Source organism: Lissotriton helveticus, chromosome 3_2 (assembly GCF_964261635.1).
Source record: "Lissotriton helveticus chromosome 3_2, aLisHel1.1, whole genome shotgun sequence".
Classification (NCBI taxonomy): Eukaryota; Metazoa; Chordata; class Amphibia; order Caudata; family Salamandridae; genus Lissotriton; species Lissotriton helveticus.
Genome location: NC_136062.1, coordinates 37,159,830 through 37,231,918, shown reverse-complemented (window position 1 = coordinate 37,231,918; position 72,089 = coordinate 37,159,830). Strand labels below are relative to the sequence as shown.

The window sequence follows — 72,089 nt, the reverse complement described above, 5'->3', positions numbered from 1 at the left end:
CATTCCGCAAACAGCTAAAAACCTATCTCTTCAATAAACTCGACTAACTCCCCTCCCGCTAACTGGTCCCATTAGGTAGTACCACTTTTCTGTAGCGCTTGGACACCTCAGGGCATCTAGCCGCGCTCTATAAAACACTTTTCATTTCATTTCATTCATTCTGGTATATTCAGGAGCCTGATGTTGTTCCTTCTTGCATTATTCTCTAAACTTTCCAGTTTCTCCCTCCAGACTTTATAGTTGCCTTTTAGCTTTTGGATTTCTCGTGCATTTTTATCTGCTTGCTTCGTGAGGTCCTCCATAGCTAACTTCATGGCCCCTACTCTTTCTGAAATGGCATTCATTTTAGTTTCTAATGTCTCGCAGGCTGCTTGTATTTTTAACCCCTTCAGTGCTGCGCGAATTCCACTGCGGTGCTGAAGGTTCTAAAGAACGTATGGACTCATGACAGAACGGTTCCGTCATGAGCACAGGCCAACCGACGCTCATGACGGAACCGTTCCGTCATGAGCACCGAAGGGGTTAACCGGTTGTTTTCGGAGACAGTCAATTTTTTTTTTATCCAGTGGAGGGCAAACTTGATGACCTTGGCTCTTCTGCTGATATACTACTCGGAGAGGAGCCGTGTATCTCAGTGCTAACAGACTGATTAGCCCTAGCGGTATTATCGTTTTCAGCCAGGGTAAACAGGGGGGCACCAACAGTATTATCATCTTCAACCAGATTTGAGAGGGAGTCATCTCTATTTTCAAGACGTACAGGATCCATTCTGTTCCTGCTCCCTTGTCGTTTATTATTTTAAGTATTTCCAAAGGCAGCTGTTGCTCCAGAACTCTGCCATTACTCGATATAATCCCAAGATTATATTCAGGGTTTTGAATAGCTTGGACCTTAAAATACGATTTTAGAGAGAGGGTAATGTGAATATTTGCAGATTTCTTTTTAGACTGTTTTTTAGGCTCTTTGCTTATGGGATTCTTTCCCATCGAGGTCTTTTTATTCTGTGAGGTACTGGCTATTTTTGGAGGATTAACTTGTGCCGTAGACAACACAGAATATTTATTGACTACCTCGGGAGGTGACTGATTTTGACCCCAAATATCCCTACTTCTGAGGGTGTATCTATTTAGTGTATTAGCACCTGTATATAGTTCACCGTCCTGCTTTTCCTCCCTTTAAGCCCCTCGTTTTAAATTCAATTTAGGCCCCCAGTCTCGCCCTCTCCTCCTTACCGGGGTCTTTGGGGAAAGCCATGAACAGGTTCCTGCCTTCTTTAAATACGCCGAGACTCTGTCTTTGGCCGTCTGTATCTCCTTCCGTATCCACCGGGGGGTCTGTGAGCCCTCAGGGGTTAACACAAACTGCAGACACGAAAGCACGGGGACGGCCGCCTGGCTCCCACTGCCCCGGAAGCCAACTCTGGCAGCGGTGTGCCTGCCTCGCGCAATCCGCTCTGCAACTTCCAACCAGCAGTCTCTCTGATGAGCCACCTCCCCTCTGACCGCCACCGTCGCCTCTGCTCACAGATCACCACGGCTGACTAGAGGAAGAGAAAGGATCGAGTGCGTAAGTGGTTATTCCGAAGAAAGCTTGCCCTGATACCGTCCGTTAACTTCTTGTGTCCTTCACATCCTTTTTTTGCTTCAAATTACTGTGTATTCACCATGGTAGAGCAAGAGCCTGCGACCGCTGCTAACTCATGACTGCCATTTTCCCCCACTGGTCCCAAGTGCCAGAAGAACTCACGCAGTACATTTCTTACTTTCCTCATGTAAGGGAATCTGATGGTATGCCAAAGGAAGGTCAAGGGAGGTAAAGCACTTCGCACCACCCAATGAAGCAAGCATCTCTGATTTTCAGCATGGGAAACTTATCAATTGCTATATTTGTTGTTGAGATAGCCCACATCAATGCATAACCTGATTTTGCCATTGTTACACCAGGCTATCACCTCAGGTGAAAACCATACTGACGCTTCTACCTCTACGATAATATCCGCCTCAAACAATTGATCAAGTTGCACCTCCTCGCCTAATATAATAAGGATATTCCTGGCTTTGTGCATTTTTGGCTGAGCCGAATGCTTATTTATGATGTGATGCTCAAAATTAGCGAGCTTACCAATTTGTCCCAAGAACACTTTGGGAAATTTCTCAAGCATTACCAACACCCTCACTATCATCTACAGTCATAACTGATTCAGCACTATTAGGATTCAGCATCATATTCAGATTGCCTTGATTCTGCCATCCCAGAACAGACGACCTCCTCTGTGCAATATACAATTTACCTTGGCTCTTCCTATTTTTAAATCGGAAAAGCAAGGATCTGTACCCCAGCAACACAATCTTCTCGCCAGAAAACCCTGCAGGCATTACATCCATGGAAAACAATTTCTCACCATGATCTCCAAATGTTTCCATCAATACCTTCTTATTATTGATGTATAGGGTGATCCCAAATCTGCATACATCTGATTTTCCTGCCCACCAATCCTCATTACACAAATAGGTTTCTTCCTAAGCTTATCATCACCACTAGCATTCAACGCAAATTAATTTTTTGGTACTAATTACTCTGTTGACATGCTCAAGCTTATCGAAGTCATCTTCCGCCTCAAAACACTTCACTTTGCAATTTTCCTTAGCCTTACAATCTGAACATTTGACCCTGGCTGCTGGTCAAGATTTGCTATTCACAAAGTGGGATTCACTGTCACAATGGTATCACCTCAAACTTTACTTTCTCTTTTTCTGACTACTCCTAAAGTTTCACTCAGAGGTGTTTTCTTTCTCTTTAATTTTAATTTTACTCACAACCTCTTTTTGCGTTTCACTAGTCTCATCCTTAATAGCATTCGCGCTGAAGGTAGACATTTCTGCCTTCCTCACAATTGCCAAGACATTCTGTAATTCCACATCTCTATTAACCCATAATCTCTCATGGTTGGCAGAGGAGTTAGTATGCATGACCACGTGATCATGTTTAAGTTGTTCTTTTAAACCCTCAAATTTAAATTAACAAGTGATAATTTGCGTAGGACAGACACATATTCATCCACACTTTCATTTGCCTCTTGCTCCCTTTGGAAGAATTTGGATCTTGCTATAGCTATACACACATTAGGTGCAAAGCTGCAATTGCTTTGTCAAACACATTGTCATCTCTACTGCCCAGAATTACTAACAATTGCCCCCACGGAATGTTAAAATATGCTTTTTTTGGTCAGGTTTCATCTTCTCATCAGTGTCGATAGTATCTAAATAATTCTGAAAATAAAACTTCCAAACAGGCCATTGCATGCATGGTTCTCCTCCAGCCACCCAAAACGCTTGCAGGGGGTTAAAGGGTAATTCTGGGTGCTAATGACGGTGTACTATACCAAAGAGTTACAAAATCTGACTGAAAATAATTACAGCGCCCCTTCTTCACCACAAAAGGGACTAGTTCACTGTAAAAGTCGCATAAGTAAGGGTACAGCAGGCATCAAAGTGAAAATAATTTCAGTGTCCCTTCTTCACCCCTACTAGGGACTAGTTCATTGTAATTACACAGGGTATGCAGGGTAGAAAAATTCCCCAAATTTGAGCAGTTTCCTCATTACCTTCGGTGTTGAAACAGGCTTGCCAACAGAAAATTTTAATGTTTTATTTTATAATAGCAGGATGCCTTGCCAATAGAAAACTATAAATACTTTACTTTTCAGTTGGTGGATGAGCATGATCCACACAGTGCTTATAATACCGTTTGCCAACAGTGTGTCACTCACTGGGGCTTGAAATAGTGTGCAAATCATTGACAAGACAATACGCACTATAGAACAACTGGCACACTTTGAACTAGTGTGCGTATCACTGATATGTGGTAAAGTGGACCCTGTGTTGTCCCTGTTAACGTTGCTCGAGCTGCTAGGCCAACTACCTACTTCACACTGCTCTAAAATGACTACTAAAAGAACTGTCGCAGGGATTCTGCTCCTACACAGAACTGTGCATAGAGACCTAGAACCTTAGTGAGTTAGGGTGTACCAAAACTCACATCAGTATCCAAAATCCCTTACCAGACTAGCAATCAGTGTCTCATTGGTTCTTCCATACCCCCAATGTTTAGACAATCCAGAACATGGACTTAGAACACCTCAGGTAACATGGAACACATGAACACTCTTTCGTTATACTAACATATCAATCCAGAACGAGGAGTAAATGAAGACACGTGCAAGTTTGAAATGTTTATTTCTAATGCCGTGTTTTCAGGCGCAGTATCTTAGCTAATACAAGCAAACATATTATAAGCAACAAGGTTATCAGCATAGTTACTAGTCCATAAAATACAAAGGGAGAAAGCATGTTAAAATGCTAAAGGGGAGAAGGCTAAATGGCACCTAAGTCTTACCCTCCCTTGCTAGTATATTATATCTAAATAAGGTCTCTTTGGGTTTTGGAAGGGCAGCCCCATACCTCTGATCTTAGTGGAAAGGGATCACATCATCTTCCACCATCTCTCTGCATTTGAATATTCATCAAGTGTGTGTGCATGCTCTGCGCAGTGCATTATTAACCCCTTCAGTGCTAATGACAAGGGTAACTCGTCATGGAGTTTCCATTGACTTCAATGGAAATTACATTGAAGTGCCAGCTGATGCTTAGCATCCAAGTGGTTAAACGCGCCTAAAGCCAGAGTTGGCCACAGCTGCATATGTGTTATGTCTAGAACGTGCGCAGATCAGACCGCACAACAACCACTGTGTTGAAATAATCTTGAAGGCCTCGGCACTCACTGTTCAGACATAGCTTACCAAGCAAAGCTGATACAATAGCAAAACATATTATTCTCGTGTGAAGCAAAATATTCTACTAGACTCAAATCTCTAATAACAATATGTGCCGTGTGCAGAAGCAGCAGAAAGGTAAAATGGCGTTTAAACTTCTAATAAGCTTGTGCTAACCTAACACAGTGTGAAGGCAAAGCATATCTATATGACACCCTCCCTTGATCTAAGCACGGATAAGATAAGATAAGAGGCACATTTTTGGAATGCAGAGTTCAAGAATGACAGTCAGCTCAAATTTACGTAAGGTAAAAAAATAAAAAGAACATTTTTTTTCATCTTTAAAAATTCACATAGTCAAGTAAATTTAGTCATTTGCCGTGGCAAAGTCAATAGGCCTGGGGCAGAGAAATGTTCATATAGGCAATAAAAAAATAATAATAAAAAAATATTCGATGTCCAACAAATGACCTCGATTATGGGAGAGCAAGACAATGACACTGCTCATCCTAACATTGAATATGCAAAATATGCAGTAACAGCCTCCAATAGGAAGTCACTGTTCTCATCCGAAAACAGTTCAGCCATCCAATTTAACAGTGGGAAAGAACATACATGCTCTTCAATTATCGGAGCCTCTAGCACCATCAGAGGACAGCTCGGTGGGTTTTCAATGAAGCTGTGTGCCAAGAAGTCTTGCGCCGCTGCGAACACATTCCAACGACCCAGTATTCCATGCATCGCTGCAAAGGCCATAATCCCTCCGTCAGAACAAAGCAATTCATGAGCAACTAAGGGGCTCATAAACTGATTATAATCCACATCGGGAGACACCGTATTGCAGAGACACAAATCCAGGGCCCAGTCGAAATCGCAACTCAGGCAATGAAAAACAGGCTGGACACATGTAAAGTAGGAAAACCAAAATGATAATCCATAAGCTGCACTTAATGTTGCAAGAGGCAGCGCTCCATAGTACTCAAGCATTCTGTTGCGAAAAGGTGCCAGATGTGACAGCTTGTCTCAAAACACAGGACGTGCATCTATTTTGAATTAAACAAAACAGCAAAAGAACGCTTGCAGCCAGAGCCAGTACAATGGGAAATCCACCAAATAGGCTGGAAAAGAATGAATGAAAGAAAGCCATCAATAGTTGTCAGAAATGTTTTAATTGGTAGGCACAAAAGTACAGATATAAATCGGGAGTTGCTATGTCTCCATAGGCTTTTTTTTCTTTCTAATTTTCTTTAGAGCTATTCTTGGGTTTTTATTTCCTCACATAAAACTGGAAAAAAGCCCTGGCACCTTCTTAAACCAGATTTTTGGGAATTCTAATGGGATATCATTAAACAGAAAAGTTAGTTAATATTGACATTTTTAGTAAATTGTCTTGCCCAGGAAGGAAAGTGTGAGCGCCCCCCATGATTGTAATTGTGAGCCGACCTTCTTTGTGACTTTTTCGGAATTGATCTGGGCTATCTTATCAATATTTTTAACTATCTGGACACCAAGATATCTGATTTCCTTCTTTGTATAAATACTCCTAAAATTGATATTCCATTCCACAATTCTGTTTTTTTGTTGATTGATGAGGTATCCAGAGTCCTTTCCAAAACTCTCTATCTCTGACCATATCTCTGGAATTGATCTTTCTAAGAGTATATTATAAGATCATCCGTGTATAGGCTGATTTTCTTTTCCCAACCATTGCATTTGAAGGGAATAATGTTCTGGCAGGCTCTCAGTTTACATGCAAGGGGAGAGGGGGAAGCCTGTCTGGTCACCCTTCCTATTCGTATTGATCTTGTTAATTTACCGTTAATAAGGATTTTAGCAGATGGATTTTTGTATATGGCTTTGATTGCTGAATTATTTTAAACAGGAAAGACCAGTTTACCTGGTGGAATGCTTTAGCAACATCGAATGTCATTACTGCTAAAGGGGTCTTGTATGTTTGTGCCATATATATTGCCCCAATTGAGTCATGAGGCAACTCACAGAGCTGTCTCCCTTTCAAAAAATCTTTTCTGGTCTGGGTGTATTAGTGGTCCTATAACCTTATCTAGGCGTTTAGTGATGATCTGAGTATATATTTTATGGTCACTGTTCAAGAATGAGATAGGCCTGTAAGATTCACAGGATCTTGGATTTTTGATTGGTTTTAATAGAATCGTTATGGTGGCTTCTTCCCATGACACGGGGAGGCTATGACCCTCTGCAAAGGATGAATTAAACAATAGGGAAAGAAGGAGCACAAGTTCTTCCTTTAAGATAATGTAAATCTCATTAGAGATGGAGTCAGGGCTAGCAGCTTTCCCCTTTTTTAAAGAACTAATAGTTTGAGTGACTTCCTCCACCGATATGGGGCGATTAAAATTATCTTTTTCATTACTCTGAGGGGAGAACTAATTCTTAAAGGAAATCTTCCATACAGTCTTCATCGAGTACCGTCTCTTCTGTATACTTGTTTTTAAAGAATTGAACAAAGGCTTTCTCAATTTCAGAGTCATCCGTAATAATGTTACCGGTATTTGAGCATTGGAGATCCTTTATCCAATTTCTTGTCTGGTCGACTTTTGTTTTCCAAGCAAGAAGTTTGCTGCAGCCCTCCCCATATTCATGATGAGCTAGCTTGCTGTGGCTTCCTATTTTTTTAAGTATTATTTCTAGATAACATTTCTAGATTAAATCTCTTAGGGTATTAGGGTTCCCCTGGTCTTTCTCTAAATGTTCCTGAAGTTTATGTGTAGTGGCTTCTAATGGCTTCTAATTTTCTGGTCTCCTCTTGCACTCTCTAAGATTGGGAGATGGATGTGGTTGTTAAAAAAAACTCTCAGGTAAGCCTTGTATGTGTCCCATACTACTTGAGGGGAAGCAGAATTGAGATTGAAATAAAAAAAACCTCTTTAATTTCTACTTTTAGTTTTTCGATTACTGTATTTTCTAGAAGTAATGCTCGATTTATAGTCCACCTTCGAGGTAGGTAGCCCGCATCCATAGCTATTTCTAAAATCACAGCAGAATGGTCAGACATATGTTCCAGGACATGACTAACCTTGATGGTATTTCTACTTGGGATGACGTCAACTAAGAAAAAATCAATTCTGGAACGATGTCCACACTTTTTATTGTGGAAAGTGAAATTCCCTCCAGTAGTCCTTGTCTTATGGGTCATCTCTCTCCATATATCTAGGTGGCCTGTATCCAACATCAATTGCCTCAAGGCAGCTCTCATTTTTTGTGTATTTACAGCTACTCTACGTGAGGTTGAGTCTAGACTAGGGTCTAAGACCAAATTAAAATCACTCCCGAATATAATACGATCATTTATTTTTGTTAATTGTAGAAGTAGAGTATACAATGAGGCTGGGTCGTATAAGTTTGGCCCATAGTAATTTACCAAAGTCAGCCATGAGCCGTTAATTTTGGCCCTAGCAATTGCCCACCTTCCTAAGGGATCAACCGTACATTCGCCTAACATAGCGTGGGCAGTTTTTCTCAGTAAGATGGCAACCCCTTTTACTGTACATGATTGAGTTGTGCAGATGCACTGTTCTATCCATGTTTGATGTTTTAAAACAGATGTCTATTCTTCTTTGAGCAAATGTGATTCTTGAATAAACAAAACATTGCAATCAGATAATCTTAAGTACTCTAGTATTCTCTTTCTTCTGGTGGGGACCCTTAGGCCATTAACATTCCAGGACATGATTCTCATGCTTTTCACTTTTTCTTTCTTAGCCATGTCTATCCCAGGAAGCATAGATATTACCAGAGTGCATTTTTAAAATATTACTATTGTTTATAAATCAGGACAATTTTTTACTTTTTTCCCACATGCTCCCCCACCTTGTGTATAGATAAAAAAATGTAAACTTTGTATTTTGTATGTGACCCAACCCCCCTCCCCGAGGAAACCCTCCCTTAATACGAGAGGTATAATTGAATACCTCTGGTTTTCGGGCTCTGACTCTGACCGGGCATAAATCCAACATTTCTCTTTTGAATGTGCTCTTTATCTGATTTATCAGGGCATTTTCCTCTTCGGGATCCTTAAAATTTAACATTTTATTGTTTCACATCACTTTTAGAGAGGCGGGAATGGTAAGTTTGCTGTAGCGCCCAAGCTTCTTAATTCTTGCATAGATTTCCCCAACTCCCATTGTTTGTCCTGGGTGATGTGTGAAATGTCTGATCTGAGACGAAATGACCATCCTGATTTATTGTATACCCCTGCCTTTAACCCTCCTGCCAAGATCTTTTCTTCAAGCACATAGGACTTAAAATAAACTAAGATCCTTCTCAGATTTTTTTGCCCAGGTCTTTTGGAAATGGTTCCGGTTGAACCCTTTGTATGTCCTCCTCTAGGAGTCGTTTGTCAATGTCGGGGTGTAGTTCTATAAGAAGGTTGATTATAAAAGATCTTATATCGCCTCCCTCCATGTCTTCTGAGTGATAGAACATTCCAAGTCTTTGAAGGGAATATTGTCTCATCCAGCAAACCCTTGGACTGCGGGGTTCCACAGGGCTCATCTTTAAGCCCTACGTTATTTAACGTATACATGAGTCCGCTGGCTGAGATCGTCCGTCCATATGGCATTAAGATCATCACATATGCGGACGATACGCAGCTAGTGGTCTCCCTCACGCAGAGAGGCAGCCATCCAGCACAGGCTGATTTGGTGGGCTGTCTGGAGGAAGTTAAAAACTGGATGACTGCATCATATCTCAAACTCAACGGAGACAAAACTGAGCATATACTCCTTGGCTTCTCTGCTTCTCCCACTATTAATTCTTTATGGCCCCCCGGTCTGGGTCCGCCACCAATACCTAAAGACACCATAAAAAGTCTTGGTGTCTGGCTGGACAAGTCCCTAACTTTTGACATCCAGGCAACTAAGCTATCAGCTATTTGCTTTGGTCTTCTCAGACTTCTTAAGAAGATCCTCCCTCTCTTACCTTTTGAAGCCAAACAAATTGTGGTTCAAGGCCTGATTCAGTCTCACCTTGACTTCGGCAATGCTCTCTATTTAGGAGCACCTGAATTCACTCTACGGAAACTTCAGCTGATTCAGAATTGCGCTGCACGCACGCTGCTTTTGCTTCCTCATAGACTCTCAGCCAAGCCCGGGCTGAGGAGCTTGCATTGGCTCCCTGTCAAGGAGAGAATTAACTTTAAATCCCTGTGCATCTCCCATCAGGCCTACTGGAAGACAGGACCGGTGATTAACCATTCCTTAATCACGCCATACCATCCCATTAAGCACCTTTGTTCTACCCACGCCTTTTTGGCTACAGTTCCTAAAATTAGAAGATCCAGATCAGGAGGCCGGTCGTTTTCTTATAACGCGGCTAAGATGTGGAACTCACTCCCCCTTCATCTCAGATCCAATCCCAATCTGTCCTCATTCCGCAAACAGCTAAAAACCTATCTCTTCAATAAACTCGACTAACTCCCCTCCCGCTAACTGGTCCCATTAGGTAGTACCACTTTTCTGTAGCGCTTGGACGCCTCAGGGCATCTAGCCGCGCTCTATAAAACACTTTTCATTTCATTTCATTCATTCTGGTATATTCAGGAGCCTGATGTTGTTCCTTCTTGCATTATTCTCTAAACTTTCCAGTTTCTCCCTCCAGACTTTATAGTTGCCTTTTAGCTTTTGGATTTCTCGTGCATTTTTATCTGCTTGCTTCGTGAGGTCCTCCATAGCTAACTTCATGGCCCCTACTCTTTCTGAAATGGCATTCATTTTAGTTTCTAATGTCTCGCAGGCTGCTTGTATTTTTAACCCCTTCAGTGCTGCGCGAATTCCACTGCGGTGCTGAAGGTTCTAAAGAACGTATGGACTCATGACAGAACGGTTCCGTCATGAGCACAGGCCAACCGACGCTCATGACGGAACCGTTCCGTCATGAGCACCGAAGGGGTTAACCGGTTGTTTTCGGAGACAGTCAATTTTTTTTTTATCCAGTGGAGGGCAAACTTGATGACCTTGGCTCTTCTGCTGATATACTACTCGGAGAGGAGCCGTGTATCTCAGTGCTAACAGACTGATTAGCCCTAGCGGTATTATCGTTTTCAGCCAGGGTAAACAGGGGGGCACCAACAGTATTATCATCTTCAACCAGATTTGAGAGGGAGTCATCTCTATTTTCAAGACGTACAGGATCCATTCTGTTCCTGCTCCCTTGTCGTTTATTATTTTAAGTATTTCCAATGGCAGCTGTTGCTCCAGAACTCTGCCATTACTCGATATAATCCCAAGATTATATTCAGGGTTTTGAATAGCTTGGACCTTAAAATACGATTTTAGAGAGAGGGTAATGTGAATATTTGCAGATTTCTTTTTAGACTGTTTTTTAGGCTCTTTGCTTATGGGATTCTTTCCCATCGAGGTCTTTTTATTCTGTGAGGTACTGGCTATTTTTGGAGGATTAACTTGTGCCGTAGACAACACAGAATATTTATTGACTACCTCGGGAGGTGACTGATTTTGACCCCAAATATCCCTACTTCTGAGGGTGTATCTATTTAGTGTATTAGCACCTGTATATAGTTCACCGTCCTGCTTTTCCTCCCTTTAAGCCCCTCGTTTTAAATTCAATTTAGGCCCCCAGTCTCGCCCTCTCCTCCTTACCGGGGTCTTTGGGGAAAGCCATGAACAGGTTCCTGCCTTCTTTAAATACGCCGAGACTCTGTCTTTGGCCGTCTGTATCTCCTTCCGTATCCACCGGGGGGTCTGTGAGCCCTCAGGGGTTAACACAAACTGCAGACACGAAAGCACGGGGACGGCCGCCTGGCTCCCACTGCCCCGGAAGCCAACTCTGGCAGCGGTGTGCCTGCCTCGCGCAATCCGCTCTGCAACTTCCAACCAGCAGTCTCTCTGATGAGCCACCTCCCCTCTGACCGCCACCGTCGCCTCTGCTCACAGATCACCACGGCTGACTAGAGGAAGAGAAAGGATCGAGTGCGTAAGTGGTTATTCCGAAGAAAGCTTGCCCTGATACCGTCCGTTAACTTCTTGTGTCCTTCACATCCTTTTTTTGCTTCAAATTACTGTGTATTCACCATGGTAGAGCAAGAGCCTGCGACCGCTGCTAACTCATGACTGCCATTTTCCCCCACTGGTCCCAAGTGCCAGAAGAACTCACGCAGTACATTTCTTACTTTCCTCATGTAAGGGAATCTGATGGTATGCCAAAGGAAGGTCAAGGGAGGTAAAGCACTTCGCACCACCCAATGAAGCAAGCATCTCTGATTTTCAGCATGGGAAACTTATCAATTGCTATATTGTTGTTGAGATAGCCCAAATCAATGCATAACCTGATTTTGCCATTGTTACACCAGGCTATCACCTCAGGTGAAAACCATACTGACGCTTCTACCTCTACGATAATATCCGCCTCAAACAATTGATCAAGTTGCACCTCCTCGCCTAATATAATAAGGATATTCCTGGCTTTGTGCATTTTTGGCTGAGCCGAATGCTTATTTATGATGTGATGCTCAAAATTAGCGAGCTTACCAATTTGTCCCAAGAACACTTTGGGAAATTTCTCAAGCATTACCAACACCCTCACTATCATCTACAGTCATAACTGATTCAGCACTATTAGGATTCAGCATCATATTCAGATTGCCTTGATTCTGCCATCCCAGAACAGACGACCTCCTCTGTGCAATATACAATTTACCTTGGCTCTTCCTATTTTGAAATCGGAAAAGCAAGGATCTGTACCCCAGCAACACAATCTTCTCGCCAGAAAACCCTGCAGGCATTACATCCATGGAAAACAATTTCTCACCATGATCTCCAAATGTTTCCATCAATACCTTCTTATTATTGATTTATAGGGTGATCCCAAATCTGCATACATCTGATTTTCCTGCCCACCAATCCTCATTACACAAATAGGTTTCTTCCTAAGCTTATCATCACCACTAGCATTCAACGCAAATTAATTTTTTTGTACTAATTACTCTGTTGACATGCTCAAGCTTATCGAAGTCATCTTCCGCCTCAAAACACTTCACTTTGCAATTTTCCTTAGCCTTACAATCTGAACATTTGACCCTGGCTGCTGGTCAAGATTTGCTATTCACAAAGTGGGATTCACTGTCACAATGGTATCACCTCAAACTTTACTTTCTCTTTTTCTGACTACTCCTAAAGTTTCACTCAGAGGTGTTTTCTTTCTCTTTAATTTTAATTTTACTCACAACCTCTTTTTGCCCTTCACTAGTCTCATCCTTAATAGCATTCGCGCTGAAGGTAGACATTTCTGCCTTCCTCACAATTGCCAAGACATTCTGTAATTCCACATCTCTATTAACCCATAATCTCTCATGGTTGGCAGAGGAGTTAGTATGCATGACCACGTGATCATGTTTAAGTTGTTCTTTTAAACCCTCAAATTTAAATTAACAAGTGATAATTTGCGTAGGACAGACACATATTCATCCACACTTTCATTTGCCTCTTGCTCCCTTTGGAAGAATTTGGATCTTGCTATAGCTATACACACATTAGGTGCAAAGCTGCAATTGCTTTGTCAAACACATTGTCATCTCTACTGCCCAGAATTACTAACAATTGCCCCCACGGAATGTTAAAATATGCTTTTTTTGGTCAGGTTTCATCTTCTCATCAGTGTCGATAGTATCTAAATAATTCTGAAAATAAAACTTCCAAACAGGCCATTGCATGCATGGTTCTCCTCCAGCCACCCAAAACGCTTGCAGGGGGTTAAAGGGTAATTCTGGGTGCTAATGACGGTGTACTATACCAAAGAGTTACAAAATCTGACTGAAAATAATTACAGCGCCCCTTCTTCACCACAAAAGGGACTAGTTCACTGTAAAAGTCGCATAAGTAAGGGTACAGCAGGCATCAAAGTGAAAATAATTTCAGTGTCCCTTCTTCACCCCTACTAGGGACTAGTTCATTGTAATTACACAGGGTATGCAGGGTAGAAAAATTCCCAAAATTTGAGCAGTTTCCTCATTACCTTCGGTGTTGAAACAGGCTTGCCAACAGAAAATTTTAATGTTTTATTTTATAATAGCAGGATGCCTTGCCAATAGAAAACTATAAATACTTTACTTTTCAGTTGGTGGATGAGCATGATCCACACAGTGCTTATAATACCGTTTGCCAACAGTGTGTCACTCACTGGGGCTTGAAATAGTGTGCAAATCATTGACAAGACAATACGCACTATAGAACAACTGGCACACTTTGAACTAGTGTGCGTATCACTGATATGTGGTAAAGTGGACCCTGTGTTGTCCCTGTTAACTTTCCCGATCGAGCTGCTAGGCCAACTACCTACTTCACACTGCTCTAAAATGACTACTAAAAGAACTGTCGCAGGGATTCTGCTCCTACACAGAACTGTGCATAGAGACCTAGAACCTTAGTGAGTTAGGGTGTACCAAAACTCACATCAGTATCCAAAATCCCTTACCAGACTAGCAATCAGTGTCTCATTGGTTCTTCCATACCCCCAATGTTTAGACAATCCAGAACATGGACTTAGAACACCTCAGGTAACATGGAACACATGAACACTCTTTCGTTATACTAACATATCAATCCAGAACGAGGAGTAAATGAAGACACGTGCAAGTTTGAAATGTTTATTTCTAATGCCGTGTTTTCAGGCGCAGTATCTTAGCTAATACAAGCAAACATATTATAAGCAACAAGGTTATCAGCATAGTTACTAGTCCATAAAATACAAAGGGAGAAAGCATGTTAAAATGCTAAAGGGGAGAAGGCTAAATGGCACCTAAGTCTTACCCTCCCTTGCTAGTATATTATATCTAAATAAGGTCTCTTTGGGTTTTGGAAGGGCAGCCCCATACCTCTGATCTTAGTGGAAAGGGATCACATCATCTTCCACCATCTCTCTGCATTTGAATATTCATCAAGTGTGTGTGCATGCTCTGCGCAGTGCATTATTAACCCCTTCAGTGCTAATGACAAGGGTAACTCGTCATGGAGTTTCCATTGACTTCAATGGAAATTACATTGAAGTGCCAGCTGATGCTTAGCATCCAAGTGGTTAAACGCGCCTAAAGCCAGAGTTGGCCACAGCTGCATATGTGTTATGTCTAGAACGTGCGCAGATCAGACCGCACAACAACCACTGTGTTGAAATAATCTTGAAGGCCTCGGCACTCACTGTTCAGACATAGCTTACCAAGCAAAGCTGATACAATAGCAAAACATATTATTCTCGTGTGAAGCAAAATATTCTACTAGACTCAAATCTCTAATAACAATATGTGCCGTGTGCAGAAGCAGCAGAAAGGTAAAATGGCGTTTAAACTTCTAATAAGCTTGTGCTAACCTAACACAGTGTGAAGGCAAAGCATATCTATATGACACCCTCCCTTGATCTAAGCACGGATAAGATAAGATAAGAGGCACATTTTTGGAATGCAGAGTTCAAGAATGACAGTCAGCTCAAATTTACGTAAGGTAAAAAAATAAAAAGAACATTTTTTTTCATCTTTAAAAATTCACATAGTCAAGTAAATTTAGTCATTTGCCGTGGCAAAGTCAATAGGCCTGGGGCAGAGAAATGTTCATATAGGCAATAAAAAAATAATAATAAAAAAATATTCGATGTCCAACAAATGACCTCGATTATGGGAGAGCAAGACAATGACACTGCTCATCCTAACATTGAATATGCAAAATATGCAGTAACAGCCTCCAATAGGAAGTCACTGTTCTCATCCGAAAACAGTTCAGCCATCCAATTTAACAGTGGGAAAGAACATACATGCTCTTCAATTATCGGAGCCTCTAGCACCATCAGAGGACAGCTCGGTGGGTTTTCAATGAAGCTGTGTGCCAAGAAGTCTTGCGCCGCTGCGAACACATTCCAACGACCCAGTATTCCATGCATCGCTGCAAAGGCCATAATCCCTCCGTCAGAACAAAGCAATTCATGAGCAACTAAGGGGCTCATAAACTGATTATAATCCACATCGGGAGACACCGTATTGCAGAGACACAAATCCAGGGCCCAGTCGAAATCGCAACTCAGGCAATGAAAAACAGGCTGGACACATGTAAAGTAGGAAAACTGAAATGATAATCCATAAGCTGCACTTAATGTTGCAAGAGGCAGCGCTCCATAGTACTCAAGCATTCTGTTGCGAAAAGGTGCCAGATGTGACAGCTTGTCTCAAAACACAGGACGTGCATCTATTTTGAATTAAACAAAACAGCAAAAGAACGCTTGCAGCCAGAGCCAGTACAATGGGAAATCCACCAAATAGGCTGGAAAAGAATGAATGAAAGAAAGCCCTGAAGACCCCGAATATAGTTTGAAATGAAGTCACAAGGCCACTGCTTACAACTTTAAAAAAGTGCGCCAGCCCCGTTGTGGAGGATGCATTGAAGATTGTGTGAATTAATTCACCGAAATGCAAGGGCAAGTCAGTATTTAATAAAGCATGCACCTCTGTGCGGGTGTTAGCCACGTGAAGGACGAATTTCTCACGAGTAGATGTGAGGGCAACTTCTTTCTGGGACAATAGAGCTCTTAAGCGACTGATCTTGTTGAACTCTGCTTTCAAGGTCGGAATCGTGGGCCAGATGGAAACGTCAAGCTTCCCGTGCGGGGGTGGATACATTACATTATTACAGCAAACCACACGCTCACTGACGGTAACCACATAAGCAATGCCTTTTAATAAAGTTCAGAAGCAAAGAGGTCGGTGGTAGTGTCCCCCTTAAAAAAGGAGAAACGTCCGCACATATAGTAATAGATCTCAAGTTTACAAAATTATACGTGAATTTGTGAGTTCTTCATGGGTATTTCACCAACCAATTATGGGTGCTTACATAGTCTGATAGACACTCACCACCAGGAGTGTTAGTAAGCACACAAGGTGCAACTCATACTAGACAGGGTACAGGCTAAGCTAGCATACCAATTATTGTTCAATGTATCGCAAACTAGATTATCCTGAATTTCTTTTAGGAAACAAAAGAGTCCAAAGTTCATCAAATAAATGTTGGCCAATCAAGTCTACACAACGTCCAATTCTTGTATAATATCAACGGATTCAGAGATCCAAACCAGGTAGTATTTCTTCACATTCTTTATTAAAAGTTCATGTATAAATAAGACTTCTCAGCTCACACCGCCGACACGTGTTTCGTCTCTTGCAGAGACTTTTTCAAGGCAGAAGTTAGAGAAAGATCTTCTAGTTATATATAGTAGGCCAGCCCCTCCGGTTTCCCTGTCTCCAAACGTTGACTCTCTCAGATTAGATAACAGTGACTTGATAATCACACAGGGAACGGCAGTGTTATTAACCCGTGGATAAGCCACGTTGCTGAATTGGCCTCTGCCACCGAAAACGGTAATGGTTCCAACCTTTCAATGTGTAACATAGAAAAAGAAGCATCTTTCATTGACAGTAAACGCTGCTTGTCAGTCAAATTAAACAGGGCAAACAATGATGAGGTGTTCATGCAATGTCATGGCACTTTGCCAGCTTTCAAGGTTTGCAAAGTCCAAGCAAACTGCTTAATGGAACGCAATTGATTTTGACCATGGTACAAAACAGACACTTCATCCTGCACAATATCAACAACAGACGATACAATATTATCTAATGTGTAAATGCGGGAAGAAAGCGTATTAATGCTATTATCTACAACAGCTAGCACTTTTTCTAAATTAGCCTGATCTATAGCCCTAATGTGGGTAGCCGCCTCAATCTGGGAAGTTTTCCAGACTTCGTTGTAAATAGCATATATCCATCTTTTAGATCTACCGTTAGCCGGGCCCTTTATAAAATCATTCAGATCAACATCGTCAGTCAGTTTAGATAAATGCAGCTTAACTGACGCCAAAGTGGAATGTTTGAGCCAATTCTGGCATAATTTGCCTACCGAAAAGGTAGTAACAGAATGGTCACTTTCAAAACGGGGATCCACCCTGAGCTGTGTAAAGCCTTGAGCCAAACCCAGAAAACGATGCTGGCAAGAATCAGCACTTCTGTGCCAGAGCAACCAACCCTTAGGATCCAAACTGGATATGTTAATGGAAGAATTTAGCAACAGAGTTTGTAACTCTGATCGAAAATGTAGTGGCATTATTCCAACCGGTATATTCTTCTAACTCAGGAAAAGAAGGAGCATCTAATTTTTTAGTAGTAGCCAATCCAAAGCATGTTGTCTGTGAAATTGTAGAATTCAAGAACAGCATATGGTTCGGGATGAGGCATGCTCGGTGCAAAGCCTCAGTGCCTTGCACTTGCCAGCTTTCAGAACCCCAAATTGATTTAAGGTCAATGGTATCCTTCCATAACTCGTAGCCACCTACAGCCAACTGGTCGAGAAAGGACTTTTGAGTACAATAATTTAGTATCGGTAAGTCTAACTTTGGATGTGGACTTTTCGGTCATTTTAAAATAAAATGCATTGGGATTCGACTGATTAAAATCAGTAAAATAAGAAAACCTTTTAAAAAAGGAAGCAGAACTGCCTTGTTTAGGAGCTGGACAATGCTCCCATTGTGTATAATTTACAGGGTTCCTCCTTGTATTAGTTTTATGCAAGTAGTGATTGCCAAAATGTTGGAAACAATATAAATCACCGTAAGTAGCAGACTCTAAATACAAATCTTCAGCATCAAAGGCAGCATAATATTTCAAATCAGAAAACAAAGCTTCTACGGTCTGAACATCCCAATCATCAGAACGTATACTTTGTTTAACTACATCCCCCATAGAAACTCTAAGCACATTAGGGACATTTATAACCTCAGTGGGCCCATGAATTAGAAAACGAACAGCATCCCATACAATCCCATCTAAAACAGGCCAAGCAGTGATGTTAACAAAAGCCAAGTCTCTCTTCAATCTGTGTGATTAGGAATGGGGAGCCAATGTTCCATTGATATGTCGAATGCATGTTCTCTCCTCGACATAGTGTCCATTGACAAGTCGCAAAAAATACACCACAAAAGCCAATTGACATGAAAAGGTAAATTGAAAAAAGCACCAACCAAATATAGGTCCAAGGGGGAATCGAAAAAAAATGTTTTTTAAACAATTTAGCCAAAACAGAGACCTTCGAAGGTTTCTTCGATGTTTGTGAATCAGTGTCAAATGAAAATCTGGATTCTGTAGCCAAGCGAGTTTGCAAATCAAGCATCGATAAGTCAGTTGGGTAAATATAGTCAGTTTCATCAAGTTGAGTACCAGGCAGTGTACTCAATAAAGGACTATAAATTGCAGGCATCTCGAGGGCAACATCAGGCATTGGATTAGAAGCCGGGCCAAAACAGAATTTCTCACAATCGAAGGACATGAGACTGCCGGTGTCATACTAAGAAGAATCGACCACTCTGTGTATCTTGACATTGTCAATGGAGATGTACCTGTTTTCCTTACGACCTCGAAGTGGTGGTAAAATGACTGTTCTTGTGCCCTTCACACCAAGCACTGGAACTGGAGCTCGATAAGAGGGACCAAATTCTTTCTTGTTTTCGATCTTCTCTCGAACCAGTTCTCCAACTTGGGGTAGCCAGCCAACTACCAGGATCTGCAACGCATCATTGGAGGTGGAGGGCAAATGTTCCTTTGCAAGACTGTCTCTCGTCTCTTGTAGATTCTGTAAAACATTGCAATGCTCATCTACGTCAAAGGAGGCAGCAACCACCGCCTGGTCTAGACCGTCAAGGTCCGGTACAAACATCTTGATACCAAAGAGCATCTCGTATGGGGTCCGCCCACCCAGAGACCTTCTAGGGAGATTATTTAGAGCACGCTGCACACTATTGAGGTGGGCCAGCCAGTTCCTGCCAGTGCCTATAACTCTAGCTGTCAAAGACTGCTTTAAATCTCGGTTCATCCGTTCCACAACACTATTACCCTCAGGTCTGTATGGAGACGAAAACTTGACTTGGACCCCCAACAAAGTCATGGCATCCTTATACGCCTTAGAGGCGAAAGCCGGACCCTGATCCGAATGAAAGGTACCACAGGCAAAAATCCCTACAAAGACACGCAAGTCTCTCATGACAGTTTGTGAATCAGCGCTGCGGTGAGGCCACACCCACACAAAGCATGTGCATGAATCAACTGCTACTAAGATGTGCTTATACGCAGTATCAGAAGAAAAAGTACTGCAGTGATCTAAGTAAACACAACCAAGTGGTTTATTAGAAATTTACAACTGTGCCTGGGGCGGACGCGCAGCAGTTGAAGGCTTAATCTGCTGGCAAATGTCACATTGAAGGACATAATCACGCATCTGTTTGTACAGTCCCCACCACCAGAAACGTTGTTGTAGCTGAGATACAGTAGCCGAAACGCCCGCATTTGCCGTCGCAACACTTTCATGGGCTGCAGTAATCAGCGCTGGCCTGCGGTCCGCGTTGGGAACCAACCGTTCACCAACGTCAGGTATTTTCACATAAGGAACTTTATCAGGACTTAAGTGGTATGAATACTTCGAAGGGAACCCCTTAGGATATTTACTTCCCTTCTCAGTCGCAGCAACAGCTGCCAAGATATCATCATCAATCTTACTTTTGGAACGTGTAACTGCTGCAACCAAATATGTCGATACTGCTGATTTTGCGGCCTCATCGGCCAAAGAATTGCCAACAGCGTGGACTCCTTCACGCTGATGACCTAGAGTATGAATTACAAACGCGAGTGGCAACTGCTCTTTAAGCTCAGCTACTCGGACCCAGATCATTTTATGTTTTATTGTGCTACCCTTGGAATCACGAAAATCATTCTGAATCCAAAAGAACAGGTTTTCATTGTAAGACTGGACACAGTAATCAGAATCACTCACAATAAGAGTTGTCACACTAGGATCAGCGTACTCCAATGCAAGCATCAGAGCACGAAGCTCTGCCAATTGTGCGGTGCAGTCCCCTAAAGTCTGCTTGTGCACGACTCTGGACTTGAACTCATCATTCACCATGGCACCAACCACAATGGCGCAAGCTGAAATGTATGCGTGCTTAGACCCATGCGCAACTTGTGCAGAACCATCAGTGTAAATGATACAATGGAAATCCTCCAAAGGCCGCATAGCCAAAGGAACAGGATGAACAAATTCATACTGCAAAAACTCCTGCGACTGTAGGGAGGCATCAAAAATAAATGTGACATCCGGAGACGTCAATGATGCTGCCCATTGTATCCACCGTGGGTGCAAAGCTTTAGAATTTGGTACACTCGCTTTCGTAACTGCCTCTAATGCAGGACAAGGGGTAACAACCAACATGCGCTTTCCCTGCGACAGCGCACGTTCCTTAAGAATCGCCATCTGCACTGCTGTCAAAACTTTTTCCACAGAGGAAAACCGCATTTCAGCCGAAGTGTACAAGTGTGACTTGAAAGTAATAGGTACTGTGTCTCCTTTGTTAAAAGTTAGGTAAGTGAAACCCACCACCCCAGGGATAATTCTTATCGCCAGGTTGGTGTGGTTATCACGAGTCAGTAAGAAGTTTGATTCTAGAAGATCAGCCTGCAAAGATTGCAAAATAGCTGAGTGTTCTGGCAGCCAGCACGATTTGGTAAAAGTAGGTTGTATCAAAGCATACTAAGGCTTGATACGCTGGGCATATTCAGGAATGTATGTACGCCCGAAATTAAAAAATCCCAGCAAGGACTGTAATTTTTTCAGAGTTGTAGGAGCGCGCAGTTGTGCGCATTTCTCCAAGAAGTGAGAAGCCAATCCTCGACCTTCATTGTTGAGCTCATAGCCCAGGAACAACACTGTGTACTCTGCAATGTGAGACTTTGCAAAGTTGAATTTGTAACCGAAGTCCGCAAAGTTACAAATTATGCGGTCAACGCGTCACAGATGCGTCCAAAGCTCGTCGTCTGTGAGATATATATCATCCACATACGAACATGCATCCGTGTCCACTCTCTCTAAGAGAGAGACTATGCGGGCAGCAAACACGCCTGGACCATTCTTGTAGCCCATTGGTAAATGTTTGTATTGGCGCTGTTTGCCGCCACTTGTAAAACTGGTCCATTGGGAACTTAGACCATCTAAATTGTGGGCAAAAAAACCATTGGAAATGTCAAGTGTGGTTTTAAACCGTTTACGCACAAGACCATCCACTAAAGCAGAGCCGTGGGTATTCTGTACTGCACAGGTAAGACAATGCGAGTTAAGATGCCGGTAATCCAATACCAAACAGAACGAGCCATCTGGCTTGGTCACAGTAAAAAGAGGGTTATTCATCGGTGACACACAAGTTTCAATTACACCTTGATATTCTAATTGTTCAAGGATTTCCGCAACGGAAGCCTTAGCTTCGCGTCGGATGGGATATTGAGGTTGAGGCTGTGGCAGAGACCGTAATGGAATCTCGTGGTGTGGGGGAAATTTATCCCAACCACAGTGTGTACTGTAGAGAGTCGGCGCAAGGGCTTTAGCCCACTCTTCTGCAAAATTCAGCGCATGCTCCTTCGAGACAGTGTGCGAGAAACTAGGGAGGATCACCTCCTCCCCTCTTGGAGCTGCGAGAACAAAAGGTGGGGGCCAGTCAGCCTCCGCTAACAAAATATCATAGGTAGGCGTAAGATTTTCCCAAAATACCCCTTTTATGGTACGTTGTATGTCACCTTCAATTAAAAGGACTATGTTATAAAGTCTATCAGGGGGAGCTACTCTGGTATCCGCTGTCTCCACAACAACATATTGGTCAGTCGCTGTCACCTTCGGTAGTGGACGCAGGGCCTCTCGCACTATGGTAATCTCCGCCGCGCTGTCCAGCAAGGTCAGAGCCCATGTCAGATTCCGAAGCTGCGTTCTCACTATCTGTGGCATATCTCGCTGTTAAAGTGGCAACTTTCTTTTTCTGAAACTGGGGTCTTTTCGGTGTTGAATCGTCCTGCTTGCCTTTACCGTCTTTCGGGCGGGGCTGGTCGCGTCCCTGCTGGCCACCCCGACCTCTGCCGCCTCCTCCACCACCGGTCGATGAGGCCGATGAGTCCTGAAAAGAACGAGGAGAGCGTTGTTCAGAAACCTGAAAACATTCTGTAGGTGTAGGCACCGGTGAAGCAGGACGAGACCCCTGTTTCTGCTGCTGGTTTTTTACCCTGTTTTTGTTTTTTCGGCCAATTTTGCTTCTTAGCCTTGGGCTGATCGTCTGTTTCCGACTTCTGCCCTTGGGGTTACTTTTTCTCTTTTGTAGAAAAAGGCTTGACACCCAAACTGTTACGGCCCACGGTTTTATAAGCCGCCATAATAATTCTTGGTAACTGGCGGGGTTTACCAGCACCGGGAACCGCCTGCAAAGCATTAGACACCTGAAAGCTTACCGCATCTCCCTTGACGTTCGCAAGTACGAGATCGGAAACTACGTCAAAACTGCCGCAGAACCGCATACCCAGTTTAACCGCTGCCTCAGATCCGTGCTTATCTTGAACACGCTTTATGACCGAGGGAAGGACAGTCATTGACGGAGTGCCGAAGCACCTTGTGTAAAACCGCCGCAAAAATATTACCCCAGGACTCACAGTCACCAGCCTCTGGTATCAAGTCTTTAGGCAAACTAATTGTCAGAATCCTGTGGTTTTCAATTTTGAGTTGTGTTAGGAAATACTGCTTCCAGTTGGTCAAATTTCTCGGTAAGCCAGAAAGGCATATCATCCTTATCCTGGGGTCGCTTGCCCATCACTGCATTAACCATGACAGGACTGAACTTCATACCGCTCGGTCCAGTTGGATGCGTCGCAGCACCCGGGGCCCCGCCCGGGAGATTGCGGGTAATGTATTGCACTAACGACCGAATTACACTAATAGTGACTGTATGTAACAGCCGTAAATCTGCAACTGGAACCGCTACATGTCTAGGATGCGGTGTAAATCCAGCCAAAACAGGCCAGGTAGCGCCTGGAATGGACAAAGGACCTAACCTCGGAGTTAACAAAGAGTGGGGTAGGGCGCCATTAAACCAAACTCGGTGCTGCCAAGCATTAATCTGAACTTCCTGTGTCCTATATGGAACATATTCCTGCGGCACGGCAGTAGCAGTATAAGTGTCAAACACATTAGTATTCGCGTTCACAGCCGGGAAGGTCACCCACGAATAGAAAATTTCGTATGGGTAAGCTACTTCCGCACTCACAACCAAAATAACTGCCATGCCTTCCAACCCGACGTCATACGCCTGCAAATGATTGTGAACCGCAATCCGACTATGCTGCGGTATGTCAACGTCAGCCATAGCGACACAGTAAGAAAGAGGTACAATAAAAACAACGTAGCACAACTGGGTAGTAATTCAAAAGGAAACCGTTTGAAAAGATTCAAGCTTGAAAAGACCTATGTAACTATAGGTAGGTTTGTCCGACACCACTGTCTTTCGGAAACAATAGTGAAGGCGGTTAAGGACTGATAGAAGCACTACTCAAGTGTCATGTAATAGGACCACCAACGATTGGGCGCCATGTCGCAGGGATTCTGCTCCTACACAGAACTGTGCATAGAGTGAATTAGGGTGTACCAAAACTCACCTCAGTATCCAAAATCCACTACCAGACTAGCAATCAGTGTCTCATTGGTTCTTCCATACCCCCAATGTTTAGACAACCCAGAACATGGACTTAGAACACCTCAGGTAACGTGGAACACATGAACACTCTTTCGTTATACTAACATATCAATCCAGAACGAGGAGTAAATGAAGACACGTGCAAGTTTGAAATGTTTATTTCTAATGCCGTGTTCTCAGGCGCAGTATCTTAGCTAATACAAGCAAACATATTATAAGCAACAAGGTTATCAGCAGAGTCCATAAAATACAAAGGGAGAAAGCATGTTAAAATGCTAAAGGGAAGAAGGCTAAATGGCATCTAAGTCTCACTCTCCCTTGCTAGTATATTACATTATATCTAAAGAAGGTCCCTTTGGGTTTTAGAAGGGCGGCCCCATACCTCAGATCTTAGTGGAAAGGGATCACATTATCTTACACCAGCTCTCTGCATGCGATTATTCATCAAGTGTGTGTGCATGCTCTGCGCAGTGCATTATTAAACGCGCCTAAAGCCAGAGTTGGCCACAGCTGCATATATGTTATGTCTAGAACGTGCGCAGATCAGACCGCACAACAACCACTGTGTTGAAATAATCTTGAAGGCCTCGGCACTCACTGTTCAGACATAGCTTACCAAGCAAAGCTGATAGTCAAGTCAAGTCAAGAGATTTATATAGTGCGCTACATACCCGTAGGGTCTCAAGGCGCTTGAGGAAGGGTGGGGAATTACTTGTCGAATATCCAAGTTTTAAGTTGTTTTCTGAATGCTAGGTGGTTCTGAGTAAGGCGAAGGTGAGTGGGAAGTGAGTTCCAGGTTTTAGCTGCCAGGTAGGAGAAGGATCTACCTCCCATGGTGGTTTTGTTGATGCGAGGTACAGTGGCAAGGGCTTGGTTGGAGGATCGTAGCTGACGGGAGGGGGTGTAGAAGGACAGTCGTGTGTTGAGGCATTCGGGTCCAAGTACGTAAAGTGCTTTGTGTGCATGGGTTAGGAGGCGGAAAGTAATCCTCTTATTTACGGGGAGCCAGTGGAGGTTTTTCAGGTGACCAGAGATGTGTTCTTTACGCGGGATGTCTAGTATGAGCCTGGCTGAAGCGTTCTGGATGCGTTGGAGTTTTTTCTGGAGTTTTGCGGTGGTACCGGCGTATAGGGTGTTTCCGTAGTCCAGGCGGCTCGTGACCAGTGCGTGGGTGACCGTTTTTCTAGTTTCGGTGGGGATCCAGCGAAATGTTTTTTTGAGCATGCGAAGAATGTTGAAGCAAGATGATGAAACGGCGTTGACTTGTTTGGTCATCGAGAGTGAGGAGTCCAGGATGACGCCCAGGTTCCGTGCGTGGTCCGTCGGGATGGGTGCCTTTCCAAGGGCCTCTGGCCACCAAGAGTCATCCCAGGCGGAGGGGGAGGTGCCTAAGATGAGGACTTCTGTTTTGTCTGAGTTCAGTTTCAGACGGCTGTGTTTCATCCACTCGGCTACTTCTTTCATTCCTTCGTGTAAGTTGGTTTTGGCGGTGTTAGGGTCTTTGGTGAGTGAGAGGATCAGCTGAGTGTCGTCAGCGTAGGAGATGATGTTGAGATTGTGTTGGCGAGCGATGGCCGCAAGGGGGCTCATGTATACGTTGAAGAGGGTGGGGCTGAGTGACGATCCTTGTGGCACGCCGCAGATGACTTCAGAGGCCTCTGACTTGAATGGTGGGAGGCGGACTCTCTGGGTTCTTCCGGTGAGGAACGAGGTGATCCATTCCAGTGCTTTTCCTTGGATTCCGACGTTTCTGAGGCGCTGTAGAAGGGTGCTATGACAGACTGTATCGAAGGCAGCGGAGAGGTCGAGGAGGATGAGGGCGACTGTGTCTCCATTGTCCAGTAGAGTTCGAATGTCGTCTGTTGCTGCGATAAGTGCGGTCTCAGTGCTGTGTTTGGCTCGGAAGCCGGACTGTGAGGGGTCGAGGGATTTGTTGGTTTCGAGGAAGGCGGCGAGCTGGTTGTTGACAGCTTTCTCGATGACTTTGGCCGGGAATGGAAGAAGCGAGATGGGGCGGTAGTTTTTGAGTTCGGTGGGGTCAGCTGTGGGTTTTTTCAGAAGGGCGCTGAGTTCTGCGTGTTTCCAGCTTTCCGGGAAGGTGGCGGAGTTGAGGGAGCAGTTGATGACATCTCGGAGGTGTGGTGCTATGATGGAGTCTGCTTTGTTGAAGATGTGGTGAGGGCATGGGTCAGTTGGGGATCCTGAGTGGATGGAGTTCATCAGGCGGATGGTGTCCTCGGTGGAGATTGGGTTCCAGTCGTTAAGGATGTTCAAGGGGGGTGAAGGTCCTGCATAATGTTGGGTGGGTTGGTCTCCGGGTTGGTTGTCGAAGCTGTTGTGGATGTCAGCGATTTTGTTGTGGAAGAACGAAGCTAGGGAGTCGCAAAGGGTTTGAGAGGGAGTGATGTCGTTGGAGTTGGCAGTGGGGTTGGTAAACTCTTTGATGATGTTGAATAATTCCTTGCTGTTGTGGGCGTTGTTATCTAGTCGGTCTTTGAATGCGTCTTTCTTGGCAGATCGGATTAGTTGGTGGTGTATGCGGGTGGCGTTTTTGAAGGCGTCCCTGGTGCTGGTGTTTGGGTCTTTTTTCCAAGCCTTCTCAAGGGAGCGACAGAGTTTCTTCGATTTCTTAAGATCATCGTTGAACCAAGAGGCATTTTTGCTTCTTAGTTTGCTTTGATGTTTTTTCAACGGTGCTAGGATGTCGGCGCTGTTGGATAGCCATTGGGTGAGGTTAATGGCTGCTTGGTCGGGGTTTGAGGAGTGGGTGGGCGGGTTTAGAAGAAGCGATGAGGAGATCTGGTCGATGGTGATTTTGTTCCAGTTTCTTCGCAGGGTAGGTTGAGGATGGTTGTGGGTTGTGGTCTTATTGTAGGTAAAGTGAACGCAGCTGTGGTCCGTCCAATGAAGAGCTGTGGTGTGACTGAATGAGACATGTTTGCTGGAGGTGAAGATGGGGTCGAGTGTGTGACCTGCAATGAGGGTGGGGGTAGTGACAAGTTGTTTGAGTCCGAGGTTGGTCAGATTGTCCAGAAGGGTGGTGGTGCTGCTGTCATTGCAATTTTCCAGGTGAAAATTGAGGTCTCCCAATAGAATGTAGTCCTCGGAGGGGAGGGCGTGTGGGGTGATAAAGTCAGTGATGTCGTCACTGAATTGTGCACGGGGTCCTGGAGGCCGGTAGAGGAGGGTGCCTCTGAGTGTGGTCTTGGGGTCGGTGTGGATCTGGAAGTGGAGGTGTTCGGCGCTGGCAAGGTTGACGTCTGAGCTGGTTGAGATGCGGATGGAGTTCTTATGGACGATAGCGATGCCTCCTCCTGTTTGCTTGATGCGGTCCTTACGGATGATCTTGTATCCTTCCGGGATGGCAATGGTGATGTCTGGGGCTGAGGAGGCGTTCATCCATGTTTCTGTTAGGAAGGCGACGTCCGGTGATATGGTGTCTAGTAAATTCCAGAGGTCGATGGCGTGTCTGTGGACCGAGCGGGTGTTGAGCAGGATGCATTTTAGGTGGTTGGTGTCAGGTCTCTGATTGGTGTTGGTGGATGAGGAGTTGGTTTTGGTGGCGTCGAACTTGCAGGAGTAGCAAGAGAATGGTCCATGGGTGTGTCCAGGAGCGGCTTGGACGCAGTTGGGGGAACGGCCGGGGTTAAGGGCTAGGAGGGTGGTGGCATCGTATGTGATGCGAGTGGGCTGGGAATTACGGGAACCAGGGGGTCTGGCGCTGGGCGCGGTCCAGGCGCGGACGGGCGTAGACGGGCTTACCTTTGGCGCACCTTCGGCGCGGCCGCAGCGCGTGGACGCTGCGCGTTGGGTCATTGGTCATAAATGGAGACAGGAGGGGGCGGAGCGAGGGAGGGGCCGCAGGGAGGTGTGATCGGGGTGGGGGGCGGGCTGGCAGGCACAATAACAAGCAAAATGGCCGCAACAACAAACACAGCGCAAAGCACCACGAGATCGTCACTGCACAAGTGGGGAAAGTAATTACAAGAGTGTGCAGAGGCACCTCTAAAAGTATGAGCAGCAGGCAGAAATAATTCTAACACTTATAAAACGCTGCAGGCAAATTATTGAGTCACTCGTGCGAGGTGGGCGGAGCTTACCGCTGCTTAGCGCTACCAGAGTGCAGAGCACAACCCAAATACAGCTGGTGGCAAAGATATATAAAGCGCTACGATACCCAGATTTCAGGGAGCCTGGGGGAGCGACCGATGCTGAGCGAGGTCAGGTTGGTCACAGCGGACGTTCAGGAGGGTCCGTTCTATGTTATCCGTGGGAGGGAGGGGCCGCAGGGAGGTGTGATCGGGGTGGGGGGCGGGCTGGCAGGCACAATAACAAGCAAAATGGCCGCAACAACAAACACAGCGCAAAGCACCACGAGATCGTCACTGCACAAGTGGGGAAAGTAATTACAAGAGTGTGCAGAGGCACCTCTAAAAGTATGAGCAGCAGGCAGAAATAATTCTAACACTTATAAAACGCTGCAGGCAAATTATTGAGTCACTCGTGCGAGGTGGGCGGAGCTTACCGCTGCATAGCGCTACCAGAGTGCAGAGCACAACCCAAATACAGCTGGTGGCAAAGATATATAAAGAGCTACGATACCCAGATTTCAGGGAGCCTGGGGGAGCGACCGATGCTGAGCGAGGTCAGGTTGGTCACAGCGGACGTTCAGGAGGGTCCGTTCTATGTTATCCGTGGGAGGGAGGGGCCGCAGGGAGGTGTGATCGGGGTGGGGGGCGGGCTGGCAGGCACAATAACAAGCAAAATGGCCGCAACAACAAACACAGCGCAAAGCACCACGAGATCGTCACTGCACAAGTGGGGAAAGTAATTACAAGAGTGTGCAGAGGCACCTCTAAAAGTATGAGCAGCAGGCAGAAATAATTCTAACACTTATAAAACGCTGCAGGCAAATTATTGAGTCACTCGTGCGAGGTGGGCGGAGCTTACCGCTGCTTAGCGCTACCAGAGTGCAGAGCACAACCCAAATACAGCTGGTGGCAAAGATATATAAAGCGCTACGATACCCAGATTTCAGGGAGCCTGGGGGAGCGACCGATGCTGAGCGAGGTCAGGTTGGTCACAGCGGACGTTCAGGAGGGTCCGTTCTATGTTATCCGTGGGAGGGAGGGGCCGCAGGGAGGTGTGATCGGGGTGGGGGGCGGGCTGGCAGGCACAATAACAAGCAAAATGGCCGCAACAACAAACACAGCGCAAAGCACCACGAGATCGTCACTGCACAAGTGGGGAAAGTAATTACAAGAGTGTGCAGAGGCACCTCTAAAAGTATGAGCAGCAGGCAGAAATAATTCTAACACTTATAAAACGCTGCAGGCAAATTATTGAGTCACTCGTGCGAGGTGGGCGGAGCTTACCGCTGCTTAGCGCTACCAGAGTGCAGAGCACAACCCAAATACAGCTGGTGGCAAAGATATATAAAGAGCTACGATACCCAGATTTCAGGGAGCCTGGGGGAGCGACCGATGCTGAGCGAGGTCAGGTTGGTCACAGCGGACGTTCAGGAGGGTCCGTTCTATGTTATCCGTGGGAGGGAGGGGCCGCAGGGAGGTGTGATCGGGGTGGGGGGCGGGCTGGCAGGCACAATAACAAGCAAAATGGCCGCAACAACAAACACAGCGCAAAGCACCACGAGATCGTCACTGCACAAGTGGGGAAAGTAATTACAAGAGTGTGCAGAGGCACCTCTAAAAGTATGAGCAGCAGGCAGAAATAATTCTAACACTTATAAAACGCTGCAGGCAAATTATTGAGTCACTCGTGCGAGGTGGGCGGAGCTTACCGCTGCTTAGCGCTACCAGAGTGCAGAGCACAACCCAAATACAGCTGGTGGCAAAGATATATAAAGCGCTACGATACCCAGATTTCAGGGAGCCTGGGGGAGCGACCGATGCTGAGCGAGGTCAGGTTGGTCACAGCGGACGTTCAGGAGGGTCCGTTCTATGTTATCCGTGGGAGGGAGGGGCCGCAGGGAGGTGTGATCGGGGTGGGGGGCGGGCTGGCAGGCACAATAACAAGCAAAATGGCCGCAACAACAAACACAGCGCAAAGCACCACGAGATCGTCACTGCACAAGTGGGGAAAGTAATTACAAGAGTGTGCAGAGGCACCTCTAAAAGTATGAGCAGCAGGCAGAAATAATTCTAACACTTATAAAACGCTGCAGGCAAATTATTGAGTCACTCGTGCGAGGTGGGCGGAGCTTACCGCTGCTTAGCGCTACCAGAGTGCAGAGCACAACCCAAATACAGCTGGTGGCAAAGATATATAAAGCGCTACGATACCCAGATTTCAGGGAGCCTGGGGGAGCGACCGATGCTGAGCGAGGTCAGGTTGATACAATAGCAAAACATATTATTCTTGTGTGAAGCAAAATATTCTACTATTCTCAAAGCTCTAATAACAATATGTGCTGTGCGCAGAAGCAGCAGAAAGGTAAAATGGTGTTTAAACTTCTAATAAGCTCATGCTAACTTAACACAGTGTAAAGGCAAAGCATATCTATATGACAGAACGTCATGTGCATGAGTCTTTTCAAGGCTGATAGGCCGACGCAATGCATGACGCTCTATGTCTCCTGTTCTGTGAGCTAATGTTCCAGTGCACTGCAACCTGTGTGTAGTAAATACATGATGATCCAATCCATGTAGGTTCTTTAAGCAGATTTATTCAGGATAAGATGGTAAGATGTCCAGCAGAGCCCCACCAGGAGCAGCCTTCCTGCTGCTCAGCCCATCCACCAACTGACTCACAAACTCACCAACAGTCCACTCACCAACATTCTGTCACCACAGTCACACTGGCTGAGCAGCAGGTATAACACATCTTCTTTCTTTATATTAATTACAAAATAACTCTAAATGGAATGACAATGAAGTCTGATGCAAGCAAAGGATGACATAGGAACAAAAGCATGCAACAGAATGATATCCGAACCATAGCAACAATCTGAAACGTCAGCATGAAGAGAAAAGGTGGAAGGTTTCATGCACACGAAATACATTAGAGAGAGAGGAAAAGGAAACACAAGTGCTATAAGAAGAATACACTCATGCTCCATCTCCCTTTATACCACAACAAAACCCATGCACTACCACACCACAAACCACAAACAACCACAGATACCTAAAACATGCCAGCTGGAAAGGCAAACATGAGAAAAATAAATAGGGTGCCAACTACAAGGTGTAGAAGTAAACCATCCAATAACAACTACTAAAAAACACCAATAAGAAAGTGTGGAAGACCGCCCCACACAGAACAAACAACATCAAAGCTGCCCTTCACCCAAGCCAGAAGCACGGGTGGAAAGTGTGGAATAACAGTCCATACAAACCCAGAAAGGAACAACATAGTTCCAAATCCATCCTCATAGTAAAAATATGAACAACAATCACTAGTGATAAACAAATGACATCAAAGCTGCCCTTCACCCAAGCCCAAAGCATAGGTGGAAAGTGTGGAATACAAGTCCACACAAACCAAGAAAAGAACATAAATCACTAGTGATAAAACAGACACCACATACAATCTGGTAAAAATGGTAGGATTAGTAATAGAAAGTTGAAAAGACACTCACCATCTGCCCTTCACCCTTACCCCTTAGGCTGGGTGGAAATAAATACGAGAACTCTTTGCACTGTGGCTTCAGGCTGCCACCCAACAGTAATATTATTTGGCAGAACCACTGCCCTTCACCCTTACCCTAAGCAAGGGTTGTACCAAATTTAAAACACATCATCCCTCAAACGGGAAACTGTGCATAACCACTGCTCACGAAATCAAACCACAACTGAGCAATGAACTCCAACAATAAGGTTCACATTTTCCTACCCACATAACACATTCATTTAGGGTGTGGGGTTAAAAAAAACACCCTGCACGTTGTGTGGCTAGTCCTTCAGTAAAAACTACCACAAACATACAAACAAGTTTAACCTTTTGAAGCAAAGGGATACTAGAAAGCACACTTAAATGTATGAAGTAAAAAGATGCGCAGAACACAAAGACTCTAAATTAACAATAGTCTCACTAAATGCACACAGCGAAAAATAATAATAATAGACTCAGAAAGGATGAGGCATACATGGTAACAAGTTGAACTTGGCATAGAAACAAGATGACAGTCCTTTGAGCATGATATAACAAATATTAACAAACAGCAAAAACATTATGAGATGAGATAAGGAAAAATAAAAACTTAGGGCAATAAATTATGATATGCATTAATTGTAAAATAAAGTAGACAATATCCAAAGTGAAACAAAACCATTGCCAGACTAAAGAATTAGCAAAACTACACTCCCATAGGTTTCAGTACAGGCACTTGTCTCCGTTTACAGTGATGACAATACTCTCCATGTTCAGTGACGACAAAACCCTCCACACAGACCCAAAAGTACATACAGAAATGCTGTCTTTATCGGAACTCCATGACTGCATTGGGGCCTCATGCCGACCCTATGATCTTGTATGTTTCTCCTCAATAAAAGAGTGTTGCTTGGGATAAGAGTGAAATAGTTGCCAGGCAAACATAAACCAGAAGATTCACCAGCTGCCAAGATGGCAGCAAGTACATTAGGAGCACGCCGGGTGGCTCTCTGCACGTACGTGCTGCACCGTGTCATGTTCCAGGGCGCCTCATCATACCACGAGTTGCTGATGACTGGGCTGCGCTGACCACCTAGAAGACCTGGCACCCGAGTAATAACTGTTAGGGTGAGTGAGTCTTCAAGGAAATTTTTTAAATGTTGATCACCAAATTGCAGAACTTTACCGCCATAGATTGTAACACTTAACAATCAAGCGCGCACGTCCCATTTCTTGAAACTTTAGTAGTGCTGGTCCCGCAGTGAAAGACCACTTCACGGAACAACATCAACTCCTTAGTAATTGGTAATGGATCTCACCAGCACAATGTAGTTCAAGGCCAAAAGTTGAGCATTCACAATCCTTTTTTTCCCTTCTTAGAGACAGCGCGTGCATCAACACCCAATTGAAATAGCTCTGCTCACCACCAACTCCGAGCATGTAACTGACCATACTTGCAGATTTAGTTGCTCACATTACCTCTGTAGCTCACTTTTCCTCAGCGCTGACGATTGAATTCCAGCATGCCCTAAGAGTTAGGATGTCAATAGGTCCACTCCAACAAGTCCATGAAGAGACACAGCAGGATCTGGCACGCCTAGGTAGGGGCCGATCGGTCTCTTGGTCACTGGGGAGGCTCAGGGCTGCCAGAAAACTGTGAAATACATTACGCTTAAATTCTAAAGGAAGTTCTATATCCTTACATTTCTTCTCTTCTCTCAGGAGGTTCCTCTGCTTTGTTTCATGTAAATTCAGTTGATTTAAATTCCTCTTTCCATTAACTTGCACACATAGATCTTTTAAAAATCGTCGCCAAAATATGTAGTAAATAAATGATGGTCCAACCCTGTGGGTTCTTCAAGTAGATTTATTCAGGATCAGATGGTGAGATGTCCAGCAGAGCCTCACCTGGAGCAGCCTTCCTGCTGCTCAGCCCATCCACCAACTGACTGACACACTCACCAACATTCCACTCATCAACATTCTGTCACCACAGTCACACTTGCTGAGCAGCAGGGATAACACTGTGCCTCACGCTTACACTGACCTCAGCACACACTTCTCCAATGGTTGCTAACAGTGAGAATCTAACTTATTACAGTACATTGTCTCTAATTACGGTCAAATTAGAGTACTCTGCAGCTGGCAACCCATACAATGCATACCAGTGCAAATGTAAGAAATTGCCTGTTCCGGTTCTAGCTGCTCATCCCTGGAACTCCTCTCCTGTGCACATGTGGCCCTGTGTTGTTCCAGCTGCTCGTCTACACTTTTGTAAAGGATAAGCCTAAAATTTTATGATTTGGACAGGGGTTTATTGACACTGGAACACCATGTACAGAAGATCAGAAACACAGCAACCTCCTAGCTCTGCCAGCTCCTCAGTAACTGTCCCTTCTAACAGTCTAGAACCCAGAGTTACAAGAGAGCTAAGCAAAAGCCTGAAATTTCAAACAATGACCACAAGAGAATGTTAACATAACAGCAACTATCCTACATTCTGGGTTGTAGCATCATAGCATAGATACAGAATGCTAACAGAGAACACCACAGAGGCCCGCCCAGAAATCTCTTTAATTTTTCCCACACAAACCAGAAAAGTGGGGATTTGTTTCTGGAAAGTGAAAATAAAATGTATGTGAGGTGTAGGGAGTTTTCTATCTGCACGTCAGGGGCATTTGTTACTTTTCCTGCTAGAGTCCATCTACTTTTATATGGTAGTCCCAATCATAGACTACCCGATGTGTGTGTGATGTTCACGTCATGTTTGAAAATTGAAACTGAGCACAATTGGAAACTGTGTTAGTAACTTGCTTTTAGAACCTGTTTTTTAGAATTTGTAAGGAGATTTTATTCGCTTTTAGAAACGGAGCAATGTGCACTGTTTAAAGCTGTGAGAACTCCGTTTTTACTTCTATATGCTGCAAATATTTAGTCCTACTTATCTACTCTGCATTTTGCACCTTCGCTGACCAGGGTGAGCTGGTGTACTTACGCCTGTCAGAGAGGGTCACCGAGCGCATGCCATCTTGGTCAGCGTTGTAGCTAATCTTGCTGAGAATGCGCCCCTCTACTTAAGGGAGGGTAATGCAAGTTTGCAGCACGCGTGCCAGAGGGAAACCCATCTGCGCACCAACCGCACACAGCGCCAGCCACGATGTCGGTCAGGAATACGACCCACCCGGAGATATTAGACTCCATTACTTAAGGGAGCAACTCCTACACATAGGTGAGCGAGATGACATGCGTCCTGTAGCGGATAATTTGAACAAGGAAAGCATCTCCATGGCAGATTCATCTCTAGACAGCCTCAAAGGTGCTCTAGTCAATGTTAGATCCTTAGTCAGGCATCATCAAGAGGTTTTCATTCTGCTGGAATGTCATGATTTGATGCTCTGTTTCTAACGGAAACCTGGACTCAATGTGATTAGACAGTTGAATTAGGGCTAACCTGCCCTCCGGGATACAAAGCCTTCCACAAACCTCGACTAAATGGGAGAGGAGCGAGAGTTGGAGTAATATTTAAAGAAAAATTGAATTCTACTCCACTTCAAATGGATGATACAGAGGGTATAGAACTTTTAGGGTTCTTCTAGGGGACAACTTTTCACAGGTATTGTGTGTTATAGGCCCCTCAGAGGACTGAGTCCCAGTGTCAGGCACTGATTGACATTGTGTACAATATGTCACTAACCCACTCCAGGATGATTTTACTGAGTGTCTTTAACCTCTGGGACAATGGGGTTCTTGGCACGACTCTGAGAGAATAAGTACAAGTATGTGAGAGCCTCAACAAGCATCATTTAGTGTTACAACCTACACACCAAAGAGGCCATGTCCTAAATCTAGTATTTGCTAACAGCATTGAGGTTAAAGTGGTCAAAGTACTGCCTCTATGCTGGACTGATTACTTTTTAATCCATTTTCTGCTAGCACTACCAAGAGTGAATAATAAAATGACTCCCCCTGGGAACCTCCAACACGGAAGGGAATGGACCAGACTAATAAAAAACAAACAAATCCCACTACTAACGGTGAAAAATCTATTTGATTCCAGTAAGTCAGTGGAAGAAAACTACAAAACCCTCAGTGTTCAGATAAACAAAACAACTGATCAGAGAATACCATTAAAGATGTTAAAAGATAGAGACAAACCTTCGGCTCCCTTGTATTTGAGGTCTCAGCGAAAGGAATGTAAACAGGCAGAAAGAGAATGGAGGAGAGTCTATGATGAAACAGATAAAAGAACCTTTAAAACTCAACTGGTTATATATAAAGAAGCAATTGCTAGATCAAAAGCCGAATATCATGCAAAAATCCTCTTGCAAGCATCTAACAGGGCTAGAACGATTGTTAACATAGTAAAGGATTTATCTAAGCCGACATGTGTAAGTAACAGGAATACAGCTACGCAAAAGGTATGTGACGATCTGGCAATTTATTTTGATGAGAAGATCAATAAAATCATTGGCGGCCTTAATCTAAATGATCAGATTGGGGTGGATGATGAAAATGACTTGCACACGAATGATTAAAATGTTCTATGAGTGCCAATAATGTTAGAGAAACAGGAAGAGGGTACAGACAAAGACCGTCAGGCTACTCTGGAGCGTTTTTGGATTCCCAATGAGGAAATGTTCACTAAAGTAACCTTACTGTTTCCTCTGGGTCACCGTTGGACCCTCTACCGCAGAGGATTTGGAAGGAATTTAAGTTAGAACTCTTTCCTTGGCTGCGTCAAATCAGCTGCCAATCATTGAACAATAGAGAGGTCCCAGAGTGCTGGAAACAGGCAATGGTGACCCCGTTACTCAAGAAACCAACACTCGATCCTTTTTGGTAGTCTAACTACAGACCTATCTCCCTGCTACCCTACCCAGTAAAAATCCTTGAGCGATTAGTTAGTAAATCCTTGTCTCATTATCTAGAGGATAATCATTTACTGGATGAGCTGCAATTCGGGTTCTGTCCTGAGCATGGAACAGAAAGATCCCTAGTGACTGTGCTTGACAATTTGAGAATGCGAGCTTACAATGGACAATCGGTCGTAATAGTGCTGCTGGACATGTCAGCCACATTTGATACGTTGAACCACAGCATTCTGTTAAAAGGACTTAGGAATATTGGAGTTAAGGGTCAGGCATTAAAATGGCTTCAGTCCTATCTATCGGACAGGACACAGGCAGTGAGTATTCAACCTTTTACATCCTTGAAGACATCCGTCCAACATGGGGTCCCGAAGGGATCGGCAATTAGTCCGATCTTATGCAATGTATACCTGCCCCCACCTATTCCTATCATTAAATCTTTTGGAGTAGTATTAGTCAACTATCCTGACTATACACAGCTCGTGTTTTCGCTGGAAGGGAAAGAAACAATCTCCACGGACAAATTTCACGAGTGCATGCAAAGTACCACAAACTGGCTTAAAAATAACTATCTCCAATTTAATGAAGTTGTATACTGCACCACAAGTAAAATAGCTCGCCCCCTTCCTGTTGACTTCTGGCTCACCTCTACAGATACACTGTTCATTCCAGCTAAAACAGTACGCAATCTGGGGGTAATGATGAATAACAATCTTCAGTTGGATTTACATGCAAACAAAACAGTTGGTACCAGCTGTTCCTTGATTAGAGCTCTACAAAAAGATTCTCCCACTACTGCCAATCTCTGCCAGAACACAAATAGTGAGTAGCGTTATTCTGAACAGGTTGGACTACTGTAACTCCCTGTATTTTGGAGGACCAAAATCCTTGATACTGAAACTGCAAAGAATCCAAACAATAGCAGCAAAGTTAGCTTTGAACAGGCAGCGCAGGTCTTCTACTTTCCTGGCCCTAAGAGATTCTCATTGGCTGCCTATTCGTCAGAGAACACAATTTAAATCTCTCTGCATCGTCTTTAAGGCAGTACATGGTCTGGGTCCTAAACCACTGCAGAGAAAATTCACGTGGTATTCTCCCCCGAGAAATCTCAGTTCATCACGGCAAAATTTAAAAGATCCAGGACCAATTCTGCGGCGTCATGGCTGTGGAATGAACTCCCAATCGATATCAGGCAAACTGAGATTTTAATGCAATTCAGGAAGAAGCTGAAAACCTGGTTGTTTCCGAGGGAGGAGTAATACACAGATATATTGTCATTGATCCATCTTGACATTTTATTCTGTTCTCCTCCCTCCCCTCACTGTCTGCCTTATGTTGGGGTTGGTTATTAATCACGCACTATAACAACAAGGTAATTCTCTCAGCGCCAGCATACCCGTTGGGTGATAGCACGCTATACTAATCTAGCTTACATTACATTACATTGATGGATGCTTCATCCTAAATGTGGCGGGAGGTCGCTCACTGCTTCTGGCATCTTAGATTGGTTGTCAGGTCAAGGTTTTCAGAATGTACAGCCAGCTCTGCAAAATATTAAATGAGACACGAAGCGTAGTTGATCAAATTTGGTGTAAAATCCATTGGAAAGATGGGGTGAATACCCACAAATCTACTAATTCAATCAATCAATCAATCAGGGGTTTGGAAAGCATGGCTACTCAGCTGTGAGGGTCTCAAGGCATGGGTGGGGGGGGCGGCTGCAGATCTGTCTGAGCTCAGGGTTCATTCAAAGAACCAGGTCTTGAGGTCTTTCCTAAATTCCGACAGCGATGGGGATTGCCCGAGGTGGGGGGCATAGTGTTCCAGGTCTTGGCGGAGAGGTAGGAGAAGGATCTTCCTCCGGTTCTGGTTTAGCTGATCAGTGGGACGGTGGCCAGTGACAGTTAGGTAGAGTAGTGAGTTATGTTGGGTACTTGGAATGGGAGGCAGTGGCTCAGTATGCTGGTTCGGCATTGTCGAGGGCCTTGTATGCATGTGTGAGGAACATGAAGGTTATTCTTCTGTCGACTGGGAGCCAGCTGAGTTCATGCAGTTGTTGTGTGATGTGTCTGTGGCGGTGGATGTTGAGGACCAGTCTGGCATTTTTGACTTTCTAGTGCTTCTGGAGGAGTTTCTGGGTGACATGAGAGTAGAGTGTGTTTCTATAGTCGAGTCTGCTGTTTATGAGGATGTGTGTGACCGACTTCCTGAATTCAGTGAGGATCTATCTGAAGAACTTTTGGAGCCGGCAGAGCATGTTGAAGCATAATGAGGAGACAGCATTGATCTTGCGGTTCATTGTGTGTAAGGATTCCAGTTTGATGCTGAGGGTTTGTGTGTGGCCCATGGGTGGTGTTACCAGTGCAGCGGGCCATCAGGATTTGTTCCAAGCAGAGGGGGTGGATCCCAGGATGAGGACTTCTGTCTTATCTGAGTTGAGCTTGAGACAGCTGTCTCTCATCTAGGTTTTCATCCCTTTGTGGAAGTTGTTCTTGGCGACTGTGGGTACTTTGGTGAGGGAGAGGATAAGCTGGGTGTCGCCAGTGTAGGAGACAATGTTGAGTCCATGGTTCCTGGCGATGGCTGAGAGTGGGGCCATGTAGATGTTGAAAATGGAGGGGCTCAGGGAGGAGCCCTTAGCCACTCTTCATGTGATCACTCTAGGTTCTGAGACGGATGGTGGTAGTCTGACCTCTGTGTTCGGCTGGTGAAGAAGGATCCGATCAAGCCCAGCTCATTGGGGCAGATCCAAGCGTCGTGGAGTCTTGTGCTTAGGGTGTAGCGAGAGATGGTGTTGAATGCCTCCAAGAGGTCTAAGAGGATGAGGGCCGTAGTTTTGCACTATTCGAGGAGGGAGCAGATGTCATCAGTGGTAGCAAGGACAGTCTTGGTTGCGTCGGAAACTGCATTGGGAGTAAGGCTGAGTGGTTAACTCTGCTCCGCCAGCAAAGTTTGTGGAGTTTTAGAACTCTGTGTGGGGTGCAAAGTTTTCCAAAACTCAGCAATTGCAGTGGAGCGGTGTTTACCGATGCTGTTGGGAGACTTGCCTTCCTCACAAATCGGTGTGCTGCTGCTGGCTCCACTCTGCTTCCGCTGCTCTGGATCAATTAACAGGAAGAACTGCAGTACGCATGGCATACTGCGTGAAGACATGCCTGACCCTATCATGGGATTTTATAGGGTCAGGCTTGCCATCACGCAGTACGCCATGCGCACTGCAGTTCTTCCGGTTAATTGAACCGGAGCCGTGGAAGCAGAGTGTAGCCAGCAACAGGAGCAGGACACCGATTTGGGAGGCAGGTAAGTCTCCCAGCAGGCCTTACTATGTGGGAGAGGGGGTGGGGGCTGGGGGTTTAGCAGGAGGGAGAGAAGGGGGGCCAGGCGTTTAGTGGGAGTGGAGCCAGGGGTTTAGCAGTGGGGTGCAGGGGGGTAATGAAGGACTCCACCAGGCAACGGAACTCCACAGAATGTTCCAGTAACTCTGTGAAATACCGCAGACTACAACTATGCAAGCACCTCCCACGCTTAATTGGGAGATGTCCAGGCTGTGGTTGGCTTCAATGAAATCTACAAACTCGGCTTTAATGGCTTTTTTGATGACCTTGGCTGGGAAGGGGAGCATGGAAATGGGCCTGCTGTTCTTGAGGTCCGTTGGGCCTATGGAAGGCTCCTTTAGCAGGAGGTTGATCTCGGAGTGTTTCCAGTTATCAGGGAAGGTGGGGGTCTCGATGGAGCAGTTGATGGTGCAGCATAGCTCCAGTGTGATGGAAGATGTGGTGTGGGCAGGGATCCAATTGGGCTCTGGGGTGGATGCTCTTCATGATCTTTAGGGTGTTGTCCGTGGTGAAATAGATCCAGTTGAGCAGGATCTGCTTGGGTGCAGCCACGTTGGTTGCAGTGGCGGTGGGGTGGTCTTGAGCGATGAGGCTGTCATAGATCTACTTGATCTTGTGGTGGAAGAAGGTGGCAAGTTTGTTGCAGAGGTCTTGGAAGGGTGGGATGTCTTTGGTCTCGCTATTGGGCTTGGAGAACTGGGGGTTTAACAGGAGGGAGAGAAGGGGGGCCAGGCGTTTAGTGGGAGTGGAGCCAGGGGTTTAGCAGTGGGGTGCAGGGGGGTAATGAGGGACTCCACCAGGCCACGGAACTCCACAGAATGTTCCAGTAACTCTGTGAAATACCGCAGACTACAACTACGCAAGCACCTCCCATGCTTAATTGGGAGATGTGCAGGCTGTGGTTGGCTTCAATGAAATCTACAAACTCAGCTTTAATGGCTTTATTGATGACCTCGGCTGGGAAGGGGAGCATGGAAATGGGCCTGACGTTCTTGAGGTCCGTTGGGCCTACGGAAGGCTTCTTCAGCCGGAGGTTGATCTCGGAGTGTTTCCAGTTATCAGGGAAGGTGGGGGTCTCGATGGAGCAGTTGATGGTGCAGCGTAGCTCCAGTGTGATGGAAGATGTGGTGTGGGAAGGGATCCAATTGGGCTCTGGAGTGGATGCTCTTCATGATCTTTAGGGTGTTGTCCATGGTTAAATAGGTCCAGTTGAGCAGGATCTGCTTGGGTGCAGCCACGTTGGTTGCAGTGGTGGTGGGGTGGTCTTGAGCAGTGAGGCTGTCATAGATCTACTTGATCTTGTGGTGGAAGAAGGTGGCAAGTTTGTTGCAGAGGTCTTGGAAGGGTGGGATGTCTTTGGTCTCGCTATTGGGCTTGGAGAACTCCTTGACAATGGCGAAGAGTTCTTTGCTGTTTTGTGCACTGTTGTGTGCGCTGTCTTGGAGGGCTCTTTTCTATGTGATTTTGATGAGGTGGCGGTGTGTTTTGGCAGCTGCTTTGAAGGCGGCATTGCCTTCTGGGGTTTTGTTGTTTCTCCATCCCTTCTTGAGCTGTCTACAGGTGCTTCCGGAGTCTTGGAGGGGAGAGTGAACCAGCTTGCCTTCTTGGCTTGTTGTTTGCTGGGGCTTTTTTGAAGGAAGCCAGGGTGTCGGAGCAGTTTGTGATACCTTAGTGGAGGTTGCATGCTGCAGTGTTGGTATCTGTGGATGTCAGTGGCAGCTTTTTGCTGAGGTAGGTGATGAGATGTTTTTCTGTGACATTGTTCCAGCTTCTGCTGGGAAAGCGGTGGACGTGGTGGTGTACGGTGGGTTTTGTGGAGAAGTGGATGCAGTGCTGGTCGATTCATAGGAGTTCAGTGGTGTGCCTGACAGTGATGCTGTTGATTGGTGGTGAAAATGGGTCGAGTGTGTGTCTTGCTGTGTGCGTAGGCGAGGTGACTAGCTGTTTAAGTCCTACGTTGGCAAGGTTCTTTAGGAGGGATGAGGTGTTCCAGTCGTTGGGGTTGTCCAGGTGGAAGTTAAGGTCACCGAGTAGGGTGTAGTCGGTCGGTGAAGAGGACCTGGCGGTGTAGATGAGGGTGCCACTGAGGATGGTGTTTGGGTTGGTCTTGATCTGAAGTGTGGAGGTGCTCCATGTAGGTCGATGGTTCATCCGAGTGGGTGGTCAGGCAAAAGGTCTTTTAGTGGACGATGGTGGTGCCTTCTTCTGGTCGAATGGTGCGGTTCTTGCGGGTGATCTTGTAGCCGTCAGGGACGGTGGCGGTGGCATTGTCTGGCCCTGAACTAGGGTTGGTCCAGGTTTCTGTCAGGAAGGCGATGTTGGGCAAGGCGCAGTTGAGGAGGTCCCAGATATCTGTGGAGGGAGCAAACTATGAGGAGGATGCAGCTGAGGTGGCGGGGTGTGTTGGGGATCAGTCAGGCCGGTGGAGGAGCTGGAGTGCAGGGGTGGGTAAGGGTGAAGCTGCAGTGGTGACAGGAGAAGGGGCTGTGGGTGCCATTCGGCATCGAAAGCTGTCAGGCGGTGTTGAGTCTGAGGTTGAGTGTGTGGAGGGTGCTGGAGTCGTAGCAGTGGTAGGTCTGAAGACCAGGGTTCATTGCACTGGACGTGGTCCTGGTGAGAACGAGTGGAGATGGGCTTGTCTTTGGTAGTGAGGAGACGCACTCCGAAGCGCATTGGTGGAGGAGGGCCTCAAACTCACTACCCACCAAGGGTCAGTGGGTCTGCGGGGCAGCAACTACTTGGTGGAGCTGCGCATTAGGGGAGAGGTTCACTGACCAGACCAATGTGATTGCTCCTATCTCTGCTCAGCCACCATTAAGTAGTGTGAAGGGGAGGGCTGGGCAGCTGAGAGGCAGGAAGCAGGGAGCATGAAATCCTACTTTTGAAGGGAGCATGAAATCCTACTTTTGAAGGGAGCATGCCACGGGGGTCCGCAGCAGTGGGAAAAGGATGAAGTGAAGTGAAAGTGGAAAAGTAAAAGAGAAAAAGTGGCAAAAGCAATATAGCAGACAAAAAGGTAGAAAGGGAGGAGAAGGGAAGAAGTGGCCGAAAACACAAGGACAGGGGGCAGAAACAGCAACACAACAAGGATGCTCTAACACTGAACCACCAGGGATGAGGCGCAGGCGGGAGCCTGAGGGTGGAGGAGGGCCTCGAACTCTCTACCTAGCAAGGGTCAGTGCGTCTGTAGGGCAGCAACTACTTGGTGGAGCTGCGCGTAAAGGGGGCAGTTCACTGATCGAGTGTTTACTACATTTCCATTGTCCACCAGCCGATCCACCTCTCAAAGCACAAATTTTCTCAATCCTCCTCAGAACCTGTATGTAGTTTTCCTAGTATACCAGAGGCATTTTCACATTCAAAAGTGAAATTTAAAGGCAGAAATGTCTATAAACAGTATTCTGTCGATCACGATTTATGATTTTTGCTCACTTATTCAACGTTTTCCACAACTAATAGTTTGCTTAGGTACGACTTTTTAAAATTGGTCACCTAAGATTCGTTTTGCTTGGATGTAGGAGCCTTATTTAACGGCCTGTACAATATCTAGTTTTCAACTAAAGAGGGAAATAATTTGGCTATGGGTGCAACTTGGGCATTGCAGCAACAGCCAACCACATAATGTGCTGAATTGGTGCTATTTATTCTAAGCTTTGCCACATTTTTGTATTTAATATACACAGCACCCACTGGAGTTTATATCTCTCTGCTCAATGCCCCTTGCACATACACTATCGAGTGCAGAGTGCGTGATGACCATACCGTTATGACTACCTGAAAAACAGGTCATCTAGTATAAAACCTCCACGCCTGGAGTCACTTGCAAGTTGCAACATAGGCACAGTCTTTACCACCTTGTTTGTGTATAATTTATGCTTCACACAATTAACCCGTACATCTTTACAGCAGCCGTCGATTTCCAAAGTTCACGAATGCAATGCACAGGATCATTTTAACAAACTGAACAAAAAAAATATTAGCGCTAACAATATGATTTCTGCCTTCTCACAGCACGGCAGGCCTGCACTGCTCAGCAGACAGATTGTTCCAATTAGGCATGAGCTCTGTAGTATGTTTCCAAAGCGGCACAGTTGTTAACAATTAAGTAATTCCGGGCAGAAAGCATCTTACTTGCATCTATATTCAAAAATCCTTATCGTTCTTCCAAGTCCAGTGTAACAATCATCCATATAATCTGCTATTTGAGTGCAAAAAACTGTCCTGGGAGATATTCCAGAAAAGACCCTGCAGGGTTGGTTACAAAACATATTTTCCCTGCTCTCAGCAACACCGTAAATCAGATATTGCCGTTGACCGTGTGCATTTTGTTTAGAATCTGATAGACTTCAGTGTTCAACACTGCTGTGCGTCAAGGTCAGTGAATTTTCTAGAAACTCCTTGCCGTGGTTGGGCGAGGAGGACCGAATGCCTGCAAACACTAGTCCTTTGCTTGACTTATTTCCCAGCAAATCATACTATACAGTCCCTTAATTATGTTATGCTGTGCTTTACCATGCTATGCTAATTCTCAGTAGGGCATAGGCAATACGGAGTTATTGCATCCAGTGGGGCCGACTCTGCTTCGCTCTGTGCGTCATACCTGTCCATCTGAGGGGGCACTGTTTCATTTTCGGGTCACATCAGCACCTCCCAAGCATCAGAATGTGTGTGTGTATGAGAACCGTCAGCCTCCCCCAAAGACATAGTATGTCAGCAGAACATAACATTATATAATTGTGTCGAATATTTTGTTATCAGCGTTTATATAGAACATCTCTGCCCTGTGGCACTTTCGTCTGGCCGGGACTGTCTTTTTGCACAGTTAGGGGGTTTCTCACTGGCAGAAGCTATAGTAGTCGTTTTTTTCCCCCAGGTTTGTCCCGTGATGGTTCCTATTGATTTAGAGGAAGAGCTCGATGTGAACCTATTTTGAGTTTGCACAATCTTAGCAGTAATTGTTTGTTTTTGTGCCTGAGTGAGAGTGTTGTGGGTCCACGGTGTCTCTCCATAAGGGTGAATGGAAGTCTATTGAACAGCTTGGTTTAAAGGGAGCGAGCTCCGTGTGAATTTATACACAGACTTTACAGTGTTTGTATTGTGTCTGCGTGAAAGTGTAAAAGGCATTTGAAGTATAGTCCCTTGGACCATTGCCTACTCCCCCTAGGGTGCTAACACAATTCGTTTATGAATGGGTGGAAAACCTCCTTCAAGGTGTTTGTAACTTTTCATTGGTTTTCTCCTGCATTTGCTGTCACAAACCACTGATACATCTCACTACAAATCGCAAATGGAACAGAAGGCCCCTTTCACGACTTCACCTAGTTGCAATGTAAAATGAGTAACAAAACACCTTTTGTGATTTGAAAAGACTTTTCCGAAGAGTAAAAGAGGTTAGTACACTGTGTAATCCCTGAGTTTGCGAACTACAGATTAGGTTCATACATCTGGTCCTAGGATGGTGTGGAAGCATTTGATCACATCCAAAGCCGGATATTCCTGTCAATAGTCATACACATCTACTAATCAAATTCATGGGATTATAGGAACCACTCAGGAATCTTAGCCTGTTCAAGAGTGAGAACGTCACTCAATGGGCTCCACAAAGGGTCCTTAAGTGGCAAAATACATGAGAAGGGGTTCATTGGTGGTAAACCTGAGGCGTTGTTTTCGGGCGAAGGCTCAAAGGATTAATTCTCAGAGGAATTCATGTCAGAGGAGCAAAGCAGAGCTATTTTCCCTACTGCTGTATGACTACTCACGTAAAATAATTACCTGCAGCCAATTTAAGGGGCCCTTCTGTTGAGTAAATACCAACAAATTGAAGGTGAGGAATTAAGTTTATTCCAAGAAATGAAGCACTCCCTGCATACAGCTCCAGCAGCAGACCAAGCATAGCCAGTAACTCCTATACAGTTAGGAGATGCAGTGTAACAGTAAGCAACTGAAGATGGTCTCGAGTGATGCACAATTAAACAATAATATCACTCGAGGCCAAACTGAATGAAAACAATGGCACGAGTCGGCGCGAGTCCATGTGATGAACAACCGAGGAAAACCTCGCATCAACATGCCCTCGCGCTGACTCGCGCACAATACAACACACCTTTCCCCCTTAAAGAGGGAGAAAAAAAAAAACAAAAAAAAACATAGATCTACATTTTTCTGGTAATAAAAGCAACAAAATCTGACAACCACTTAGGTTGCTTAGTGATTCTTTTAGGTAAGGAGATATTCTGGCCAGTAACATCTTGGTTGATGACATTTATATCAGAACAGGCAGCTACATTTGAAGCATTATCTTGATTGGAAAGGTTACTATTAGAACAACAAGGTGAAACGTCTGCAGTGTGAGAATCCTCATCCAAAAAAGACAAATCAGGATGATGTTCAGAAATGACCTCCTTGCGGTAAACATCCTTGTCTGCCTTGAGGATGGCAATTCTGCTCAGATTCCAAACTTTATTATTGGATAATCTGACAGAATTTTTTAAAACTTCTGAGACTTCAAAAGGCCCCATAAATGAACTTTCACCTTTCTTAACCTTCCATGGCTTCTTGACCTTTACCATCATGCCCACTTCTACCTTGGGATCTTTTCTTGACCCGCATTTCTCATCAAAATATACTTTGTTCGAACAATGGGTGCGAACGAGGTTTTCTTTGACCACACCGAAATCCACATTCGAAGGAGTGGACTTCACCAACCACGAGGGGTTCACCTTTGTCCTGGGTATTCTTCCTCTCATGATCTCAAAAGGAGAATATCCAGTCATTGAGTTGGTGGTTGTTCTGTACATCCACACCTTCTTAAAAATTTCTACCTCCCATGTTTTATCCTCATTACTAGTGATTTGTATGGCCCCTTTCAGAACCCTATTGAATCTCTCTATAACCCCATTCCCACTGGGATTGTATAAGGAAGTAGTAGAGTGAACAATGCCAAGTCTTGAAAAATAATCATTGGCTTTCTTGGAGATAAATTGTACACCATTGTCTGATATTATCTTTACGGGAAGCCCTTCCTCAATAAAAACTTTATCTAGAAAACACAGGACAGAATCCGTATCTATTTTCTGGACAATTTTGATGATGGGCCATTTAGAAAAAATGTCAATAGCAGCTATGACATACTTGGATTCACAGCCAATGGGACCCATAATGTCTATGGCAATGGTTTCCCATGGATTATTAGGAATACTGTGTGTACTCATATTGGGTTTCAAAGTAACCAAAGACTTATCAGAATTGGCACATATTACACAATTTCTGACCAATCTTTCAATAAACATGTCCATTCCTGGCCACCAGAATAAATGTTTAACTTGTTGCTTGGTTCTAACCATGCCACTATGGCCTTCATGACCCTGTAATGCTATAATTTTCCTTACACCCACTGGTGGTATGATGCGCTCACCCCTTTTTATGATGTCCCCACAACATGAAAGTTCCGACCTTACTTCCCAAAAGCTCCTCAATTCTGGACTCAAACACTTCATTTCAGGCCATCTATCAACTATATACCTGGCAACATTTTTCAAAATGTCATCACTCTCAAAATTCTCTTTCCACAAGGTCTGATCAATTGAAATAGGGCCCTCATCATGTATCATGGCAATCTGGAAATTGTCCCAATCATTATGCAAATCCTCCTGAATAGGTAAAGGCATCCTGGACAAGAAGTCCGCAGAAACATTCTCTTTTCCTGGTAAATATTGTATGTTATAAATAAAATCCTGCAAACGCATGGACATACGTGCAATACGTGCTGAAGCCCTTAACATACCTTCTGTAGTGAGTAACCTTACTAACGGTTTGTGATCACTCCTAAGAGTACATTCCTTACCCCAGACAAACACCCTAAAATGTTCTAACGCCCAGATGCACGCTAGAGTCTCTCTCTCTATTGTGGAATACTTTTCCTCAGCAGGAGTAAGTGCCCTTGAAGCATGTGCAATAATAACTTCTTTTCCCTCTTTATTCTTTTGCGAAAACACAGCTCCTAGACCCTTCGCGCTAGCATCCGTAGTAATAATGTTATCTAAACAAGGATCAAAACAAGATAACGCACTTGCAGAACATATTGCATTCTTTACATCACTGAACTCTTTCTCACATTCATTGGTCCATTCAAAAACAACCCTATTTTTAATTAACTGTCTGATATTATATGTTCTGCACGAGAAATCAGGTACATACCTAGCGTAGAACTCAACTAACCCTAAGAAAGATCTGACGTCATCTTTAGATAACGGATGAGGAGCCGATTTAATAGCTTCCAAAAGTGATGGTTTAGGTTTGATGCCCTCTGCACACAATTCATGGCCTAGGTAATTCACGGAATGAACACCAAACTTGCATTTCTCATGCTTAATAGTAAGGCCATGTACATTAAGTGCGCTCAAAACTTCTTCTAAAGCTGTAATATGTTTATCTTTATCATCATTGAACACCAAAATGTCATCTTGAAAGCAGATGGCACTTTTGCACTCTTTCAAAATATCTTGCATGACCCTCTGGAAAATTGCTGCAGCGGATGCTAATCCAAAAGGCATCCTATTGAATCTGAAGCACCCAAATGGTGTAATGAATGCTGTCAAATCCTTACTCTTCTCACTCAACTCAATCTGATGATATGCAGCAGATAGGTCAATTGTTGAAAAAATATTAGATCCCCCAACTACAGATAACATTTCAGAAATGCGAGGAAGGGGAAATTGGTCTACAAGAATATTATTATTAAGATGGCGAAGGTCAATGCATAATCTCACTTTGCCATTGGCCCGCCTGGCAACCACTATGGGCGAAACCCACTCAGAGGACTCTATTCTCTCTATTATTCCTCCTTCTACTAGAGCATTCAATTCATTCTTAACTTCCTCTCTGACAGCAAAGGGAATATTACGAGCCTTATGTATTTTAGGACAGGCGTTGTCCTTTAAACGGATCTCATGTTTAAAGTTGGTTAATCTTCCAATGTCTTTAGAAAAAACATTTGGGAATTTACTTAACATCAAAGAAGCAATACCATTTTGTTCATCAATCAGCATCACTGGAGTAGGGCTATTTGGATTCAAAACAATATCAAGTTTTCCAAAATCAAACCAGCTAAGAACTGAAGGACCTCTCTTTGATACATATAATTTTGCAATGCATTTTCTGTTTTTAAATCTGAAAACTAAGGTTCTGAAACCTAAAATGTCTATCCTTCCCCCAGAATATCCTTCAGGATTGATATCACTCTCTTCTAAATGACTACCAAGTCTAGGTACAAATAACTTGTTCCATACAGATTCGCACACTATGGAATATGGTGATCCAGAATCTGCATACATGTTAATCTTTACACCACCAATAACCATGTCGCACAATGGTTTTTTCTTTATGGAACGGTCATTTACATTCAAAACTGCGGTATCTTTTATGTTCAAAACAAACAAACAGTCGTTGGGTTCATCTGTAAAATCATCCTCATCACTATTCTCATTCAACTCAATACACTTGACTTTTTGATTTACGTTTCCTCTTCTGCAAGCAGAAGTGAAATGTCCTTTTAACCCACATTTTGAACATTTTTGTCTCAAACCAGGACAAGTCTTATCATTTGCCAAATGTGATTTGCTGTTACATCTAAAACACTTCAGATTACTTTTTGAAATTTCAGCATTAGATTTGGAAGAGAATGTTTGTTTCTTTCTGTAAATATCCCTATTATTACTGTCATACTTTTGATTGATTTTGGCAACCATATTCTTACTCACGGAAGTTTCCTTCCCTTTAACCTGTAGTGCACTTCTACAGGAAAGTTCAGCTTTTCTGACAATAGACAATACAAAGTCTAAATTCTCATCACCATTAATCCAAAGTCTCTCCTGTATAGTTTCATTTTTAGAGTGCATGACTACTTGGTCCCTAATAAAATCTTCTTGTAGATTACCAAATTTACAATCTAAAGCTAAAGTTTTTAGAGAAGAAACAAAGTTATCCACAGTCTCTTCACTCAATTGTTTTCTCTGAAAAAACTTGAACCTTGAAATTCCTATACACACTTTGGGAGAACAATACTTATCAAAATCATATACTGCCTTGTCAAATACATTCATGTCACCACTTGCTTGTGATATAGGAAGTTGATTGAAGGCTCTTAATCCTTCTGGTCCTAAACTGTGTAAAAAAATACCTTTTTTTTCAGGAGCTTTCATTTTTCCACTTGCATCTAAAGTCTCAATATAGTTTAAGAAATAGGCTTTCCATTCAATCCATGGCATACAAGGAGAACTACCAGCTGACCAATAACTTTGTGGGGGTGCAAGTGTATAACCTTGAGCACACATTGTAACAGAGATAATAATTTGTTAATGGCAAAATAATAATAGAATAGTCCCCTTTTTTTTTAAATCCAAAAAGAGTTGCAGAGAAGAAAAAAAACAGTCACATAGGATAACAGAAAAAATTATTTAAGAAAATTTTCTTGTGTTCATATATCACCATCTAACTGCTTCTCTGCCCTTTAAGTAATTTCACCATTCGTTTGTTGCTGTGTCCTTGACGTTTTTATGCTCAGTTAATCGAATAGATGTCTTCGTTTTAAATAAAGCGGTGAAAACGAAGTCACCTTGTCAGTTGTGCCAAAGATGGTAACCCAATAGCAAGCGGCGTCTTTAATTTCTACAGGAAATGCAGAAATGACCTCCGTTTTAGCCAATCAGCCTCAGCGTAGTTTCCTTTAGTGAGCAGCCAATACGCGTGTAGGAAGGATTATCCAGCGCGATTAAAGAAATGAGGCGCGCACCTTCACACGCAAGCGAAACAAAGTCGGCTTTTACGATGGAAACTCTGTTCCTCAAGTCGCTCGTCAAATCTGCTCTTCGGAAGACTGTGAACTGCATCCAAAGTAAGTTGAAGCATGAAAGAATGCTTTAGAATGCTTTTCTTTATTTTTTTTCCAGAAGTCGGAAAAATGAAAAAATCGTAAATAAGTATAAAAATGTACAGGAAATGCCTCCTTAAAGAACAGGTTCAGTGCTCCTCGCTCGTCGCCAAGTTTGTTGAGTAAATACCAACAAATTGAAGGTGAGGAATTAAGTTTATTCCAAGAAATGAAGCACTCCCTGCATACAGCTCCAGCAGCAGACCAAGCATAGCCAGTAACTCCTATACAGTTAGGAGATGCAGTGTAACAGTAAGCAACTGAAGATGGTCTCGAGTGATGCACAATTAAACAATAATATCACTCGAGGCCAAACTGAATGAAAACAATGGCACGAGTCGGCGCGAGTCCATGTGATGAACAACCGAGGAAAACCTCGCATCAACATGCCCTCGCGCTGACTCGCGCACAATACAACACCTTCTAAGGAAGCACCGGATGGCGACCACACAAATGTTTAAACTAGGGGGCATAATGCCCCTAAGGTGAGGCAATAGGGCCCATGGGGACTGGTTCTTACTGACCTCTCCTAGCTGGAGTCTTTGCACCTATACCCATATCACTGGCCCATGAAAAAGTGGTACCAGCCCCAGAGTCCTGTGACAAGGAGTTGGGTCTGTCTAATCCCCTGAAGTGGTTAGGGGTGTGCACTGGTGGACACAGAGGGCACCCCTTGGTTCTAGAGAGCTAAGAAACCTGTGCAGAGGGTGCAGAGCCACACTCTATAGAAGCAGGATTCATAACACATGTGGGGAAGATCAAGAAAAGTGCACCCTCCCTCTCTTTAATCTAGAACACCTGTGCGAGTGTTCTACCACGCACGCAGCACACAGGGAATACTAGGCATAATAATTTAACTAAAAGCTCTAAATGACTCGGGAAGTACTTAATTGGTTCTATATTCTGATTATTTGTTTCCTCTCTCTCTTATTTTTTTATATGAAAAAGAGAAGGATATCCATTGGCTCAGTCACTGTGCTACTACTCAGTAGGAAATAAACAGAGACAAGGAGAGCCATTATTAAAAAAAAAATGGTAATCTGTACTACACCTGACACCCAGGCCAAGTAAATGCCTCGAACAGGCAAAGAAGGTGCTGTGAGATCTTACAAAGAAATGAAATCCTTATAAAGAGGAGATAAGAGTGTGCCTTAGAGGGATGCCGCCAATGTTCCATTGACGGCACTTTATTACTATCTTACAAAGAGGACATGAGTGGATTAGTCCTACCCCTCCTTACACTATGCCAAACAATTGCACCAGATTTCCATGATGGGATGGCTGCCCTACTTCTCCTTCAGAGGAATGCAGTGGCGGTTTCTGTCATAGGGCGTTGGGGCTCCGCTCCCTTTACATTTACGGTGAAAACATCACAATTATAGCAACGCTAAAAATCTGTTTTGATGCAGTCTAGTTAGAACTTGGGGCACTGTCTGCCCCACTCACTGCGTTGTGGCAGGGAACGTCATGGAAGTGGAGGAAGATGACTCACAGCGTTGGTCCCCCTGGGCGGGCCCACGTCTTTGCCAGGCTGACAACCTCACAGCCCTGAGGTCTCTGAGGTCATCAGCTCGGCAAAGACTGAGCATCCAGGCCTAGTCTCCACCCCCTAATGACATTCGGGTAAAGTTAGCCACGGGCGTTTCAGATTGAAGCCCGGTTTTGCCAAGCCTCTTCGTCAATCAGGGAGAGCATTGTCACCCCAACCTTTCCCAACTCGTCACAGGGTGGGATCCACCCTGTGACGAATTGGGAAGGGGTGATGAGGCACAGAGAAAGTACAATCCGTATAGAATGAGACCAATCGAGAAGGAAAATGAAAGTATCACAAAACATGATTCATAGATGGGGGTGCCCAGCAGCAGATTCCTACAAAGATGGGGTCTAAAAAAGAGATTTCTGGGCTCTACCCAAGACATTACACCTAGATGTGATGTGATCATCGCACAATTTCCATATTCTTTTCCGAAGCAAGCCGGGTGCGCTCCTTCTATGAGATTGCATTTCCGCTATCAACACATATTCAGGGAGGTACAGCATCTCTGTGAATTTACTGTGTAGAGTACTATTTTAGGGGTCGATTACGATGGCGGACGGAAGGACGACCGCCGGCCTGGAGTAGGCGGAAAATGCCTTTTTCCAGTCCGCCTGGCCGCGGTCACTCCGTCCGCCATATTAGGATGGGTAACACTGTCAAATGTAGGTACGCGGCAGAAGAGCACGCACCGCCGCGGAACTACACCCGACCCCGCGGCGGACGGAACCAATCCAGAGACACCGCCGTACGGAATGACGTCTCCGACCGTCCTCCAAATCACGATGGCGGAAAACACACATCAAATCGCTGCGGAAAAACAACCTGCCTGAACACGGCAGATTCACCACAGCGGAGATACAACACATTGCAGAGATACCCACCGCAAGCAGATCGCCGTCATGGACCCAGCGCTACACGCATTTCCGATACTCTTCGTGCTCCACCACCAGCAAGTCATGGCCTTCGCCGACGACGACGCAGGTACGCCAAAACACCAATTGCTGTCGGAAGGGGAGTACCTGCCAGGGCTGTGACATAGGGAGGGGGAGTGTCATGTTAGAGAAACTGCATTTACGATCGCACCAATATACCAACAATTCAAGTACACAACCAGGAATGACAACGCCAAACCACGAAACATGATTGACTTGCTTTATTAAACATAATAGGGATATAATCTTACACTGCCCAAGAGCATGGGCACTGGGTAGAACAGAGCAGGTACATCTGAAGCAGCACATGAGAGGGGCTATGTGCATCAACAGTCCATGGTACAGAACAGGTACATCAGAGGCAGCACATGAGAGGGCACAATGCAGTATCAGAACAGCAACAGGGCAGTGTTCATAACAGAGCAGGTACATCAGAGGCAGCACATGAGAGGGGCTAAGTGCATCAACAGTCCATGGCAAGGCACAGGTACATCAGAGGCAGCACGTGTGAGGGGCTACGTGCATCAACAGTCCATGGCAGAGAACAGAGCAGGTACATCAGAGGCAGCACATGAGAGGGGCTAAGTGCATCAACAGTCCATGGCAGAGAACAGAGCAGGTACATCTGAGGCAGCACATGAGAGGGGCTAAGTGCATCAACAGTCCATGGCAGAGAACAGAGCAGGTACATCAGAGGCAGCACATGAGAGGGGCTAAGTGCATCAACAGCCCATGGCAGAGAACAGAGCAGGTACATCAGAGGCAGCGCATGAGAGAAGCTAAGTGCATCAACAGTCCATGGTACAGAACAGGTACATCAGAGGCAGCACATGAGAGGGGCTAAATGCATCAACAGTCCATGGCACAGAGCAGGTACATCAGAGGCAGCACATGAGAGGGGCTAAGTGCATCAACAGTCCAGGGCAGAGAACAGGTACATCTGAGGCAACACATGAGAGGGCACAATGCAGTTTCAGAACAGCAACAGGGTAGTGTTCATAACAGAGCAGGTACATCAGAGGCAGCACATGAGAGGGGCTAAGTGCATCAACAGTCCATGGCAGAGAACAGAGAAGGTACATCTGAGGCAGCACATGAGAGGGCACAATGCAGTATCAGAACAGCAACAGAGCAGTGTTCATAACAGAGCAGGTACATCAGAGGCAGCACATGAGAGGGGCTAAGTGCATCAACAGTCCATGGCAGAGAACAGAGCAGGTACATCAGAGGCAGCGCATGAGAGGGGCTAAGTGCATCAACAGTCCATGGTACAGAACAGGTACATCAGAGGCAGCACATGAGAGGGGCTAAATGCATCAACAGTCCATGGCACAGAGCAGGTACATCAGAGGCAGCACATGAGAGGGGCTAAGTGCATCAACAGTCCAGGGCAGAGAACAGAGCAGGTACATCTGAGGCAGCACATGAGAGGGGCTAAGTGCATCAACAGTCTATGGCAGAGAACAGGTACATCTGAGGCAGCACATGAGAGGGCAAATGCAGTATCAGAACAGCAACAGGGCAGTGTTCATAACAGAGCAGGTACATCAGAGGCAGCACATGAGAGGGGCTAAGTGCATCAACAGTCCATGGCAGGGAACAGAGAAGGTACATCTGAGGCAGTACATGAGAGGGCACAATGCAGTATCAGAACAGCAACAGAGCAATGTTCATAACAGAGCAGGTACATCAGAGGCAGCACATGAGAGGGGCTAAGTGCATCAACAGTCCATGGCAGAGAACAGAGCAGGTACATCAGAGGCAGCACATGAGAGGGGCTAAGTGCATTAGCAGTCCATGGCAGAGAACAGAGCAGGTACATCAGAGGCAGCGCATGAGAGGGGCTAAGTGCATCAACAGTCCATGGTACAGAACAGGTACATCAGAGGCAGCACATGAGAGGGGCTAAGTGCATCAGCAGTCCATGGCAGAGAACAGAGCAGGTACATCAGAGGCAGCGCATGAGAGGGGATAAGTGCATCAACAGTCCATGGCACAGAGCAGGTACATCAGAGGCAGCACATGAGAGGGGCTAAGTGCATCAACAGTCCAGGGCAGAGAACAGGTACATCTGAGGCAGCACATGAGAGGGCACAATGCAGTTTCAGAACAGCAACAGGGTAGCGTTCATAACAGAGCAGGTACATCAGAGGCAGCACATGAGAGGGGCTAAGTGCATCAACAGTCCATGACAAGGCACAGGTACATCAGAGGCAGCATGTGAGAGAGGCTTCGTGCATCAACAGTCCATGGCAGAGAACAGAGCAGGTACATCAGAGGCAGCACATGAGAGGGGCTAAGTGCATCAACAGTCCATGGCAGAGAACAGAGCATGTACATCTGAGGCAGCACATGAGAGGGGCTAAGTGCATCAACAGTCCATGGCAGAGAACAGGTACATCTGAGGCAGCACATGAGAGGGCAAATGCAGTATCAGAACAGCAACAGGGCAGTGTTCATAACAGAGCAGGTACATCAGAGGCAGCACATGAGAGGGGCTAAGTGCATCAACAGTCCATGGCAGAGAACAGAGAAGGTACATCTGAGGCAGCACATGAGAGGGCACAATGCAGTATCAGAACAGCAACAGAGCAGTGTTCATAACAGAGCAGGTACATCAGAGGCAGCACATGAGAGGGGCTAAGTGCATCAACAGTCCATGGCAGAGAACAGAGCAGGTACATCAGAGGCAGCGCATGAGAGGGGCTAAGTGCATCAACAGTCCATGGTACAGAACAGGTACATCAGAGGCAGCACATGAGAGGGGCTAAGTGCATCAACAGTCCATGGCAGAGAACAGAGCAGGTACATCAGAGGCAGCACATGAGAGGGGCTAAGTGCATCAACAGTCCATGGCAAGGCACAGGTACATCAGAGGCAACACAAGTGCGTGGGTCAAGCGCCCCTTCCCAAGCACATTAACAATGCAAGGGTGGTTACAATGGACAATCTAGACACCAAGTCAAATTACATGTGAGTGATGGGAGCTACACCTCACAGCACAGAATCTGGCGGACTGCTTGAACTAGTCGCCTCGGACACACTGCCAGCACCAGAAACAGGAGTGTGAGACATAGCCACAGCTCTAGTGACTGACACATGAGCCATAGACCCAGACACACTGCCAGCACCAGAAACAGGAGTGTGAGACACAGCCACAGCTCTAGTGACTGACACATGAACCATAGACCCAGACACACTGCCAGCACCAGAAACAGGAGTGTGAGACACAGCCACAGCTCTAGTGACTGACACATGAGCCATAGACCCAGACACACTGCCAGCACCAGAAACAGGAGTGTGAGACACAACCACAGATGTAGTGACTGACACATGAGCCATAGACCCAGACACACTGCCAGCACCAGAAACAGGAGTGTGAGACACAGCCACAGCTCTAGTGACTGACACATGAGCCATAGACCCAGACACACTGCCAGCACCAGAAAGGAGTGTGAGACACATCCTCAGCTCTAGTGACTGACACATGAGCCATAGACCCAGACACACTGCCAGGACATGACCCTGTACAGTGAACAACAAATACCATGCCAGCATCTGACACATGAGAGTGGCTGACACACACAGTGCCAGTACCTGAAACAGGAGAGGGCACAACTGACACAGTGCTACTACATGATGCATGACAGCGAACAACAGACACAGTGCCACTATCTGACACATGAGAGTGAACTGCAGCTGACCCACTAGGACCACTGAAATGATGAGCCACAGGGCTGTATGGGCCAGGAGGCAGGGTGGCTCTGGGAGCTGGGGACAGCTGTACTGGAGCGACATTGGGGTGTTCAGGTCTCACTGGTGTGTGTCTCCGTTTCTTTGTGAAATGTAGGGGCACCCTGGACATGACTGGACTGGTAAGTGGTGTGGCCTCATCAGACATCAAAGGTGGATCATGTGCTTGTGGTGGTCTGCTCTCTGGGGACGTGCTGGACCCTGCTTGATGTTTGCTGTGGCCCTGCCTTCTGCCCTCTGCATCATGTGTAATGGGGGATGCAACAACAGTGTACTCCTTCTTCTGCTTCTGCGGGGTGTGGATGGGAGTTGAGGTATGTGGGGACTCCACCGCTGACACATGTGTTTTACGTTCCTTCAACAACATCAGCCTCAGGGCAGCCAGGGGTGATGTATGCCTGTCCTTGATGAATCTCGTGTCCATGGGAGAACCCTTGGCCCTGGGATGTGCCTTGGCCGTAGGAGGTGTGCTGTCTCTGGAATGTCCCTGATCCCTGGGCGGTGCCCTGTCCCTGGGAGCAGACTTGTCCATTGTAGTGTACCTGTCCTTTGAAGTGTCCTTGTCCTTGGGAGTGTCCCTGCTCTTGGGATGTGCCCTTTCCTTTGAAGCGTCCTTGTCCTTGTGAGAGTCCCTGCTCTTGGGAGGTGCCCTTTCCTTTGAAGCGTCCTTGTCCTTGGGAGTGTCCCTGCTCTTGGGAGGTGCCCTTTCCTTTGAAGCGTCCTTGTCCTTGGTAGTGTCCCTGCTCTTGGGAGGTTCCCTTTCCTTTGAAGCGTCCTTGTCCTTGGTAGTGTCCCTGCTCTTGGGAGGTGCCCTTTCCTTTGAAGCGTCCTTGTCCTTGGGAGTGTCCCTGCTCTTGGGAGGTGCCCTTTCTTTGTAGTGTCCTTGTCCTTGGGAGTGTCCCTGCTCTTGGGAGTTGCCCTTTCCTTTGAAGCGTCCTTGCCCTTGGGAGTGTCCCTGCTCTTGGGAGGTGCCCTTTCCTGTGTAGTGTCCTTGTCCTTGGGAGTGTCCCTGCTCTTGGGAGGTGCCCTTTCCTGTGTAGTGTCCTTGTCCATGGGAGTGTCCCTGCTCTTGGGAGTTACCCTTTCCTTTGTAGTGTCCTTGTCCCTGGGAGTGTCCCTGGACTTGGGAGGTGCCCTTGCCTTGGGCGTACCTTTTGAGGGGGATGCGTGTGTTACATGTGAATCCCTTTCCCCCAACACCCCTTGATGATCCTGTGTGTCAACTCCAGTGTAGCTCATGTTGTGATGGGTGAAAGATTTCCCTGTCCTAGGGGATGGTGTCTGTGCCCTCCGTGCCCCGCCTTGCTGCCTGTGGCTGCTTCTAGTGCAATACCCCAAAAATGATGCCTGGTCTGAAATTTCACTCTCCCCTGAGACATCTAGTGGTGTGGATGGGGGAACAGAAGTAGCACCCTGTCCATGCGACTGAAGAATGGCTGAAGACACACTGTTTGCTAATGACTGATCTGTTCTGTGCAGACCAGCAACATCGCCATGCATCCCCTCCATGAATGCTACCACCTGCCCCAACTTCCTATCGTGGTCTTGGAATGCATTGATCATGTTGGTCTGCCCTACACACAGCTGTCGCAGCAGATCAACAGCCTCAGCACAAAGTCCACTTTGTGGCACAGGGGCAGGGGCAGCGGTGCCTGCACTGAAGGCAACTCTGCTCCCCCTACTCTGGCGAGCATGAGCAGTACTTGTTGCAGTTGGTGGCAGTGTGGGCCCTGTGTGCTGTGTACCGACTGAAGGTGTTGATTGCCCACTCCCTGTCTGTGATAACAGTGCTGACTCACCAACACTGTCTGAAGATGAGGACGATGGTGTCTCCACATGTGAGTCCTCAGGGACGGTTCTGTCCCCCTCTCCGGGGCTGCCCTCTTCAGTGTCAGTCTGCGTGTGTGTGATCTCGGATCCGGATGCATTGCCACCACTCATCTCCGTCGTCTGTGGGTCAGTGCCCTCGGCCAAAGCTGAAAGAGAGGAAAAAGATGTTAACCTAAGTGCCACACTCACGTCTTGAAGGTTACAAATTCACAACTTTCCTTACAGTCGAATAACATGTAGCACCCATCCTGCACACAAACCACCCCTACCAGACATCCGCATATCAAAGAACCGGGGGTGCCTGTGAAACATGTACATCATACAAACAGGGCAAGTGCATGCAGACCACCACACATGTCATGCCATGGGACCACAGACCTCAACGGCATGTCCTGGAACCCTCAACTACAAATCAACTGGTATGTCCACCTGGCGGACATGGATGCTAACGCTCACTCCGCTAATGGCACCAACATGCAATTGCTGCAAAACATACGCACCACGGATGTTACTACTGTGTCTGAGCACCAATGCATGCATGCACTCACAAGTTACAGACACATACAGTCTGCTTACCGCTAGTTTGCTGTTGATCTCCTCTCAGCCGGGCGGACAGGTCAGGATGCTTCACAGCAATTATACGGTGCATTAGAGAGGTCATGGTGCGTCGGGCAAGCCGGGTTGATCTTGGAATCATCCCCAGTGTCATCTCCGCAACATTCTTGCTGAGCCTGGATATGTCGTCCCAGCGCTTGTGGCAGTGTGTGTGTTGTCTATTGCACACCCCCACTGCCGGTACATCACGTGCTATGGTCCTCCACACTGCCTTGCGAAGGTGCAGCTTGACCTACCATGATGGGAGACAAGAGGGGAACGTCAGTGGACAGTTTGACATTCACAAACATCATAGAAACACGTATCTTCATGCAGCCATGCTCAGTACAACACATGTGAAGGTCCCACAGCACACCGTCAAGCTTCCAGAAGCCAGGAGTCAGTGACCACCTCATGCCCACCAACATGTTACCCACTGCACTTACCACCTGTCCGGGGGCACCGTAGAGCCGTTCATAGTGGCTGAGCACACCGTCCACAAGGACATCCAGCTCCGCTGCGGTGAAGGGACGAGACCGGATCTCTCGCACTCTCTGCATGGCAAGGTCCAGGACTGTGGCACTACAGCAGCAGTTGTTGGATAGCTCAGCAGCAGCAAGTCGAGGTGACGGTCGCAGGCAGCAGTTGTTGGATAGCTCAGCAGCAGCAGGTCGAGGTGACGGTCACAGGCAGCAGTTGTTGGATAGCTCAGCAGCAGCAGGTCGAGGTGATGGTCGCAGGCAGCAGTTGTTGGATAGCTCAGCAGCAGCAGGTCGAGGTGACGGTTGCAGGCAGCAGTTGTTGGATAGCTCAGCAGCAGCAGGTCGAGGTGACGGTCGCAGGCAGCAGTTGTTGGATAGCTCAGCAGCAGCAGGTCGAGGTGACTGTCGCAGGCAGCAGTGGCTGGAAGCAGTGAATGTGTGCTGAAGAAATTCACACATATATAGGGCCCTGAGCTCATATCTGTGGCACACGTCTGCAGCAATTGGTTTTCCCTGGATGCATCATTCAAAAAGAGCCAATGACTCGCCCTGGTGTGGCGGTGCACGGCTTCCGTTATTTCTGAATGCGCTTACACGTCCCGCGTAACCTGTTTCCATTGGCTACATGTGCACGGACCGTCGCGGTCACACACCGGCAACTGCATGTGCGAGCTACCGCAACGGTGCATCATTTGAAAATAATCACTCACTGGTGTCGCTATGGCGGTGCACGCATTCCGCGGGGGCGGTGCAGGTTCTGGGAGCTGGGTCCTGGCCGGTCACCCACCGCCGGTCCTGCCCGGTCACCCACCGCCAGGTGCTGGCGGTGGGTGAGCGGCCTGAGCATTGAGGTCACCATGGCATGGATGGCCCTGGTTGGAAACCACCGACGGTCCTGGCCAGTCACCCACCGCCAGGCCTGGCCGGTCACCCACTGCCGGGTGCTGGCGGTGGGTGAGCGACCTGTGCATTGAGGTCACCATGGCATGGATGGCCCTGGCCGGTCAACCACCGCCGGTCCTGGCCGGTCACCCACCACCGGTCCTGGCCGGTCAACCACCGCCGGTCCTGGCCCGTCACCCACCCCGCGGGCCAGCCCGGTCACCCACCGCCGGGTGCTGGCGGTGGGTGAGCGGCCTGTGCATTGAGGTCACCATGGCATGGATGGCCCTGGCTGGTCAACCACCGGCGGTCCTGGCCGGTCACCCACTGCCGGGCCTGGCCGGTCACCCACCGCCGGGTGCTGGCAGTGGGTGAGCGACCAGGGCCAGCAGTGGGTGACCGGCCAGGACCGGTGGTGGGTGACCGGCCAGGGCCAGTGGTGGGTGACCGGCCAGGACTGGCGGTGGGTGACCGGCCAGGACCAGCGGTGGGTGACCAGCCAGGGCCGGCGGTGGGTGACCGGCCAGGGCCATCCTTGCCATGGTGACCTCAATGCACAGGCCACTCACCCACCACCAGCACCCGGCAGTGGGTGACCGGCCAGGACCCGCGGTGGGTAACCGGCCAGGACCGGCGGTGGGTGGCCGGCCAGGGCCATCCATGCCATGGTGACCTCAATGCATAGGCTGCTCACCCACCGCCAGCGCCCGGCGGTGGGTGACCGGCCAGGACCAGCGGTGGGTGACCGGCCAGGACCGGCGGTGGGTGACCGGCCAGGGCCATCCATGCCATGGTGACCTCAATGCACAGGCTGCTCACCCACCGCCAGCGCCCGGCGGTGGGTGACCGGCCTGGACCGGCGGTGGGTGACCTGCCAGGACTGGCGGTGGGTGACCGGCCAGGACCGGCGGCCTGCGGTGGGTGCTGCAATGTGACTGTAAGGGGGGTATCAACTGCCATTTCGAATTGCATATTCAAATGTATGTGTTTGCCTGCACCGCCCCCGCGGAATGCGTGCCCCGCCATAGCGACGCCAGTGAGTGATTAGTTTCAAATGATGCACCGTCGCGGTAGTGCGCACATGCGTTTTGCGGGGTGTGACCGTGATGGTCCTTGACCATACTGCATATGTAATGCTTAATTGCTGTATCAACGATCATCTTCTGTGTTGGTGGAAGGCGTCCCCAGATGGCGTATGTACACACACTGCATGTCTCCGCACACATGTAATGTTCATAGTTGTACATGTGTGTCAGGACATGTCCGGAATGCTGCAAGAATAATTATGTCAAGTCAATGGCCCGTGTCCACGTGTGAAATTCATGTCCATTTGTTGCATGTGTGCTCATGCTGTTGACCTTGCCAGTGGTTAACAAAGGCTAGTGATGTGCACCCAAGTTGCGTCAGATGTGCATGGCGACGTGTTGACGTCATGGTTTTGCGGACACACATTTCCATTTGTACACATCTACACAGTACATCAAGGGTGTGTACCCACATTCAGAAGCTGTTGTGAGTGTGTGGTTTGTGTGTGCAAGTAACAATGATGGGGGTGTACATGCATTCTGTGTATGTGTGTCTGTTGTTGTGTGCCCATGCATGTCATGTGAGGATGCCCAGCATTGTAGGTGGGGTCATGGGTGCATGAAGACAAGGAGGGTGTGTTCCATGTTCGTGTTGTGTGTGCACGTACATGCGTGTCTGTGGGGACGCTAGTCCACATTTGGGCCCTCAGTCATGTGTTGTTGCCAGATCTTTCAACATGTGTGCACATTACATTGGACATGTTTGCACACAGGATGTTGTTTGTGGGTGAACATTGTGTGTGTAGTTAGCTGTATTGCCTTATATGTTGGTCACGTCACGCATATAATCACTGTCTGCAACATTTATTATTTGCATTGTGTTGGTCAAGATGTGATAGTGTGGCACAGCTATACGTTGTTGGTCAATTGACATCTGCTCCCATCTACTCCCACACAGGAGGGCTCCAAATGTGCATCGACCATACACTGTGCTGGAGGACATGGTTAACGATGAGGTGAACCGCAAATTCAGGCTTGATCGACGTAGATTGCAGGAGCTTGTAGCACAATTGTCACCTCATCTGAAGCCACGCAGGACATATCCAGGAGCAATTACACACACAGCAAAGGTGATGGCGCACTTCACTTCTTCGCAACAGGCACTTTCCAGTACACAGTTGGTCATGCCGGGGGGATGTCCCAATCCATGTTCAGCATGGTACTGCGGGATGTTCTGAATGCCATGATGCATTACAAGGATGATTACATCCATTTCCCACGGCCGGCAGAGTTGGCAGCAGTCAAAGGGGACTTCTATGCCCTGGCCCAGATACCACACGTAGTGGGTTCCATTGATGGCACACATATTGGTCTCATTCCACCCCAGGCACGTGAACCTGTATATCGCAATCGGAAGCACTACCATTCGATCAACGTGCAAGTCGTGTGCCTGGCTGACAACATCATCTCCCATGTATGTGCCAGATTTCCCGGGTCCGCCCATGACTCACACATCCTGCGGAGCAGCATTGTCCCCCAATTGATGACTAATCTGCGTCCAGAACGTGCGTGGCTTGTAGGTGAGTGTGCTGTGAGGACAATTGTGTTGTATGTGTGGCATGGTGTTCCCAACAATCCTGGTAATGATATTTGTGTCTGTCATCCCCCCACCTAGGCGACTCTGCGTACCCAAACCGGCCGTGGCTGCTAAGCCCCATACGGAATCCTACTACCCCTGGTGAAATGCTTTATAATGATGCCCATGGGAGGACACGTCGAGTTGTGGAACGTACTTTTGGACTGCTGAAGTCTAGGTTTCGCTGCCTGGATAAAACCGGAGGGGCCCTGCCATACTCACCAGGCAAAGTATGCCAACTCATGATTGCCTGCTGCATGCTCCACAACCTCGCCTTGTGCAATAACATTGAACTGATCATGGACCCTGAAGACCAACAGGTTGCTCCGCCTCCCATCCCACCCATGTCCACTGATGAGGATAGTGGGGAGGAAGAAGGTGTGGGCCAGATCATTGATCGCTATTTTTCTTGAATGTGAGTAACTACCTCTTGTGCAGCTAGACAATGCGTGATGTATGTTTGCTGGTGATGTGTGGGTGTGGTGTGTCTATGCTGCCTGTTCTGGTATGTTCTGTTTGCAAATGTGTGTGGGAGATGGTGTACATGCAAAGCTCCCTGATGTGTGTCCTGTGATCAGCTTAATTGGTGATGAGTGTGGTTTGTGGGATGTTGCAGTACAGTGTGTTGTGATGGGTGTGAATCACTTTCCTGACCTGTGCTTGTTGTTCTCTCATTATCCCTAGGTCACTCCCACAGAGGCATGATTCTCCAGAACATTGATCCCTGCACCTGGTAATGACAATTTATTAGACAAACATGTGATTAAAACATGGTCACACAGCATAGAGTGTTTATGAGGTGTTTATTTACAGGTTGTGGATTGATGTTGATGCATATTTACAAGAAGGTGTTGGGGGAAGTGATAGTTGAAGGTCATGGCAGATGAAAACACCGTGGGGACACCGCATTGTGTGATGTCCACCTAGTCCAACAGACGTGTGCCAATGCTTGGCATTGTGGGGCAGGATAGTTGACAGGGTGAATGGCAGGCTCAAGGAAGGGTGAAGCAGTGGCGGCCCCTCTTCGAGCGGGTAGATGGTGCATTTCCACTGCTCTCAGCTGGATCCAGCCTCGGATGGCCCCTCCGTCTTGGAGCCGGAGCGGAGACAGCTGTGGGTGCAGGTTGGTCAGGGGCCACCTCCCTGTCCGTGGCCTCAGGTGATAGTGGCAGTGGTGTTGGTGACCTGTCCCGCTGGGCACTTGGGTGAGGGGGTGGTGGTGTGGCGCGGGATAACCACTCCCTCCACAGAGCAGTTTGCTGGCCCATGAGGTCCACAATTTGTCCAATGCGAGTGTCCATGGACCGCAACAGCTGGCTGCTCTCTAGCGAGTCTTGGTGGGCCCGATCGGCCTGTGCCTGCGACCGCTCATAGGAGGCATGGACTCTGGAGATGGCTTCCAGGGTCTCGGCCCCAGGATGGGGTGGGTCTCGTTCCCAACCTCGCCTAGCAACTGCACTCCTGGTTGTGAGCTGTGGCCTCACCTGTGTCCTCTCCCGCGTCCTCTCCCACCCACTCTCCCTGCTAGCCTGGGATGTCGATGGCCCATCATCGGGCGATGGGTCAGGCAGGGTGGCACAGGCAGGAGTGGTGATTGTGGTGGTGGTGGAGGTAGCTGCACAGCTCACAATGGCAGGTGTTGGTGTAGTGACACAGGCCAAGGTGGTGGAGGCCGGGATGTCCTGGGAGTCTGATGGCCCTGGGAGTCTGCTTGGGCCAGCATCTTCCTCTGCACCCGAGCTGTCAATGGGATCGTCCCCAGAGAGTCCTGGCTGTGAGGGGGGTGACTGGTGCTGGCGGTTGCTGCTTTTGCCGGTCAAGTTGCGATCACCTGAGGGACAAGATGTTCAAAATTAATGCTGTGGACATGACATGTTTTTGGTAGCAACATTACAAATCACTATGGAATCAGGACATGGTTGTTGTTGTCATCATGTTGTTGTGGTTGACAGTACAGGGCAATATGGTGGCTTGGAGGTGGGAAGGCAATACTTGGATATGTGTGGTCCTGTCCTGCTACTGGATGTTCCCCCTGAGAAGATGTCTATCTACCTGTCAGTTTGCAGGAGGAGATGCACTGGTCAGCAAATGGTGGGCGGACTCAATCTTGCTCTGGGGTGAGACATGGGTGCTGGTCTCTCACATACCCCACCCACCTCTCACACCCCCTCCACCCCCCACCACCCACCAACCTCCCTGTCAACATGGGGGCCTCTTGGGAGTTATAGTGGTGGTCTCTAACACCCCCTTCCCCCACCCCCACCACCCTCCCTGTATACATGGGGGCCTCTTGGGAGTTGTAGTGCTGGTCTCTCACACCCCCCACCCCCCACCACCCTCCCTATAGACATGGGGGCCTGTGGGGAGTTGTAGTGCTGGTCTCTCACACACCCCACCCCCACCACCCTCCCTGTAGACATGGGGGCCTCTTGGGAGTTGTAGTGCTGGTCTCTCACACACCCCACCCACCTCTCACACAACCCCCACCCCCCACCACCCTCCCTGTCAACATGGGGGCCTAATGGGAGTTGTAGTGCTGGTCTCTCACACACCCCACCTCCCACAACCCTCCCTGTTGACATGGGGGCCTATTGGGAGTTTTAGTGCTGGTCTCTCACACACCACACCCCCACTACCCTCCCTGTAGACATGGGGGCCTGTGGGGAGTTGTAGTGCTGGTCTCTCACACCCCCCACCCCCCACCACCCTCCCTGTAGACATGGGGGCCTCTTGGGAGTTGTAGTGCTGGTCTCTCACACACCCCACCACCCTCCCTGTAGACATGGGGGCCTGTGGGGAGTTGTAGTGCTGGTCTCTCACACACCCCCCTCCCACCACCCTCCCTGTAGACATGGGGGCCTGCGGGGAGTTGTAATGCTGGTCTCTCACCCCCCCACCCCCCACCGCCCTCCCTGTAGACATGGGGGCCTGTGGGGAGTTGTAGTGCTGGTCTTTTACACACCCCACCACCTTCCCTGTAGACATGGGGGCCTCTTGGGAGTTGTAGTGCTGGTCTCTCACACCCTCCACCCCCCACCACCCTCCCTGTAGACATGAGGGCCTCTTGGGAATTGTAGTGCTGGCTGCTTTGACAACATGCAAGGCTGGGAACGTAGGAGGCAACATTTGTGTTTGGTCATGGTGGGTGCATTTGAGCCCAGAACTTCACATTTGGGTGACTATCTGGCACACATGCATGGATTGGAGCCAGGGAGATGTGTCTTGGCAGTTGTGCAAGGCAGACCAAGGCAGTGTGATAGTGCTCATTGGTTTGTACTTACCAGCCTCTAGTCCCTCTTCGATTCCTTCCAGGATCTCAGGGTGCAGTATGCCCAGCACCTTCTCCTCCCATTCTGCAAATGGTATGGGCTGCGGGGGAGTGCCGCCGCCAGTGTGGTGTGCCCGCAGGTGGTTCTTGACCCTGATGCCTTTCACCCTTGCCTTGAGGTCGTGCCACCGCCTCTGGATCTCTTGTTTGGTGCGTGGCACAGTCCCTGACGCATTGACTCTGGTCACTATCCTGTTCCACTTGTTTTTGGTTGCCAAGGTGGTCTGCTGGACTAGGGTGCCGAACAGATGTGGTTCGACACGGATGATTTCATCCACCATGACCTTCAACTCACTGTCTGTGAACTTGGGATTTTTCTTTGGTGCCATGGTGTGTGATGTGCAAGGTGTTGGTGGTGTGGGGTGGGATGTGCAGGTGTGTGGTGTGTAGGGATAGTGTTGTGGGTGTTTGTGTGGTGGGTGTGTTTGTGTGCAGGTTGTATGTGTGTTTGTGTGTGCCTGCTGTTAGTGGTATTCTGGGTCTTGCTTGCAGCTATGCTGTGATGCAAAGGACTGTGGTAGTGGGAGGGATTCTTTTTATTTTTATACTCTGTGTGGTGGTGGTGTCCCAATGGTTGTTGCCAATCAGGTGTTCTGTGGGTTGGGCCTGTTCCTGCGGTCATGTTCGTCCGCGGCGGAGGGTGTTTCTTTGGTACCGCCGCTTACGGCGGTCTTTGGTGTGCTCCGTCCGCCACGGACGGTGTTTGATGTGATCCGTCCGCCGCGGTCGGAGCTTCTTGACATAAATATGCTAATCGCAGTGCGGTCGGGAGTGTTTTTGCCGCGACCATGGCGGACGGAACACATTTCCGTCCGCCATCCTAATAGGTCCCTTACTTTGGAAGAGAAATTGCTGCCATCATAGTGACACGCATGCCTGACCCTATGACATCCCATGATAGGGTCAGGCATGCCTTCACGCAGTACGCCATGCGCACTGCAGTTCTTCTTGTTAATTGAACCGGAGTAGCGAAAGCCAAGTGGAGCCAGCAGCAGGAGCAGGACACCAGTTTGGGAGGAAGGTAAGCCTCCCAGTAGCACCGGTAAACTCCGCTTCGTTGAGATTGTGGAGCTTTGGAAAAGTGCAGTGTTCTAAAACTCCACAAACTTCACTGGCAGAGTGAAGTTAAGCGCCCATCCTTAGAGTCAACTTTAAGGATGGGAAAGCACATATGTCTCCCTTAAAAAGGAGAATGGAAAAAAGCTTGCTGCTGGCTTAATACGGCCTCAAGTTATAGAAAAAAAAGCAAGCTGCACCAGAGTGAAAATATACCCCACTGTGTAAAGGAGGTTGGATGAGGCTGAGGAAGGGGTCTGTAAACAGATATACTTCAAGAAAAAAGCAAGCGCTAGAGGCTCTTCCCGTCTCAGAACAAGCCCCCATTACACCGGGCAGAACAGATCTCCCCAGTTCTAATTTTGCTAGAAGTCAGACTGAATAACGCCCTGGGAAAGGGAAGTGGAAACGTTTGAAAGCGGGTGGGCCTCACTAAGGTAATTCTTCAAGGTGCAATCCCATCAGTGGAGTTAATCTTAGTCTTAGTCCCACACTTCCTCTAACTCGGTTATAGTACAGTGGGGCTTCAGGCATTGGCAGAGTGGCCCCCGGAAATATATGGTAAAACTCACAGGAGCAGATACACACACAGAACTGGAGTCACATAACAGATTTCAAGTGTTAGCAGAAGGGGGGTCAGACCTAGAGATACGAACATGGTACAGGGGCCAGAAAGCGCCCCAGAACTCAAATGGGGTGGGAGAAATGATAACCTCCTTGCTAAGTGAAATAAAGGTTAGGTTTGACACCTCAGAGAAGAATCAAAAGAAGATTCACGAGGTGTGTGAGAGTCTGGAGACAAAAATGAACTTCCTAGTAGAAAGACTGGAGCAGACTGAAGGGGCGGTAGAAAAGCTGAACAAAGATGTGGAAATGAATCAGGAAGTGATGGAAAGGACTAAAATAGAAGTCTTAGAGAATATCACTAGAAAAAATAATATAAGGGTGTAAAATGTTCCAGAGGGTTCAAAAGGGATTATATAAAGAAGGCCATGATAGAGTTGTTAAGGGAGTTCTACCCAGAATTTAAGACCTCAGTACTAGAGGAAGACATTCAACCTATTCATCCTTTCCACAAATTCCCTGCAATAAAGGCCACAAAAAAGATTCTAATAAACTTCAAAACACACGCCCTAAAAGAAAAAATGTTTGCAGCAACTATGTAAGCAGGCTCTTTCACCAGGGGTAACTGGTCTTTCAAAATTAGGTCTGACATATCTAGAGCAACACTGGACAGACAATGGAAACTGGGAAAACCTATCCAAGAGCTTGGACAACTAGGCAACACCTCCCAATTGCGATTTCCTGGCACTCTAAGTGTAATGTGGAACAGCAAGATGCAGAGTATCAAAGACCCAAAAGAAGTAGAAAGTATCATAGAACAAATTAAAGCACACCAGAAAACATCATTATATACAACATCAGAGGGGAAGGGGAGCTCGACATGGTAGCCTCCAAGCAGACTATCAACTGATAAGTGGAGGGTTCCCCAGGGTGGGAGAGGGGTTTCAAGTTTACTACTTACAAATACAAGTATTTCATTGAACATAGGGTGGGAGAGCATTTGGGGGGAAAAAGTACTCATTGAAAAAAAAAGAAAAAGAAACTATATAGCTAACAGAAGTTGGGTCAGTGGTCTCCAGTTTCTTATACTCTTTAAAATAGGAGAGTGATGGCCCTATCGAGGGAAAAATCATTTACAATATTATATACAAATTATGGAAAACTGGAGCTTAATAATTAGCAAAATAATAATAATACAGGAGTTCCATCTACTACAGGAAGAGTGGGCAAGCATTTTAGAACCAAACGTTGGTGGAACACTGCATATGCTCGAATCAAGAATGCCCTATAAAAGGAGTAGCCGTCCTTTTTAAGAGCTCTAGAGGAGCAATTTTGGGGAATGCACACTAGACAGAAGGGGCAGATGGAGTGTAGTCAAGGTTAAAATATTAGGTAACTGGTTAGCCGTCATAGGATATTACGGTCCAAACATAGATGACCCAACTTCTCAGGGGTTATATAATTTACTCCTAGACCTAAAGCTATCTATTATATTGGGGGGAGATTTTAATGACCTATTAGACCCAGTGCAAGATAAATCCTTATCCAGAAAAACCATCAACACCCCTAAGACAAGGGCATTTATTAAACAGATGATGGAAGATCTAGATTTGATAGACATCTGGGAGGAGAAAGGTAACATGGGCGCTAGATTCAACCTTACAAATAAAATATATGGACATACTTCAAGAATAGATTTCTTTTTAATTTCTAGAAGACTTAGAAATAGCGTGCTACAAGTGGGTCATATAACAGAACATCTATCAGCTCATTCAGCTGTAAGTATGGATTTTAGGCTGAGTATATCCCCAATACAGGAAATATGGACCTTTAATAGAGCTCTGTTACTTGAACCAGCACTTGTGGGAATTATAAAGAAGGACACTAATACATTTTTGCAGACCCACTGGGCCTTGGTCCCACTACACATAGGGGCCAATTCCGATTCGGTAAACCAATCGTACGACCAAATCGAATCCGTAGCCCTTTCCGTACCACTCGTACAATTCCCTCCAAATCGCGTAGTATGATTCGTTTGAAAAATATACAACCGAATCGTTGCGAACCTTACAAAAAACAAGGGAAAATATGTACGACACTGACCCTCACAATGAACCGTACGAATCATGCTGTACGACCCCACAAGTACTATCCTGACCGGGGAATGAGATCGCGATTCATACGGAAAATGCCGCGTATGAGCAATTCGTACGGAGAGCCACACAATCACATACGTACCGTACCCCTGCAATCATGGGGTGTACGCACTGTACCCCTACGCACTGTACCCCTACGCACCGTACCCCTGCAATCATGGGGGGGTCCGTTTCGTACGCGGTTCGAGTCGAAATCTGCTTTTCCGGACATTTTGAGCTCCCGTAGAAAAAGAGTCGTACGGAGTGTTGACGAGACGAATCGTACTTGCTGGGTCAGAAAATGCTGCTTCGATCCGTACGGACGTCACGTACTGCGTGTTCCGAATGCGATTCGTACGGATTTTTAAGTCATATGGTCCTTCGTACGATTCGTACGGAGATCTGCTTTGGGTCCGAATCGTACTTCATCGTACGTACGCGGACATTTAAGGATACGATTCGTACGGGAAATATGCTCCGTACGGCTATTTGTAAGGGATTTTACTGAATCGGAATTGGCTCCATAGTATTGGACACCTTTAAAGCTTTTATAAGGGTGAGTTTAACTAACAACTCTATTGCCCTGAACAGGAAGCAGAGATCTAAGTTAGAGAACCTAGAACTTAACAAAGCTAGACTGGTAAGGGAAGCAGAGGCTTCCTTAAATAGCCACGATTTAAATCACAGAGCATCTAAAGCACAGGAAGCAAAAAACAGTCTATCCAGTTTCATAGAGGAGGGAATTAGGAGAAAATGAAAGGCCAGCAAAATATCACACTATGAATACGGGGAAGACTGTGGGAAACTGCTCTCGTGGAAAATTAAAAAAGACTCCGCCAGAAACAGTATTTTAGACATTTTAGATCCGGAGACAGGTACAATCTGTGAAGATGATAATGAAATAAAAAAAGGCTTTGAAGGATTCTACAAGTATTTGTATAGGGAGGGCACCCTAGCTACTAGTGAACAATTTGAAAAATACTTGGAGGGTTTAAATACTACTGTACTGACCTCACTTGAGAAGGGACTCCTCAGCTCGAAGATAAGCCTGGAGAAAGTGAGGTCGGGAATGGATACGTTGAAAAAAGGTAAAGCTGCTGGTCCAGATAACCTGCTGAAAGAAGTATATAAGGTTTTAAAAGAGGAACTGGCGCCATGGTACAGGGAGATGATAAATGTGGCCTTTGTTGAAGGAAAAGAACTCCCGCACTCCTGGGAGGAAGCTACAACTAGCATTATTTTAAAAACTAATAAAAT

At 46.5% G+C, this 72,089-nt stretch overlaps 1 protein-coding gene across 1 annotated transcript; it reads right to left on the bottom strand.

The window, feature by feature from the left end:
- Nucleotides 1-12,947: 12,947 nt before the first annotated feature.
- Nucleotides 12,948-42,302, bottom strand: LOC144826120 (uncharacterized). Its single transcript, XM_078684523.1, has 3 exons — nt 42,108-42,302; nt 20,134-21,294; nt 12,948-13,181 (listed from the first exon to the last, which is right to left on the bottom strand). Exons 1-3 carry the CDS (start codon nt 42,300-42,302, stop codon nt 12,948-12,950), a joined length of 1,590 nt encoding a protein of 529 aa, XP_078540649.1.
- Between the last annotated feature and the right edge of the window lie 29,787 nt (nt 42,303-72,089).

Excerpts from the sequence above, each read along its gene's own strand:
- LOC144826120 (XM_078684523.1), bottom strand. The coding sequence starts at position 42,302 with ATGAACCATCGACCTACATGGAGCACCTCCACACTTCAGATCAAGACC. Across the intron at positions 21,295-42,107 it reads TCCTAAAGAACCTTGCCAAC|GCTGATCTTCTAGAATCAAA; the intron begins GTAGGACTTAAA and ends CAATCTTTGCAG. Across the intron at positions 13,182-20,133 it reads CCCATGAAAGTGTTGCGACG|GGTTTAAAAGAACAACTTAA; the intron begins GCAAATGCGGGC and ends TTTAAATTTGAG.